Raw genomic sequence first — 72,089 nt, 5'->3', positions numbered from 1 at the left:
AGGCCCCCAGCATACCTTAACTGGCTAAACATGACATGAAAATAAATAAGGATAACACCCCGAATAAGATGGGGCTCATCAACAAGCTGATACGAGAAAATCCTACTAAGCAGATGCGGCGTCCTGTAAATCCATACCTGCATCGTGAAATGCCAGTTCTCTTAATAAATGGACGTCGGCACGTCGAATGTACTGGTATGTAAAAACCGAATAAAATAAGCATGGTACATGAAATAACATGATAAGAGCTGAAACTGAAACTTAAACCTGGTCATGAGCATGAACATGAATACATATATAAATAACATGAGTAAAAATATCTGTGGGAGAGCATTAGTATAACCATCTGTGGGAGAGCATTAGTATAACCGACATGTAATCACCACATTAGTATGTGGCGTTTGATCTCTGCCCGATCAGCTAAGTCATCTTGTACCTTGTCGGGGTACAAGACGTTAACATAACATGAATGAATCTAAATCCCTCAATGGGGAATACATGAAGGAATCGTCCTACTGGGCGGAGCGATCTTTATCCTACGTCGGCACACGTAGTTTCGGGTATAAAACCTTCTCGGTAATCTATGCAACTCCCAATAACATGAACATGATATAGTTGGCTGAAAAGCCCATGAATTTCATAAAAACATGACTTGTATTATAACTTGGATATCTTGTATCATAACATAGATAAAGATTATATAATTTATTTACATGAAAATGTGTAGACATGTAGGATGTTCATGAAAGTAAGCGTAATATTTCATAACTTGCATGTAGGAACCCATGGAATGCAAAGTATGGATTTTCATGGATTACAGACAGATTCCCAATTACCAGAATGGAAGATTAGGAATACAAGGACGAATATATATTTCAAATATGATAAATCATGATACATGAACTTAGGGTTATCATGGACTTAGCTAAAAGCCCTAATTTAGTGAACTCTCGTATAATCATGGAAGAACGTGGCGTGGGAAAGAATAAAGATGTTCCACACGTAGATAGAAGCCCTACATACGTGTTAGTTCTCCAAAACTTGTAATAGAATTCCAAAAGCTTAAACCTTGAGCCTTGAGATGGGTTTTCTTGAAAACCCTAGGTTAGGAACAGTGATTTCCTTATTAGATTACATGAATATATGTTAGAATTGACTTGGAAGGGCTTGGAATGGCGTACCTTGTTGTTTTGGATTGATGGGAGAAGAAAACCTTCGTGCTAGGGCTTGGGAGTATGAAAATAGAATAAAAAGGCTGAACTAGGGTATTTATATTTAACTGAGTCGGGGCATTATACGGACCGTACAAAGTTATACGGTCCGTATAAACTGACCGTATTTAATAATGATTAAAATTTCAGAAACTTAAATTTTCTAAAAGAGTTTTACGGACTGAAAGTACGGTCCGTATATCTGGACATAAAAGTGGGACTTCGCTGAACTAAGACGAATTCATTCTCAACACTTCTCATATGGTCTTCTAGGTCTCAAATCACGAGCGTAGCCTAGTTTAATGGTATGAGGTGTTACAAAAAGGTTACCTTGTAGAATATCTCAATAGCGGAAGTTTTCATTATATGTCTCAGATAATTGATATTAGTTGTGTAAGATATATGGACCCAAAAGTATAAAACTTGAGTTCAGTATTTTGTGGGACAAGGTGCCACACACCTTGTGTAGGTTATGTGAGGCATCTAATAAAGGATATCTAGCTGACTCTCCTTCATTACGTGGCTGCGCCCAGGGGCGAACCCACGAACTGTTTTCGGATGCTCGAGCACCTATTGACCTGGACGCAAACTATATATATTTATGTAGAAACTTTTTAAAAAATGGATATACTAGTTGTGTAGCACCCATCAACCAAAAGTTGTGGTGGGTGCTTTGGTTAAGAGCCCAAATCGGAAGGGCTTGATCCTAGATCGATTCCCAGGATACACAAAATTTAAGAGCTCTTTTTTTTTTCAATATAGATTCTTTTTATCTTCCTTTTTTTCAAAACTTTCTTTGTTCAGTTTTTAACTTTTTTTTTTTTTAATTTTGTTTTCATCGTTTCTCATTAATTTTACGCTTATACTTTATGATCGACAGGAGTTTAACATTTTTTTTTAAAAAAATTTTCACCGTTTCTCATTAATTTTACGCTTATACTTTATGATTGACAAGAAAACTTTATGATCGGTAATAACTTTACTCTAAATCTCATTAATTCTACGCCTGCACTTTATGATCGGTAGCAAAACTTCATGATCAATAACAACTTTACTCTGAAGGGAGGTCTGCACACACGATCTTAAAATTCTGGATCCGCCACTGACTGCGCCATTGGGAAATCGGAATGGCATAGGGGGAGTAGGGGGTTTTGTCATTTATAACGGTGGTATCTTGACTATATCTGAATTATTCTATCGAGTATTAGTCGTGTTTCATGTATAAGTACCATGTATCTCCCTACCAAAATTGCATTTAGACAGACTAGTTCTTTGACACGTGCCCATGCTAATAAGTACAAATTTTTTATAACGATGTAAATAGTTTTAGAATAAGTAATAACTAACACGAAATTTGAAGGGAAAAATATAAGGTAAACTAATGAAAGGTTAGTCTATTCAATCTAAATTTATTGTCATTACGAAGCACAATCTTATTGGAAATTGCTATAGGATGAAGTTGAAAGGACATTGTTTATCTTAGGGAAGAAGAAAACGTACGTTTAATAGTATTGTTTTTTACTTCGATCACTATTAGAAGTTTATGTAAATTTGATAAAAGAATATTAGTTGAATTGTGTAAATATAATCGGATTACGAAATATAATACTGAGGATAGTAGCTAGGTTGATATCTAGTACCTCATGAATATTCTAAATTATTGTAGTAGGTTAGAGAATAATACCTTTTCGTTTTCAGATCTAGTTTTTACATATGCGTGTGATGTGCAACAATATATTTGAAGGAAACATTACAAGCTAAAAGTTAACAAAGAACAATAGAGGCATGGCATGACAAAGTAAAGGCTAACAGAAAATCTAAAACACTGGAATTGACAAACACAAATATTGTCTTCAACTAAAATCTTCAACATCAACAATTAATTAGTTGAAGAATAGGAAATAAAGAATCACAAGAACAAATAATTAGAAGGAGGAAAAAATTCGTACAAGAGAAAGCAAAAGTTATTGTAATAGCAAATCCTATGAGAAAAAAAAAAAGGGGAGAGAGAGAGAGAGAGAACATATGTTTAACAGGGAGAAAACGAAAAAAAAATGAATAAAACATAGGCTTTCCTTATAATAAATCATGAAAATTTCACGCTCATCAGTATAAGTTATGCGGTGATACCTTAGAATATAAAAAATAACCACTCAACTATTTGAGTAATTAAAGGATAGAAAGAGTATCATTCCTGTGCTAAAACATAAACCACACCGTATATTACAACTCACGTCTGCCACATATTTATGAGAGTTTGACCAAAATAAGCTATTATTTAAACCAATTCACCAAAATAATACGTTTTTAATTTTTTTTACAGAATTAGTATAAACGTATTCCTGAGTAACGTATTAGACATTATTTTATTCAAAAATTACGACGGGAAAAATAGTGGGGGTTAACGGTGTCAAAGCTAATTAAGTATTTGAGTAACGTATTATTCCTAATAAATTAACGTGATGCTAACTTTAGAGAATCCATACACGAGCAATCCTTCTACGTAATCGACATTGATTGATGTTAAAGTCGTAACTCGTAGTTACGATTTTAGGATAAAACGTAATGGCAGCTTACGTTTCTAAACTAGGCACGGGTCGAATCTTGAGAGAATCCTACAAATTGGGAATCCTTCGTGATTTGACTATAAAACGTGATCAATAGTTACGTTTTAATTGTAAAACGTGACACACAATAACGACACCTTTGCTAAAGTCCAACAAGCCTGAGATCATTATAAAATATAGTGTATGAAACGAATGTTCAAACACATTCCAACAATTTTAAATAAGCTTCTACTTGTGTGGCCCATTGTTGGAACAACATTAAAAAATTCAACGGTATGAGTTAATTAAGTCAAATATGTTGTAATATGTTAAAATAATACCATAGTTTTAATTTATTTTTACTGTTATATTAATAATAATAAGTGTCTTATTTTAGCGTGTAGAGTAAAGATGGCCAATTTTGAACATAATGTGATGGTTGCTTTGTATTGGGGTGGCGAAATAATTCTTTGAAATGAACGGATTCGGGTATCTTTGAAGGTGCCAAAATGATTGTTAGCATGTTTATTTCAACGAACTATCTTGAATTGGTTGAACTATTGCATGAGAAGATGGGGACAAATAGTGAAAATATTCAAATTGATATTTTACGGAAAATATCCATGCTCATTTCAAGGTAACAATACAAGGTTCATTGGTGTATGGTGACTTTAAAAATTCATTTAGTGAGCTTCCTAAATTTTTTGCAGCTTTTCAGCACTTTAATCATGGAACAGTTGTGGAATGGAAACACGAAGAGTCTACGAGTTCACCAGAGGTAAAAACTTTCAAGTTTGTATTTTGGGCTTTCAAGCCATGCATTGATGGATTCTAAACGTGTCGCCTGTTATTTCGGTAGATGGAACTCATATGTATGGCAAATATGACATCAAATTATTAATTGCTGTTGGAATTGATGGAAATGATAACATTCTTCCTCTAGCATTTGCTATTGTTGACAGGGAGTCGAAAGAGGCATGGAAATGGTTTTTTTAGGAATTTGAGCGCACGTGATAAAGGATAGAGAAGATATATGTGTGATCTACGATAGGGCAAAAGGAATTTTGGCTAGTTTATCGGAGTTGCGGCGGTATCAAAAGCCTCGGGCCTTCCATCGATTTTGCCTAAGGCATCTTAAGAGCAATTTTCAATCTCGATATCCAAACAAGGACCTCGATGGCGATGTGGAGGGCTGCGACCATCAAATTAGGAAGTTTGAAGCCTTGATGTGGGAAATTAAGGAAGAAAATGTTGAAGATATCAATACCTCATGGAAATTCCCACGGACAAATGGACGATTGCCGTGATGATGGAAAAAGATGGGGAGTGTTGACAACAAATCTTTCAGAGTCGTTCAACGGAGTTCTGAAGAAAGCACGAGGCTTGCTGTCATCGCTATGGTTAAAGCGTCATTGGGGGCAAATGGCGGTGAACGGTATACTCGTAGGTCTCAAACAATGTACAAGAACAACTTACGGAGCAAAATGAACTATGGACGGGAGGTTCGAAATGAAGTGGGAAAAGAACTATGAAAGTTCAAAAGAGGCACTTTGTTTATGATTGGAATATACCCGAGGGTATATGAGGTTAGATACATGCGGGTTGATGGTGCTGGTGGTAATCCTCACCGTGTTTCAGCGAATGAAAAAAATGTGATTGTGGAAAATGGGCTAATTTGCGGTTTCCATGTTCACGTGTCATGAAGGTTCTTTGAAAGAATGGGAGGATTGGCTAGAAATTTTGTCGTGAGCATTTCACAATGAGAATTATGCTACAACATATTAGGTCATTCTCGCCGATTGGCACGAGGCGTATTAGGCCATCTCAAGTTTTAGAATGACAAGTAATGAACTTTATCGTCGTCCCATCGACCAGGACAACTAGAATTCCTAATGAGATGGATCGTGGTCTGCTTGGTATATGTCCAACCCGGGTCAAGCTTGCGGGTTTAGTGTAGGCAAAAAGTCTTTAGTTATGTTTACATGATAGGCGTCGTTGTCCAAAAGGCCCGTGGTCAAACTTAGTGTTAGTCGAGTTTGTTTAACTATCCGCGAGGGGGCGACTTTTAGTTATGTTTAGTTATGCCGAATAAAATGGTTTAACTAAAAGTCTGAGACTTTTGCACCATACTAATACAAAAAGCAAAAAAAGACTAATACGCTATGTGTTTAAAACAACACTAACAAAAAAAAAAAAAAAAAAAAAAAATTCATGATTGAAGCCAATCCAAAGTCTTCAACTAAAATCTTCTTCGCACATAAAATAAGTAAATAAACGCTGTGGATAAAAGAAATACACATTTTAATGTTCATGTTTAGAAAAACCAAATATGACTTCCAATTAAAACTTGTTTTTGCACTATAGCCGAATACAAAAAGCAAAAAAAGACTCGTTATTAATTGTTTTTGTTTATACTCTTTATTGACTAAAAAAGTGAGAGCTTGATGAGGATAATCAACATGTATTAGGCATTGATTATTCATTGTTTCTCTATATCTCCATGTTTATATAAATTCTAGTTGTGTTTTGAAGTAGTTCCATCAAACTAGGTTTAGTTGTGTTTAACTAAAATCATTGCCACTTAACAAGATATGCGTCTCTACTTTCACCTAATCAACTTGGATGAATGTCTTGTGTCTTCGGTGAGGTTACCGATTCTTAAAAGAATATTAATCCCAAGTGACTATGTTTAAGTTGTGAATGTGAGTTGGAACTATCTTTGATTAAAATACCAAGCTCATACGAGGCATACTTTCTTAGAATACAAAAAGCAGTGGGCAAAAAAGACTAATACTTTAGTTACCGCTGAGGGGGCGTACTTTTAGTTTCTTTTCCAACTTCAAAACAACACCGTCTGCGGCGGGCAAAACACTTTTAGTTATGTTTAGTTATCGGTCCAACAAAAAAAAAAAAAAAAAATTCATTGCACCATAGCCAATCAAAAAGCAAAAAAAGACTAATACACCATAGTTGTTTCTTTTCCAACACAGCAACAAAATAAAAAAAAAATTCAGATTGAAGCCAATCCAAACAGTTCTTCAACATACATAATAAAATAAGTAAATAAAAGCCATGGATGATAAAAAGAAATACACATCTTGAAGGTTAATGTCGATCATGACTTGCTAGAAAAAACCAAATACAATCATGACTTCCAATTAAAACTTCTTTGCACCATAGCTGAATACAAAAAGCAAAATACTATAGTTTTAATTTATTTTTGTTCAAAATTGGCCATCTTTACTCCTACACGCGAAAATAAGACACTTATTATTATTAATATAACAGAAAAATAAATTAAAACTATAGTATTATTTTAACATATTACAACATATTTGACTTAATTAACTCATACCGTTGAATTTTTTTAATGTTGTTCCAACAATAGGCCACACAAGTAGAAGCTGCTTTGAAAATTGTTGGAATGTGTTTGAACATTCGTTTCATACACTATATTTTATAATGATCTGTAGTTTGTTAAAAAAGTATAAGGAAGAGGGACTTTAGCGCAATGTCGTTATTGTGTGTCACGTTTTACAATTAAAACGTAACTATTGATCACGTTTTATAGTCAAATCAGTCATAAGGATTCCCAATTTGTAGGATTCTCTGCAAGATTCGATTGCCCGTGCCTAGTTTGGGTAGAAACGTAACTAGTCGATTCGTTTTATCCTAAAATCGTAACTCGAGTTACGACTTTAACATCAATCAATGTCGGTTACGGAGAAGGATTGCTCGTATATATGGATTCTCTAAAGTCGTTCTTGTAACGTATTAGGAATAATACGTTACTCACGATTCGAATTAGCTTTTAACACGTTAACTGACTATTTTTCCCGTCGAATTTTTGAATAAAATAATGCCTAATACGTTACTCAGGAATACGTTTATGCTAGTTCTGTAAAAAAAATTAAAAACGTATTATTTTGGTGAATTGGTTTAAATAATAGCTTATTTTGGTCAAAAATTCCATATTTATATAAGGAGTTTAAGAAAGTAATGTGAGGACTAGGAAAAGTTGGTGCGGTGAATATGTTGAGACTATTAAGTGGGCGTTTGGCCATAAAAATTATTCACTTTTTTTTGAAATTTTTTTTCACTTTTTTTACTTTTAGCGTTTGGCCATAAAAATTATTCACTTTTTTCCGGAGTTGTATTCCGGAATACTAAAAACAAGAAAAATTTGTTTTTCAAAAATTTTTCACTTTTTTACACTATATTTCACCAAAAACTACAATTTCAAAAACTATGACCAAACACAACTCTAACTTCAAAAATTCCAAAAAAAGTAAAAAAGTTTTTGGTATTTATGGCCAAACGGGCCCTAAGTTTTGTTTACAGTAATTTAGTCATTAAATCTATTTAATAAGGCAGACAAAGAGTTCAAAACAGTTTTCACATTAATGGTCATAATGTCTTCCATATTTTTCTTTCATCCGATTTTTCTTTTTTGTTTTACTTTTTTTTTTTGGTTATCTTTATTAAATGTATATTTACATTTTTGTACTAAAATGTTCTTAAATTAATAGTATTTGATTGAGGGGCAAAATAGACTTTTTAACTTTTGAAGGACATTTTGTAATTCAACTTTTCAACTTTGGGGCTTCCCACTTTTAGAATAGTATGATGACGATGATTAGAAGAAATCACGTATTCCCTCCGTCCCATAATAAGTGCCACCTTAGCTAAAAATAGACATATTAAGAAATCAATAATACAATGTGAAGTTTATCAAATTATTCCTATATAATAAAAATAAATTACTTTTACCTTTTGATTAGAACATGCACAAGAAGTAAACCTTTTGACATTGATTATCTAACAATACCAAGTTATTATGTCATTTTTTCAATCATCATTTAAATGTTACTTTATTACCTAAGGGTAGAATTAGAAAAAACTAATTGATTTATGTCTTAATTTTCTAATGTGACATTTATTATGAGATAAAAAATTGATTAAGGTGACACTTATTAGGAGTAATATATAAACCTGGAAGGAAGCAAGACTCATGAATTGTAGGAATTCCATAAAAGTACAAAATTGAAATGGCGTGCCAATAAGCGAAACAAAATCCTCTCAAGATTTGACAGTCCATACAATTATCTCTTCTTGGTAACAAAAGAAAAAGACAAAAAAGAGAGAGAGTAGATTCAGCTAATGCTCCCAGCTATTAATCATTAAATCCTCTTTCTGAAAAGGTCGGCTGCTTTAATTTGTATTGTTTGACCAAAACATTACAGATTTTTACTCGAATATGCTTTTAGACGAAATAGAAGGTTAGATGTTGGTAAAAAGTTACTCCCTCGGTTATAAATTATTTAACATTTTTCGTTTTTCGAGAATTAAACGAATTATTTTTTACCATAATATCTTTATATGTCTTTTAAATATTTTTAATTTTTAATTATAGTGACTTATATAGTACTTTTTATGTAATTTTTAAATATGAAATTTTATTTCGAGATATTTAAAGATTCTATATTTAAATACACAATCAAAATTAAGAAGTTAGAGAGGGGAGATGTACGTTACATCACTGTTTCTATTTCTTTTCCTATATATGTGGGGTGGGTAAAGACTTGTCCGTAGAGGTGACATTTGTCACTAGAATTTGGCTTAAAAATTAGGGGATAAACAATACTAGAAATTCTTAAATTCTGTGCTAACCAAATAGCGTCATATAAATTTGAACTGCGGGCCAAAATTTAAACTGTGGACCACTTTTGGCCGAACTCTGCACCAAAAACCTCCATTTTAAGCTGAAATTCAGACAAACCAGAGGAAGAAAACTAATTTCAAAGCGCGATAAAACATTTTCTCATACAAGTATTTCAACAGATCAAAGAAATAAAACACTAAACATAACTTAATCAACATCTTCAAGAAATTCTGATGTCAAAGTACACTTTTTTATAAAAAATTGTTTTAATATCTCAAAAAGAAATGTCTAAATTCATTATTTAATGGGTATTAGTATTTTCTTCAATGGTGTTTTAAAAGTTGGCAGATTGCGTCTAAGAAACTATGAGGAAAAATTGTGAAATTATCTAAACGATTCTATTATCATTAATAGCCATTATTGGTCTTTACTATAATTTATTGTATTCAAAATAATGATTCTCTTTTATTATAATTTATTATATTCAAAATAACGATTCTATGATGGAAAACGTATTTGACCATTTGAATGGCCTTCAATGGTCTTTGTTATGTTAATGATATCTTGTTCCCCTTCTCAACCTATATATATTCTATGTATGTATTCATTCCGCAGAAAAGAATGAAGTGAAAAACTTTTTATCATTATAAATATTCTTGAGTGCTGGATGAAAAACTTTTTATCATTATATTCTTGAGTGTTGGATATCAAAAAATAAATGTTTTGTTAGATTAGACTCTACATGTCGCACTCGAAGCTAGAATGTTGAATCTGAGGATACATCTATCTTTTAGGTGAAATATCCTTGGACGTTGTCTTCGTGACACGCCTCAAGCTACGAGAATTTCCGTGATTTTCGTAATATTTCCAACAATCTTAAGGATATTTCATACTATGTTCTTATGAAAAATACCAATTACAAAGAAGGCCAGAATGGCTGGTTGATTTTGCAACATGTTGTCAACACTAAGCTTTAACCAATCCCATAATCACTTGTAAGTGGAGGTTAATTTTCTTCTCTAAGAAAATTGAAGGTACGCAATTTCCATACCTATGTGTTAATATATATTGACAGAATAATTATAATGTCTAGTGGTTCAAAATTAAAATTTTCTGGTGAGATACACATACGTACATATATTTGGTTCACACTCTACTAGTTCATATATAATTGTAGTATTGTTTAAGTAATTAAATATCGAGTGAAGATTTTCCAAAAGTACTTCTATATTAAGAACTTCGGAAAAGTAATAATCATGGAGATATGATAACTATTAAGAATTTGAATTTGTCTTTTAACCATCAGTGATATTGTAAATAGTGCAAAAATGTTAATTTGAGCTATCTAGTAGATGTCTTGCCTTCTCTGTTTGGAAAGAAAAAAAAAATAGTGCAGTCTAAAAATTAAAAAAAAAAAAAAAACGAAAAAACCTTTTTGAGTGAGAAAATTCTTGACGACCCTTTTGAGGATATATTTGATTCTTGCAAAAAGTGTTTATTGGACGACCTCCTTTTGGTATGAAATTGCGTTATTGTAATATTATTTTAGGTAGCTCCTAATAATTTTCACATCTTTTGTGTATTTGTGAATATTTTTATATTTGAGGTGTTAAGCTGAATGTAGATGCATATGTTTTAAATATATAGCTATTGTGATAAGATTATTGAAAAGATCTTTTGAGTGTGGCAAACAATGATACACCTCAATGTGGAAGAAGATTCGGAGAAACGATAATTCCGCTAAGAAAAAATAAATTTGACTAAGCGGATGATATAAATATTGTGGTCATTTCTCAAGCGAATCTTGTGGCTAATGTGAGAAATTGAGTGTTAGACTTTGGTGCTACTAAGCATATTTGTGCTAACATAATTTTGTGTTTTACACCCACGTTGAAGAAGAAAAATGATTTATTTATGTTGGTGATTCTAGAACTACTCAAGTTCTTAGAATGAAAAAATTCTTCTACTTAAACTTACATCTTAAAAGCATTAGCGTTAACTGAGGTGGTACATATTCCTAATATGTGATCCAATTTGGTTTTATGTGATTATTAGAAAGAGTTGGGTACATATTTTATTTGAGTTTGATAAGGTGTTAACAAAAATAACGTTTTGTGGCTGATGAGTACTGTAAATTGTAATCATGATTTATCTGGGCATGGTAATTTTCAAGTTGAAAATGTTAACACTTTGTCCACTTGACTAATTCATATGATTTATGACATATTAGACTTAGATATGTTAGTTTCTTCTTAGGGAAAATACATAAAAACCCCCAACGTATACTCGGATTAATTATGACGCACCCAACCTTTGCGGGCGACCTATTACCCCCCCCCCCCGGCCTTATTTTTTACGTATTTTTTGTACCATTTTAACCGACGTGGCACCAAAAAAAAAATTAATAGGGAGTGAAAGCAAAAAATAGTTTTTATATTTTAATAAAAATTAATTTTTAAAAATTTATTTATATTTTATCCTCTCACCCACCCCCACCCTCCCTTTCTTCCACATTTCAATTGTTAAAGCTACTAATTGCAATTTATTTTTGTCTTTCTTCTTCTTTCTCCTCAACCACCCCCACCGCCGCAGCCGCCACATCGCCGCCCTTGTAGCCACCACACCGCCATGATTGAACATAGCCCAGTTCGTGCAATTTCTACATTGTTGTTAAATTTCATTTCTCATGAATTTTCATGAAATTTAACAAATGACAATAGGGGCGGGTTGGACAATTTCCATGAAATTTAACAAACAACAATTTCCATTGTTGTTAAATTCCGATCCATGATTGAACATAGCCCGGAAAAGGAAGAAATTGCACAGTTTGTCCTTGAATGGCGATTTCTTCAAATGGGCGGGGCAAAAGCGACGAGTTTTGGGAAGCCGGGGGGGGGGGGTGCGATAGCAACAACGGAAAATGAAGAAGCTGTGCAATCTCGAGTTTGGGGGGGGGGGAGGGGGGCGGCTTTGAAATGAAGAAGAAGGGGGGTTTATGATGAAATTGAATGTGTGTGTTAATGGAGGAAGAAAATGGATTGAATGTTTCTTGAAAATAAGCTCTTTATGATTGATGATTAAATGGGTTGAATGTGTGTGTGTGTGAATGAAGGAAGAAAATTGGTTGAATGTGTGTGTGTGTGTATGGAGAAAGAAAATGGGTTGAATGTGTGTGTGTTATGGAAGAAGAATATGGTTGGTTGATTTCTTGAAAAGATATTTATGATTGATGAAAGAAATTGAATGTGTGTGTGTTAATAGAAGAAGAAAATGGGTTGAATGTTTGTTGTTAATGGAGGAAGAAAATGAGTTAAATGTGTGTGTGTGTTAATGAATGAAGAAAATGGGTTGAATGTGTGTGTGTTAATGGAGGAAGAAAATGGGTTGATGGATTTCTTGAAATGAAGAAGAAGAAGAAGAAGGGTATGTGATGAAGAAGACAAAATTAATGGAGGGTTTAATGGTTAATTAGAGGTCAATTAGTGTAAATATAATTAATAAAAGAAAAATCAAATGAAAAAAAAAAGAAAGGAAAAGTGGCACTGACGTGGCAGTGACGTGGCAACGAATCGACGTGGCGTCAATGTGGCGAAGAGTGTTGCACACTCTCCACTGTACAACTGGACATCAAATTTTGATTGTGCCACGTCAGTCGAAAATGATACAAAAATACAGAAAAAATAAGGCCAGGGGGTAATAGGTCTCCCGCAAAGGTTGGGTGTGTCATAATTAATCCGAGTATACGTTGGGGTTTTTTTTTTTTAATGTATTTTCCCTTTCTTCTTATATTAAAAATATGCATGTTTAAGTTTTTCTTATGTTGAGGAGAAAAATTAATTAATTTGAGATTATACTAATGCTAGATTTTTAAAAGGTTGTATCCGACCAAATGAGTGACTTTCATATAATAATTACAAAACGTTGGCTTATTGTCTGTTATGACTTTGAAAATTGCTATTTGCCTTAAATGAGTTTTAATCACTTCGTTCATTAAAATCATTGAAATCAATTGCTATATATATATTGCTGTTAGTGGCAATGAGATGGGAAATATTACAAGTGCAATCATTTGTGGTCTTCATCTATATTTGCTTATATGCTAAAATGTTTGAAAGTGTGGGGGTGCCCAATTAATGTTATATATGCTACTTGATTTTATGGAAAAGTAATAATACTTGAGAGGTACCACAAAGATGGTACTAATATAGTGTATTTTGTAATTGTACTAGAAGGGTACAATGATGCCAAGTGTATCTCAAAATTCATTAGTAATTATGTGTTTACCCTTTGTGGGGGTGTAATAATATGGAAAGCAGCCAAATAGACCATAATGAAATTTACGTTTGTAGTTTGAAGTTGGCTGGTAATGAGGCTAAGATACTTCTTTGTGAGTATTGAGGTTGAGATAAAAATCAACGTGTCTATATATTGTGATTGTCAAACAGCATTAGTTGTAGTAGAAAATTAATTTTTTTCAATGGCAATAAAATACATTCATTTGAGACATGATGTGATAAAGCAACTGCTGTAAGATGAAATTATTTTCATTAATTATGCGAAGTCAGAAGGTGAACTTGATCAATTCACGGACTATAAGAAGCATCGAGGGGAATGGAATTTTTAAGTCAACTTGAGAAGATCAACAATGATGGTAACCCAACCTACGTGATTGGAGATTCCATGAATTAGGTTCATATGGGTAATAACAAGTCATTAGTTGATCAAGTGTGCACTATAAAATCATATCCCTTCCTATGGTGTGCAGTTCTGCAAGGAAAAGTGAGGCTGAGTTATAAACTCTTAATTTATTACTATATCCTTTACAGGTGGTGTATTGCTCTGCAGAGTACACTTGATGGGTGGACCTATATGAGTGTGGAGTGGTGTCGCTTCTATGAAATTGTGATAAATTTCTAGAGCACTCATGAATATCAGGACAAGTGCACGGCCTCATAGCGCAAAACCGCGATAACGATAAAGATTGTGCGAGTATAATGTGATAAAATAAGACCCTAGGCTTACAAAAGAATTCTTGGTTCATAGAAGTTCTGAACTTAACCAATTATTCTTTGAGTTTAATCTTATTTTATCTAGATCTGGTTCATATTCTACGAGACACCAGATTCGACGCATTGTACTCATATGAGAAAAAATCCAGCAAAACTTCTTATTTTATTATTCTTTTTGAGATAAGTGGGGGATTGTTATAAATATTGTTTTAATATCTCAAAAAGAAATGTCTAGATTCATTATTTAATGGGTATTAATATTTTCTTCAATTGTGTTTTAAAAGTTGGCAGATTGCGTCTAAGAGACTATGAGGAAAAATTGTGAAATTATCTTAACGTTTCTATTATCATTAATAGCCATTATTGGTCTTTACTATAATTTATTGTATTCAAAATAATGATTCTCTTTTATTATAATTTAATTATATTCAAAATAATGATTCTATGATGGAAAACGTATTTGACCATTTGAATGACCTTCTATGGTCTTTTTTAAGTTAATAATATCTTGTTCCCCTTCTCAACCTATATATATTCTATGTATTCATTTTGCAGAAAAGAATGAAGTGAAAAACTTTTTATCATTATATTCTTGAGTGCTGGATATCAAAAAATAGATTTTTGTTAGATTCTAGCTCCTAATTTTGTACTAGAAGAACTTGTTGAATTCTAGGGAATACACCTATACTGGGTGAAATATCCTTAAGGACAGTGTCTTAAGTGACACGCCTCAAGCTACGAGAATTTCCGTGATTTCCGTAATATTTCCAACACACTTAATAGTGAAAAAAGTCAAACAAATGACAAGCAATTTTATTGGATAAATTCCAACATATTATTATGCAAACACCTTTTTATTAAAGGCCAAAGTCATAAGCGACCCCCTAAACTTGTCTTGAAATTCCTCATAACCACCTAAACTGACGCTTGTTCCACTTGAATACCTTAACCCTTCCGAATTTGTACCATTTAGACACCTTTTTTACAATCAGCAAAAAATATAAAATGTGTGTATTACACTCGCGGTGACGTGACAAAATAACCAATTAAATAACGACATGTGACAGATTAATCCAAAAAATTATTAAAAAAGGATTGAGTTATAAAAAAAAAAATGAAGCCCTAAACCTAACCTAACCAGCCGCTGCGGCCACCACCCACCCAAACCCTTCCCCTGCTATCCCATAAGAAAACAGTCACCCACCACCATCTTCTCTTCTTTGTTTCTTCTTCTTTTATACCGCAAATCAGCAAATGGCTGAATCAAATTAAAAAAAAAAAAAAGAGAGAGAGAGAGAGAGAAAACTCTAATGATGACAGCATTTCAGTGGAGAAAAAATTAACAAGGCGGCGGCATTAATAGCAGAGGTGGTGGTTGTCTTTCCGAGGAGAAGGAAGAAATAGGCGAGATGGCGGCGATAATTCAAAAAAGACATTTCAAGAAAGAAAAAGAAAAAAAAAACTTATTTTTTTAAGTAACCCAAACACCCTCCACCCCCCCCCCCCTTCTCCATCGAACCCCGCTCCCCCTCCACCGGTGCAGGTGCAACTCCCACCCATTGCCAACCCCATTTCACCTTCTTCCTATCCCATTTCCCACAGTTACGAGGAGCAAGAACGAACTTTCAACAAAAAAAATAATTAATTCGTATCAATCATGCCCAAAAAAAAAAAAGTTATGCCGGATTATTTTTTTTGAGATCTAAATCTGATTACTTTTTCAATACAAAGAAATTTAAAAAAAAAAAAAAAAGAGAGAGAAGGAGAAGAATTACAGACAGAGAGAGAGATCAGGGGAATGGGGATGAGAAACGGTTGTCTTCCTCTTTTCCTTATTATTTAGGTTATATTAGCTATTAATTAGGTGTATAAAGCTGGAAAAAAAAATTGGAGTCGTTTTACGTGCTTAAAGAGAGTGAAAAACACGTTTTTTGCCATGTCAACAAAAAGTGTCTAAATGATACAAATTCGAAAGGGTTAAGGTGTTCAATCGGAACAAGCGTCAGTTTAGGTGGCTATAAGAAATCTCATGACAAGTTTAGAAGAGCCGTTTATGACTTTGGCCTTTTATTAAACACATGACATAATATATGATTATGCCAGCTTTTAACACTAAACATAACTAAACATATGATTATGCCAGCCTTTTAACCAAATGATAAAGCAAAACTCAACCCCGAGACTGAACACCTTTGGCACTAGAGGCAGTAGAAACAAAACAATACACAGAGGTCGCAGTGAGGAGTAAACACCTTTTTATTAGTACATGTACTCATGACTCCCTACAAGCAAATTTCTTACATGATGGCTCTGCCACTAAAAGCTACACTTGAATAGAAGAAATACAAAACAATTACCTATTTCTACGAGGAAATTTACTACACAAATCATGATTTTCCAAGCGTTCGGTTTTTAATCCTAATTTTAAGTTTATGTGAAGAAGTAGGTGGCGCAGCATTTACACTTGTGTCACCTCTATCTACATTTAACTTCACCCCACTAGAGCCGCCGGGTTTCAATTGCACACTTGCTCCTTTAGCCCCAATATCCTCATTCCTACTATACAAACCCGAAGAGGTTGCCTTTGCCTCTGCACCATTAATCACCTGTCTCAGTTCAGCCTCATCTTTTCTACTTTCTTGCTCCACCAAACTTGTCTTATGATCATTCCTGATTGTCTCTGCTTGGGTACCTCGCAGCTCATTCTTTCCCTGACTCCCCACGGGCGTTGAAGCCTTTGCCTCGTCTTTCAAGAGCTTTGCTAACTCTTTCTCCTTCCGTTTCTTCTCCTTCTTTAACCTCTTCCGTTCCAAGTACTCTGGGTCATCTTTGCGCCCCTCCAGCTTTCGTTTCTTTCCTCTGTCTTTCTTCTTCTCCTTCACTTTGCCGTGAACTGGAAGGTTAGGCATAGTCAGCAAATGTAAACTTGCATATTTATGTGGTTCAACCTCAGGATCATCAACTCTCGTGATACCAGTCGATAAGTGATCATCAGGTTGTGGCACCAAAAGAACCTTGCTTGATTCAGCGGTGCATTGCAACTCCTTCGTTAGCTCTTCACCTTCGATTGCAACTTTGACACTTCCAATGCTGGCAGTAACATGAGATCCAACATCATGGCAAGAGTTGACATCCTCAGGGAATTGGTTGTTACCACTGCTCAATATTTCAACAACATTTCTTTGAGGTGCATCAACAGAAACTGAGCTACTTGCCCCACGGTCAACATCACGAAAACCATCATGAGATTTGTCCATCATTGCATTTTCATGATCTTCAGCTTGAGAAGATGCAACAGTTTTTTTCACTTTAATCTTGAAAACAGGCTTCTTTCTTTCATGACTTGCAGAAACAGTATCAGGTTCTCTGGAAGGTTCAGAAATTCCTGGATTATCTCGTCCAAGATTGACTACCGGCTTCCCTTGATCATGATTTGCAAGGATATCAGCTGCTGGGGGCCCCATTGGCTTTGTTTCCTCATTGTCAGGTAAGACAAATTCTTCTCTAGAAGGAGCTGTGGAACTAGCCAGTGGGAGGTCATCCACTGGATGCATTACTTCGTGGCTGATCTTCAGTGAATCCTCTGCCTCATTCTGGACCTCTGTAACAACCAAACTATCAGGTATAGCGCCAGTAGCAGTGTTTGTAATTTCATTACTCAATAGAGCGTCATTTGCTTCTTTATCATCTGCTGCTTTCCGGACCTCAGATACAAATAAACTATCAGGTACTGAGCTAGTAACAGCTTTCGCATTTTCATTGCCCAGAAGAGCATCTGCTTCGTGAGGAGCTTCTGCAATGGCTGAACCATCAAGTATATCTTCAAGGTTCTCCAGAGGACATTCAGGAGGTTTGGATTGTTTGACAAGATCAGCGAAAAGATTCTGAAGGTTGCTACAAAATGCGGCATGCCCCATCCTCAAAGTTTCATCTTTTGGCACTCCATACAGTGTTGGCGCTCTGAAAGAAATTAAATTTTAAAACAGTAAACAATAAAAATCCTACCTAACTGCATACCAGAAATGGTACAACAACAACATACCTAGTGTGAACCTACTTGGGGTCTGTGAAGGGTGGCGTGCGAAGGGTGGCGTGTACGCAGACCTTATCCCTACCTTGTGAGAGGTAGAGAGGCTGTTTCCGATAGACCCTCGGCCCAAGAAAAGCGTTTTCAAAAAATAGGTTTGGCCATTACCAGACTACAAGCTACGGTGAAAATACTATAGAAAGGAAAGTATTGACAGCAAAAATAGTAAAGATACCTCAATTACAAGAAGCAACAATAGTAATACAACTGAAGAAGAAGATTCTACTAAAATAATAGTAATGATACTGATAATTGGAAAAGGGAGCAGAGAAGATGTTCTAAGCTCGAACCATGCTCTCCCACAGGAAAGAGAGAATCGCTCAACAACCTACTAACTTTCTACCCTAATCCTCAACTCCAGAAAAGGTAGTGTTCCAAATAGAACAGACTGAGGGGAACACTCCAAAGTGCAACAGGTTTCGGAAAAGTACACATAAAAATGCTCTAACAAACAGAGTTCTAAGGAATTGTGTTCTCACGGTTTGTAACATGCTCTGACGTACACAAATTTCATCACATAATCTATTTAGTATTTCGTTCTCATGCACTTTTTAATATCATGCATAAATATGTCGTAAGTGACAAAGGAGGATCACCGTGTAAATCACACCGACAAAATGATTCCAGACATTAAGCAAGTTTAGAGGGAAAAGAAGACGTATTAATTAGAAATCTACACAACAGGAGCAAGAAAACAAGTTTCCCTGCCAAGAGCCCAAGACGCTTTAATTAGGAATCTACACAACTAACAGGAGCAAGAAAACAAGTTCCCTTGTCATTTCCAGCAGACAGCAGAGTAGATTACAACAACATACCCAGTGTAATCCCACCGACAGCAGAGTAGATTGAAGTACCATTTACCAAAATGCATAACAGGTAAGAACAGAATAAGTACCTTCGAGCAAGGACTTGTAAGATGCAGAACAAGTAATGACGAAGAATAACATTGTTAAACGAGGTTCGGCTTTCAAGCAGGCGCAACAAAGCAACTAGGGTTTCACCCTTCACATCACTGTCTGAATCAGATTCATTTCTTATCTGACATAAACGCATGACATGCACGCCTAACTTCACTTGACCTGTGGTCAAAACAGAAATTATTTACTTTTTTGCACCTGTATCGAACAAATTAACAGAAACCAACAGGGAAAATCTGAACTAGGTTGTATTTCATCAACCGGAAAAAATGACTGGGCCAACAAAATTAGTAACTGCACAGCACCTCTTATAGTTGGCTCTTCATCCAAATATCTAATAAACAATGTCAATGCAGCATCAATGCCGTTGCGCTGGAACTCCAGATCAAGAAGCGATCTGCTTGCTTCAACCCGAACTTTCCACAGTGTCTTCGAAGTCCGGAATGGATTAATAAGCTCAATGACACGATCCTGCAACCACCAATAATGATAATCTACATATGCCAGTTCCTAGTGGGGGTACTAGATGAAAGGGAAATTGCTTACAAGAGGAACAAACTCTGACAGCTTTACTGCAATTTGGGTCAAAGATCGGATGCAGCTAATTGTCAAAATACCATTGTAACTTGGCATCAACCTGTTAGATCATTCTCAAATCATTGATAAAAGCTAGTTGACTTTTTAAAACAAAAAAAAAAAAAAAAAAAAAAAAAAAAACCGGTGATAAAAGCTAGTTCACTTAGCCCACCCTATCCAATAATTCAGAATATAATGCACCTGTCAAATTGCAAGAGCCGGTCAACTCGCTTGAGAAGGGATGATAAATAGACAATGCTCTGCAATATGCCAACAGGTTGACCATCAAAAAGGTAGCCTCTGTTTGAGTAATAAGAAAGCTAACTTGGGAAGAAAATGGCCCTAAAAACCATATATAACTGGCAATCAGGAAACATCATGGAATGTGGTAGAAGTGAATGAACAGAAAGAAAGGAAAAAAAAAAAAAAAAAAAAAAGCTCCTAACAAATCTATGCTCAACCCCGTCATTAAAGAGTTGAAGATAAACGGATAAGACAAACAAAAATCTGAATAGAAGAGAAAAATGCAGGGAATTCATCCGGCAGATTGGCAAGGATTTGTGAAAGTGACGAATACCTCCTGTCCAAATTCAAGCTCACCAATGGACTGGACTAACGCAGAGAGCAAAAGACATCAGAGTAGGGGTTCCCACTATTGTCATTGTACTGCATGAAGCCAAAGCAACTTATACGTAAAAAGCATATATATTAGCACTAGGAGATGCCAGTAGAATCAAGTAACTACAATGACCACCTTCAGAAGTTGTAGAACAAATTCAACAGCTTCCCTAGGGCTTTTCTGGTCAGCTGCTCGAACCATAGCTATAGCATGTGGAATAGCCTGGGGAAAAAGACCAGCGCAAAGAATGGTTAAAGTGAAAAGAAGAACATATAAAAGCATAAAAGTCCATTTTAGAGAGTTGAATCATCATCAATAAGAGCACCTTCCAGCTCAGTAATGGTATGGGATGGCTAAGAATTAGGCAAACCTATAGAATCAAGAATGGATTGCAAGTGTTGCTAAATTTCATTAAATGGTGAAGAGTTCTGTGTCACCTAAACCAAACCACTCTTGAAAGCCAACTTCAGAATACGAGTTGAGACCCAGAGGATTGCCAAAAACCTTATGATCGTGAACAAATTGCACAGAAAAGGCTGGGATCTCACGAAGACTTACTGGAAAGGTGATTGCATTAAGATAATAAGAGATAAATTCAAATGAACCCAAATTCCAGCAGGGTTAAGTTGGTCAATCTTCCCTGAACAAGCCGGAAAAGGACTAGGCAAAGCAATTAGGTGAGGGACTCGTAATTCAAATAACATACCACTTCTATAAATTAATCAAAATTCCAGGCCAAATACGTAGCTAGACACTTAAAATTGTCACCGACTGCCAGTTGACACCTTAACTTTCCAAGTGACTATTTTGATCCTTCTACTTGACAGAAGGGCCACCTTGGACACTCGAGCCCGCGTGATATACACTCGATGCTAACATTTCAAATGAACCAACCAAATAGAGACAGATGTAATTTTGAACAGAAAAATGGCGCACGTAACTAAAATAGTAATAATTAAAGAAGTCCAAAAACCAATGCAAACGCTTCTGATTGAACACATCCACTTCCTCAATCATTTTCACCTCAAGCCACCATTACTAACCACCAATTAGTCAGTTCTCCCCTCTCCATCTCCATCCCCACTAATTGCCACCTAGACTGACTAATGAAGACGATGTTTTGCAATTGGGTTCTGTAGATGTATCGGCAGATGAATGAATGTATGGATTAAAATAAAATAGCTTATATTTCCACTAAATAATGCTCTAAATTTAATTCTCCTCTCCAAAAGGAGTTACTATCTTTTGCAGTTGATTTCTATTGGGGTAACATTCCAAACACCTTGTCCCAAAAAGAGGATTTCGACTATTGTGGCGTTTCAATACCTTGTCCCAAAAAAAGAGTATTTCGCTTATTGTGGCGTTTCAATACCTTGCCCCAAAAAAGAGGATTCGACTGCAGTAACGTTCCAAAAACTTTCCCAAAAAGAGGAAGTGATGCCAAAACCTTTGTTCCGGATTAAAAAATGATGATTCATAATTCTTGAGATCTTTTGGCACTCACTTATTGGTTGTCCATGATGCAAGTAGTAGTGGATTACATCATACATGATCGATACGAATTGACCCACAAGATTCAAGGAACAGGTTATGAATTTTAACCAATCCCAAGAACAATATGAAAAGCAAGTAAAGGATAATGGAATAGGAATTGATGTCTCTATTTCCCATCCCAGTTGGGGTTATACAGAGGATTGACAAGATTAGAAGGGATTTCCCATGGAATGGCAACAAGGAGAAGAAGGGATACCATCTACTTGAATGGTGCAAGGTGATACACAGGAAGAAACAAGGCGGTTTAGGAATCAGAAATTTGAAACGGCAGAGCAATGCACTCAAATTGAAATGGTTGTGGAGATACTCTCAGGATCCTCAAGCTTACTGGGTAGACATAATCAGAGCAAAATATGGTGAAGATAACAACTGGATAACAAAGGAAGTAAATTCCCCTTATGGAGTGAGTTTATGGGTATCTATCAGAGCACTTTGGCCTTTAATGGAGGCTGACACTACTATCAGGGTATTCAATGGTTGTAAAACATCTTTTTAGGGGTACAACTGGCTAGCAAATTCATGTCTCAAAGATCTTTTTCCAAGCATTTATGCCTTGGACCTACAGAAAGAGATAACAGTAGATAGAGCATGGTCAACACAGGGATGGAATTTTCAGTTCAGAAGAAACCTAAATGATTGGGAAGTGGATAGACTAGCAGAACTGTTCAGTAGATTGGAAGAATTCAAAGGTACAGAAGGGGGACCTGATAGATTATGGTGGCAAATAGACAGTAAAGGACTCTTCAGAGTCAGTTCAGCATATAAGCTACTCAACAAAGATAACCAACAGATGGCCAACTGGCCATGGAAGAACATCTGGAAAGTTAAAATATCATACAAAGTATCTTGCTTCTCCTTGTTGATAGCTTGGGAAGTGGTGCTGCCACATGACAACCTTAGTGAGAGGAAAATCAATCTTTGTTCAAAGTGTTACTTGTGTGGTGAAGAAGCCGAGACAGTCAGCCATCTATTCCTAAACTGCAGGGTCACAGACATGTTATGGAAGATCTTCATTAGCCTTAGAGGCATTGTTTGGACAATGCCAAAGACGATTATTGAAGTCTTGTTAAGTTGGGAGGAAGCAGGAGCAGGATTGATATACAGAGATAGATGGAGGATTGTCCCAGCTTGTATTTGGTGGACAGTCTGGAAAGAGAGGAATTCCAGATGTTTTGATGATATTAGCAATTCAATTCAGAAGATTAAGTTGAATTGCTTTAGACTCTTTTGCTTTTGGTCCAATCAGAGATATATAGAAGATATTGCTTCAATGATAGACGCCCTTGTTTTTTGTTAGGTTTCTGAAGCAGTTTTTTTTCTTTCACTTGTAAATATGGTTTCAGCACAACCTCAGGTATTGTTTATATAAATATATACAATATGTTACCTTCTCAAAAAAAAAAAAAAAAGGAATAGGAATTGAGGTTATTAATTAGCAAACACACACCTATGAATTAGTTGCACATTTGTCATTTAACAATAATCGCTAAATTAAGTATAGCTAGAGAGAAGGTATGAATCAAGTAAAAAGAATGCAATCAATTGAAATCAAGAACATTCAAAGAAAAGCTAGACACCAATTAGCTTAACTTTCAAACTAAGAAAAAGTCCAAGATGGAAGATAGAGAACTCATACAAGAATTACATAGCTATTGTGTAATTCAAGAGAGATTGCTAAAGAGAATTCAGATAAACCCTAAGATAGTTAAATAACAACAAATAAAAAATAAAGATATAGATAAACCTCTTCAAGAGCAACAATTCATCGTTCATCCGATCTTTTCTTTTAATATTTCTTTTTCTTTGAGTACTTTTTACAAAGGATTTGAAACTCAATTGCTCATTCAAGACTTCATTAAGCTTTAATGCTTCAAGGATAATCTTCTCACACTTCTCACAAGGGGGCTCAACTTCAAAGGTAGAATCAAGATTAGGAAACGAGATATGTTTACCGCCCTCCATGCGGTTATTCCTTTCTGCTTCATGAGAATAGATATAATTTTTTTTTTTGTTTCTTCACTAAGTTCCTTCCAATGTTTACTTCTAACAATATCAAGAAATACCTCACACTAAGAAATTTCTCCCACATAAAGAGGTAGTACTAAGCACACTTATATCACCACTAACACGAGTATAAAAGTTAGGTGTAGCCAAGTTTGCATTTCATTTAGTGGTCCATGAAAGTAGTAAGGTGGGTCGTAGTAGTAAGGTGCATTGTAGTAAGTAGCTACTCCTGTTTATGTATTTATGAGTTTATGCCTTTAATTTCTTTAAGGCTTTGTTTCGTTAATGTTCATTAGTGTTAGTTGATGCTGATTCATAGTGAATGCCTAATTACTTTTCTCGGGGATTTTCAGTAGTTAGTAATCTCTTGAGGGTCTTCATAGTTTAGGGTTACAATAAGTTGAAATCTTAAGAGGTTAGTTAGGCTTCAAAGTTTAATTAGTTCTAGTTTTCTAATTAATGGTAGGTCTAGCTCCCTCTATGATAAGTTCTTTTGTCCTTTCTAGGAGCTGCCTGTTCCACTTTTGCGATTCTTGCATTCAAGGATGCTTTGTTATTAATAGCTTCATACAACTCTTACTTCATCAGGAAAAAATAGTAGGTCTAGCTCCTATCTTTGATTCCGTGTTATTTACGTTATCCATGTTTTCAATCCTGTTTCGTATCAATGACAGTATTAATCCTCTCTAAAATCCTTCCACCTAATTCTCTCTAAATTTATCCATTCGGGATTCGAAAAAGAATACAAAATCGTTAAACCAGTTCCAAGAAACATAACCTAGAAACAACCAGACATCCTCCCATATCACCATACAAGCCATCACGGACCCTACCTCTCCCTATAAAATCATTTTCACCCTCTGACCACTACTAGAAAACTTAAGTGAAGAAAAGAAATTCCAATGTTGTTTAGAAACCTGATTCTAGTTGCTGAATGGAGGAGAATTGGTTTAGATGCCGAAGAATCCAACAGCGACAATCTCTGATTCTCTTCTTTCAAGCTCCTTTTTGGCACAAAGCAGAAATGTTTGAGAAGAAGGGCTTGGAGAAAAGAAAAAATGGATGAAACAAAAGGTGAGGCGTCACCAGTGATTGGAAGGCTATCAGTCAGGCCGTCACAAAAAGAATTTAAAATAATGTTTCAACTGGAACTGCTTCGGATTAACATATAAGGCACTCAACCATGAAGATTTGTGGGTCAGACTCGGATGTCTGAGAGACACTACTTCACCCAGTAGAGGTGTCTAAATGGTCATTACAATGGCTATCTGGCAAGTGGCAATTGATGACATTAAAGTGTCTAGCCATATATTTGACCTTGCTTACAACAAAAACTACACCAGGCAATCAGAGATAGCAAGAGTTTATGGCGATCAATTTGGTCAGCTAGCGCCTGTAACTTATGTAAGAATTTTGAAAGGAAATGAATATTAGAGCTTTTGAAGCAAGGGAATACAACTTCGTACAGATTACAGCATTTCTTTTGGCTTTATAACCTTTTATTGCACTCACAAGGTCCTTGCTACCAAAAAAAGTTAGGTGTCTCCCGTAGAGGGAACCATATTTTTGTGTAGTTCCCTGCTTTTTGGTATACTTCCTGATTATATAGTTTACAGAGTTTTTTGCTACAATATCAATAAAATAATTAAGGTACCGAAAGAAAAGGAAATAAAAATCCATGGTATTAGTCAAATCTCATTGATTTGCGGTTCAAAATCCCAAATATGCCCAGCGTGAAGGGATACAGACAAAAATAAAACCGTTCCCAACCTCCAGCTTCGAGCAATCAAGAAGATGGAGAATTAATTAATGTCTAATTTCAGATAACCAGCACATTGATTCACAACTGTGTATATACAATTCACATCCTACCTCATTGCATTACCTCAAGTACAAAGTACTCCGGGAAATCACGAAAGTCATTTGGCCTAAAAAGGGAAAGAAAAAAAAAATATGTGAATCACAAATTGCAGAAAAACGGTGAAGATGCCAGCGAAAAGGTATGCAGAGCTCACTTGGGAAGTCCAATATTGGCATCAAATCTTCGAGTTTTATAAAATGCGACAAGATGAGTCAAGCCAGCCCAATCAGTTTCCTGACCATGAATTTAAAATATCATTTAATGTGAAGGAGGGCACACCAATAATCTTGATAAGTAAAGAAAGAAAACCCACAAATCAGAGAAGTACAAGAACATCTGGCCTTGTCAAAGAACATGAAAATCACAAACACAATTTCAAGAGAAAAGAATCCACACCTCATGGATTAGGGTGAGCAATTCACTAGGCAATCTCTGATGAGGACATACACAAGGGAAATAACTTTAACTTACATCTTTATCCAGGAGCTTTTAATGTGCCAGTGAGACGTCCAATTCACAAGATCGAAACTAACTTAAGTCATTTGAACACCCATTAATCAGCGTCAATTGTTATCCTTCTCTATGGTTGATATTTAAATTGTAATTATTGAGCATGAATATAGATGTCAATTAACTCCAGAGATAAGACCTACCCTCACGAAGACAAAAGGGCTTTGGATCATAGATGAGTCGCAAGTTCTTTAGATCACAATGAAGGGATGACAAAAGAGGGATAGTCCTAGTGGAAAGAACTCCCTATCTTCAACCAAAGGTTCAGGGATTCAAATCACTGAGGGAGTATAAGTGAGAACGTGCCACTGTCAGACACCAGTGTAGGGATAGTCCTAGTGGAAAGAATTCCCTATCTTCAACCAAAAGGTTCAGGGATTCAAATCACTGAGGGAGCATAAGTGAGAACGTGCCACTGTCCAACACCAGTGTATGGGAGTTTTGAAGGGTGGGGTACTACCATATGAAAAGAACTGCCATGAGGAAAGTTAGTAGTGTTTACTGCCCCGTCTTCATTAAGATATCTATATCAAGGTCATCAAATACCATATTCAAAGCCATATGAATGAAGTCTCAAGTCAGTTGGGTGAAAATATAACATGAAAATTATGGCTCAGAAAACATAAAATTCCCATTTTGTGGCGAATGGAGCAACCGCATATTGCATGTAGAGAGAACTGAGAGATCTTATAATCCAATACCAACGGAAAATCAGAGGCATCAATGAACACAATGCTTAAAAGGGTACTTAAATAAAATGACAATGTGCCAGCCGAAAAGGCTGAAACTACACTTGCCAAAAAATAAACTACTAATCTGAATGGAAAGAAAAAAAGACCTTTACCTCGGATGCTGTACTAGCCAAAGCAAACGCCGCCTCAATTCGAATCCTCCAAAAGGCCTGAGCCATCCCCAAGTATTAGAAAGCAAAATAGAAGGTAAATAATGATTTCACCAAGCTTAGCATAAAGCATGGGGAAACAAGGGTGAGGGGAGATATGTAACTTTTCGGTAGTGGCTAATGATGAAAGCACACCTTAGAGTCACAAAGGAAATTGTTGAGAGCATTAACAACTGCAAAAGAAAGTTGTGGTAATGATTCTAATGTTGCTATAGCCTGTGCCTGAGCAACCACGTCTCTGTCCTTCTCCAATTGATTTATCTTAGGAATCCAAACAATATCATAAGGATTAACTTTTTTAAAAGAGCAAACAAAATGCAAATTAAGCTGGGAAAAAAGTGCAAACAAAATGAAAATTAAGCTGGGAATATTAAAATACAAACAGCACTTCATGAATAACACGGGACAATACTTACCCACATCTGGACCGGTTGATTAAAATGAATTTCAGCAAGATACTCCAATTCAGGATCTGCCCGGAGCCACAACAACGGGGAGTCAGAGCTGTAAATCCACAGCAAGAATAAATTTCCAGATACACTAAATGGTGAAGAAACAAAAAACCGTTTAAGATTAAAGAGAAGAGTATGTAAGACAAAAATACATGAAACATACGTTGCACGAGTATCTACATTAGCCACTGCATCACCATTATCATCCGAACCATCGGGTTTAGAGCCCTTTTTGGTTTTTTGAAAACGTTTTGCTGCAAGTCTAGAATGACACTGAAATTCAAGCAGCTGCCAGGGTTCCCCGGTCATAGGCAGAATTGGATGATCGTACATGCCATCAAGCTCATGCACCCTTATGCTCATCATGCCAGGCCAGCCATCACCTTCTTGCTTTTCAGAGTCAGGCTTACCATTAGTCATAGTAGCACTTGAGGCAACTCTAGCTGTGCACTCCCTCAATACAGCTAACTCAACCATATTCTTTCTTTTGTTATAGGAGAATCCCATTCTTGTTCAGGCACCAAAGACGAAAGACGAAACAGATGTCAGTCAAACAATTTCAATGCCTAACTCAAAGTAAGCACAGAAGCTTGCAGGAGAAATCATACTTCAGCACTGGACAGCCACATGATCCGACCCAACGTGGAAAGAATTCTTTAAGAAAGGGGCGCTCAAGATTACCAACCTTGTTCGCAAGGTGCCGAAACTGCAATTTGTAGTGCAAAATAAGATAAACAAAGCTACTAAATGATTTAAAAGGTGATGAAGATGCAAATGTAATCCACTTAATTAGCATACCAGAACCAAAAAAAAAAAAAAAAAGTGAAGATAAAATCAAGCACAACCACTGAATTGGTCCTGAATGCATTTTGGCAAAAAGACACATGCTTCATGTGAAATACAAGAAACTGTATCTAAAAGGCTAGCCTATTTCTTGCTTTGTTACAGGGAGGATAAACTATTACAAAATGGTTTCAAGAGCTGATTTAGAAAAAAACCTCTTTCGTGCTAAGGGTTCTCAACGACCGATTTACATCTTGAGCTCGGGAAACAATTTGCTGAAGAATCTGCAAAAATAAGGATTGCAAAAATAAGGATAAGTAATTAGTATCATCAAATAAAACTACTATAACATACATCATATGGGGTTAAGGAATGTCTTTTGTACTTGGTATCTTTTGTAATAGCTGCACTATTTACATCTTTTTGATGCCCATTAGTGATAATGTTCACTTCATAAAGAAAAACATACAAAAGACCCGCCTTCTCCATAACAAATTTTCTGTAACTTAAACAACATAAAGAAATCTCCAAAAGAGTATTGCCTTCTTTACCGTGGAGAGCAAACACACTGTGTCAGCAGTACTATCCTATTCTTCCAAGAAGGTTCTCTCTTACCAACAATACATATGGAACAACCCTGCACATATTTTCATCCCCGGCATATCCTTTTCTACCAAACAGGAGAGTACGTGTCCGGAAAAGACCATAATACCACCGAACTAAGCTTTGAACATCACATTCCTCAACCCAGAACAGAAAAAAAGAAAATAGTGTTTGGCTCTTAACATAACTGATTCAGGAGTTCATTATGCATCACTGCAACTGCATCAATCAAACCTGTGCAACAACTACAATGGAATTGCAGCGGCACAAGGATGCATGGTGAATGGAGATGGTATTGGTTCCAAGAGCTACATACTTTCTGACGCAAAGAAGACATCTCATAAGAGAGGCAAAGAACAAAGAGGAGAGACAGTGGACGAGATACAAGAGAGCAAGAATGCAAGTCGTGTTGTAGCTCTACAGTCAATAACTTTTCTTCTATCTATATGCATATTCAGGTCGGTAGAAAGGACTGGGCAAACGGCATCTCAGCTAGCCATGTAAGCACCATTTTTTAAGAAAGATGGGGCATGCTTTAGGATACCCAATGAAGCAATTAGAGAGGAAAAAAAAAAAAAAGTAGCATCATTTTTCTAGTTATTGGAAAGCTGCAGAACCACTAAAATGCATATACTATCTTTCCTACTTTACGTGACATCATTTTACTAGGCACAAATTTTACAAAGTTAATTTGACTTGTGTATTACAATTCATTTGATAGTATTAGTTTTAAAAATTCACATAGCATTTTGTTTGTCATCATCACAAGCATATGTACTTCGAAAATTATAGCAGACCTATGCTAATAATTTGACTAATTAAGATCTGTTCTTCCTGCCGCTGGGATAATATCTCTTTTTCTAAGAGTTAAAATAAAATACAACTTCGAGTACACCGGAATATTTCATTTTTTATCAAACAGTTACCAGTTTCAAAAAAAAAAATCATTTTTATTAAGACACAAGAAACTTCACTATCATAGGTGAATCAATGGAAAACCTGGTTGTGACTGATCAAATAAGGGAAAAAAAAAATCTTTTTTCATACTCTCGTTTCCAACACAGATATTATTGAAAACCTATGGTTGACGAGTTGATGAGCTATAAAATGGTTGATTTACTTCTATCTGTACGTGGAGGGAACCTGAGATTGAGAATTGCACTAGCCAGAAAGGATATACAAATACTTGCGTGTTTTACTAAAATATCTTACATATTAAGCTAAACTAATTTTTCAGAAATAAAATAGAGAAGCCAATAAAATAATTTCTAACAAGATGCCTGTACACCTAAAAGCCATAAGATTCTAAGATGTCTTTTCAAAGAATAAAGGTGGCACCAGAGAATAATAGCTGCTATAAGGCTCATACCTTGCGAAATGACTCAGGTCCCATTTGCTTTTCTAACATTTGGAGAATTGCAACCTATTAAGACACATACAGACTTCCGGGATCAGACCTGATCGGTACACTATATTTTGTAACTACATTGAATGACAACATATCACTTACAGACTTCCACGATCTTATTTTTCCAAATAAACCAATACATTGGGTGCCATACAAATTCTTTGAAGCAGCAACAGCACTTAGGGCAGTTGCACCACTATCGTCTGCTCTGCAAACAGCAATATTAGCCTGCAAGTCGTCGGGGAAGTAAGATCAAGAAAGAAGAACACTCTCTCTCACACACACAGATGTCCAGGATACAGCTTCTGAAGTTTGACCCTAAATTACCAAACTATTTTTTAAATATGGTATTGAAAAGGAAGGCTAGGTATGAAAATTACAGACAATCAACACAAATAAAACAACTGATGAACCTAAAAGCTTCATTCTTACTCTATCATGTGCCTATTCTGCCTTGTCATATGAATAGGCACGGTGACATTATGAGCCTAAGAGAGCTGCAAGTTTCCATCTATAGATTGTTGATGGAACTACAAATAAAATGCAAACATAGACCTGTTGCTTGCGAATGAAAACCATAAAATAGACGAGCGTGGTCTAGTGGTTAATGAAGTGGGAGGAGAACCATGAGATCTCAAGTTCAAGCCTAGCGGAGGCAAAAGAAACACCGGGTGATTTCTTCTGCTTTAACTAAGCCTAGATGGAGAGTTACTCGGTACCTGTGCTGATGGCAAGGGGCAGGTAGCTGGTGAAGTAGTCGAGGTGCGCACAAGCTGGCCCGGACACCACCATCATTTTAATTAAAAAAGACCATAAAGTAGAAGCAAACCTTGTATCTCCTGTAGCGTGCTTCATTATTGCCAAGGAATCTCTTGATGAATATATCAGTCAAGAAACCAGCAAGACCATCCAACAACCAATCTGAAAGCATTAATGACACATAGTTAAGATACAGAAGTTATATATTATCACATTAGTTAAGATACAGAAGTTATATATTATCACATGTTAACTCGTCCAACAATTTACCATCATTTGGCGCTTCCGGGGTGATATACACTCCAAACCATTGTCTTGCAAGGGCATAAGTAAGTTTAATCCTCGTCTCTATGGTCTGTTAAATAAATCTGAACCCATCAAAAGAAATAACAAGGAAGAAGAAAAATGACCAAAGATATTTTCTTGACAACCAATTGTTAATGCAAGCCACTCTAATCACCTATATTCTTCTGGGGAGAAGAGTAATACAAGGGCAACAGAATAATAGGTAAGCATGAATTGGAGCAGAAAAGATTGCAAAATTTGAAAGCATAAACTACTTCTGCATATTTTCCTTGTTGACTTCACTAGATTTTTCTACAATTTTGAAGATCAAAATCCAAAATTTCCTGTGTATTACTTTGACAATTCATTATACAAGCATACCTTATTAATGACCTTCTCGTCGAATAGTAATTGAGAGCTGAAGATGCTCAAGGAGGCTCCTAAACTCACTGAGGATATTGCTATCTCAGGAGAAATAAAAACTTGAGTGTATGACCCAAATGGAAATGATGCAGAAAGGTAGTCCTCATAGTAGCTGTTCAAAACCAACGAAGAGATTTTCTTTGAGGTCCACTGATTGAATATGAGTAACAGGGGGGTTGGGCAGGATGGAAAAGTGAAAAGAAGTCCAAGCAAAGATGATTCCATGAGGAGAAGTTACATACCTAAAAGCACTGTGAAAAAATCCCACACTGTGGCGTAGCTTTGTTGAGTCAGCAGGTACACAAATATGTGAGAGATGAGTAATATTGTGGTCAGGAAGAATTTCAAATGGTGCGACTGCCAAGGATATCCATCGAGCACTAACAGGAGTACTTAGTTTGTAGACATAAGTTTTACGAGCAGGAACATCCTCGGTCCAGACCTGCCGGAAAAAAAAAAAAGGAAAACTAAGTTGGACATCCAACTCCCAAATTTGGTCCTGCACCTCTGGACAACTCATTGGGGAAAAAAGAAAAAGCAAAGAAAGGACATCATTTGGAATACATTGGTTGCATTATATGGGCAAAGTGCATCCAGCAAAAGATTGATACTGATTGATGAACTGTAAACTCACGGTTTCTTTTTATTTGAAAATCAATGTCAAACTGCAACATGAAGGACAAATTGGTCATCCCCCAATAAAAGTAACTAGATTTAACACCTTTGTGACTATGAAGAGCATTCCAACAAGACACAAATGAATTCAGAGTTACTCTGGGACGATTTAAGCTGCACAAAGTTGAAAACTAATCACGTCCCTCTGTTTTTTACATTTCTCTCTTTACTACCATTGAACAAAAACCTAGTCAATTCGTAGATTCAAAATCCATCCAAAAACCTTACCTTCACACAAAGGAGGGGATTATCGAAGGGGTGAAAGAGTTACTCTTATGCCATGATCAGCCCCTCACAAAACCTAGGATAAAGAAAGACCTCGCAGTTTGACAACATTTGATCGCCGAGGAATCTCTAACAGCATTCAGGCAAGACTAAATCACAGCCAGCACAATTATAAGGCGTGACAACTGCATGAGAGCCAGCGGCAAAGCAATCTTCAAGAACTACAGGTGTAACATCTACTCTTCCCCAACCTTTTCCTGAAGATATATGTTCTACCATACCAAGACCTTACTTCGCAAAGAAGTTTAAGCACCGTTTCTACCCTGGAGGTTGTCCTTCGTTCCAATTGTAAAAGTCGAGCATACATGAAACTTTATACTTGTTTTTTTTTTTTTTTTTTAATAAGGAAAATTTTATAGTAATTGATCGGTTATACACAACCTCATTAGCCAACAAACCATAAAAAGGGCAGGGCAGCGCAGTGCGCAAAGCATCCCGCTGGCTATGTAGACAGCCTACCCTAATGCAAGCATTAGTGGCTGCTTCCACAGCTCAAACCCCTGACCTATAGGTCACAGATTTCTATCAAGTTGAGGTGTCTGTCTAGTCACTAGTAAAGTTAGAGTGTCTAACTTACAAATAGTGCCAAGTTTAAGGGGCTATCCAGGTATTTAACCAATTTATAACCTAAGATCAGGAATTACCATTTCACTAAATGATTATCACGAATATATTTATCAAGAAAAAAACAACAAAAATGCACCCAGGATCATCCCACAAGTAGGAATCAAGAAAAAAAAAACAGATACTTAAAAATCATAAATATAGTTTGCCATCAACTAACCAACTGATACTCATTCTTGCATCATAGAGGTAACGTCTAATGGAGTTTTAAGGACCAAAAGATCACTGATATTAATGTTAGAACACTCTACAATCCATGCAAACTAGTGCTAGCACAAGTCCACACTCAACGAGAACCCCTCACAAGACTAGCTCGGAAGTAGAGATGTAGCTTATCCACCCACCTGATAAAGTAAGCTTCCAGTACTAACAGCCACTAGATTACTGGCCACTGTAAATTCCAAATCGTAGCTGCAGAAGGAGCAACAAGAATGAATATAGTAAACTTAAATTCAAACAGTATCCAAAAGTTTAACAAGTCTTGCATCTTACCAGCAACATTGTAAATTGTCGTCCATGCAGGGGAACCAACATCGTGCACGCCGAATTTGGTTGTCAGTGTGTAAAACGTCACCATCAAAGTGGATTCCAGTTTCAGCCTTCTCTACCCAATAATCAATACGGACCTTCTTCACATTCTGCATTCAACATAACCTACATAAGTCACAGAAGTGTAAACCTCATTACTTAAATGTCCTAAAGGAAATCTGATCAACGTTATAAGACATCTCTATATAGATTAAAGTAGTAGATTGACAAACTTTCTTCAATTATATCGCACCACTACTCTGACTAGGGCCCTTCAATTTTGAGACAACATTTCCTTTTGTCCTTTTTTTTTTTTTTTTTTTTTTTTTTTGTGTGTGTATGATCAAGTTCCTTTTGAGTATTATACGGTTGAGACGTGTCAATTTGCAACTTTTGAGCTGATTATGGTCCTTAAGTTTTAAAATATAATTTTGTGCAAAGTATGGCAACGCATCAGTTTTGCTGGAGGAAAGTTAAATATTCATGTGCGGATAAAGATTCTACTTTTTAAGCTATCTCACCTAAAAATTATGTGACTAAAGTTTTGATATTGTGGATGAGCCAAAAGTTCTGGAATAGCATCTTCGTGTTCATTTGCTCGCATGTAAAATAGGTGGATTAATAGATGGGAAGAGAAGGCACATACTTCAATCAACATTTACACGCTTTTGCCTATTTTAAAATTATCACCAAATTACTATGCTTATACACTATACTTCTTCTGGTATTTGTCATATTTCACCCACTTTGTACCAGACAAAACACTAGAATACGATTCAAAAAATAACCTCCTGGGGTAAAATATTTTCCACGAAAAACGTTTTCTCCATACCAAACACACCTGTCTAAATTTTGAATGAAGCAAGTGATATGGAATAGGGTGTACTTAGTACAATGGAAAATGTTATGCTCAAGAGACCTGGAAAATGTTTTCCTCAAAAAGAAATGTAAAGAATGACATCATTACCTCCACAAAAATTTCAATTCTTATTTGATCTCACTTGCACTAACTTGGGTATTGATATCAACCTTTAATACCCAATAGTACCAATAAAACATAATCCTCATACCCATACTACGCCTAGTACAATTACTATATTGCACCTACTTTTACACCCAACCAAACACTGAACAATGAGTGATATCATTTTTTCTACACAAAATGATGAAATTATATTCTCACCTAATTTTCTTGAAAAACATTTTCCTCCAGACCCAAACAAGTTATGTTGAGATACTTCTAAAGAAAATTGATCTCCGCCTGTTACCTTTTAACAAAAAAAAAAATGATCTCCGCCCATAAGGGACGCAAGTCATTTTCACCTTGTAGTGGAAAATGACTTCCACTCATCAGTGACAAAACTCATTTTCACCTTTTGCTGGAAATTATATTCATGGAGAAAATATTTCACAAAATTCCAGGTAACAAAATACAGGAATATGTTCTCTTCCAGCAAGTCATTTTCCATCATAAAACATGCAACCGCTTGCAATACCGATCACAACAACTACGAATCAAAGATATAGCGCCAGCAGCACTAAAGCTTGTGCAACGAGCCAAAAACTAAAAGAAATACTTAAAAACCTGATTGTTTTCAGCTGAAGTGTTCGCCCCATTCTCTAAATGCTCTTCCTGTCTTTCAATATCATGATTCGCGGGTTTTCTGCACATAATCAGCAAATTTGCTAGCAATTCTCGATCTAGATGTGACAAGTAAGTTGATCCAGCTGCATCAGCAGCTGAAGTAGTTGATGATACAGAGCACCATCTATCCCCACTTTCCAAGGCTAAATAGTGCGGGAAAGCTTCAAATTCTGTGGGCTCCCCATCAACTGTAACACTATCTATCACCAAATTATCCGCGTGCAAGCCCAAAATTCCATTTTCTGGTACAACTATATCAAGCTCTGTGTAACTGAAATGCCAAAAAGTTAACACCCAAATTACTATTAGTGTCTAGGGTTCGCATAACTTGCTAACAACAATCCTAATACCAGCGAGAAACAATCCTATGTTTCAATTCTTTTTAGTCTGTTTCAAAAAGAATGATTCTTTCCTGTTTTGGCATCTCTTTAATTCCAACTTTCCCACATGGCATGTTTAAGACCACAAGATTAAATGAAATTTTCGTACATTCTACATGTCTTTAATTTAATACAACAAGATGAAACGGATTTGTTACTTCGGGTTTAAAGAGCTGAATTTGATTTTCCAAGAAAACCAAGTGTATTTGTCTAGATTATATACAAATGTTTTTTTACTTGCTCACAAAAAAATCGGTATTGTTGAAGTAAGAAACCCACTAGAGAACATTTTCCTAAACCTAGTACCTTTCTAAAATTCATAATTTCTTGAAATTTACATTGGTATGAAAGAGTTCAAACATAGTAAGAAGTTTCAAGATGAGTGGATATTCCCAGTTTTCTTGAATTGGTCCTTAAAACCCTAGTTGAGTTGAATAATAAAAATGTAGTGAATAATAATAAGTTGGAAGAAGGAGAAAACAGACCCATAAATTCTTTGTTTTTCCATGTCAATAGAGAGGCATAGTTTCTGATGACGAACCACTGTTTCAGAATTACTATCCCCTTTTTGCTCTTCGCTTTTCCCTTTACGTGCTTTCGCCATTCTTCAACACACATCTATTATTACTCCTTTCCTCACTAGCACTATAGATAAAAACACTGGAAAATTGGGTGTAACAGGACTCCAAGGGGAGCTTGATTTATAGAACTGAAATTGGGTCGGATCCGTGCCCTAGATTCTAATTTTGAATCTTGGCTGTTCGCTTTATTTTTGGACCGTTGATTTGATCCGTAAAAGTAAGAAAATCTATGGTTTGCGACAACGCACGATAGGTGCACGAGAGAGCATTTACTCAAACGGTTCTAGTTTATGTTATGTTACACTCTGCCAAGGGCCTTATATAGGCCTAAAAAAAAAATCAGTTTTTATTCCCAAATTAAAAAGATCTCCTAATTTCTCCCAAAAATAAAATTAGCAAATTTGAATTAATATTGCTTTATAATGTATCGTATTGTATTGTAATGTATTGTATTGTATCGTATTGTATTGTTTTGATTAACACAACTTTTGGATAAACTGTTTCGTTTCCTGTCGTTACATAATCTCACACATTAACTGTTTGAAGAATAAACCTATAAGAAGTAGGGTACAGGGTAGAGCTATCATAAAAAGGTAAAGTAAAATGATAAAATAGAATTATTAGATAATAAAAATGAGAAAAGGAGATAAGGTAACGACGCAATAGCACCAAATATCGGTCGTTACATAAAATGGAACTTTTCATCGTTATGTAATGATGGATTTGACGATACGATACATTAAAATTTAAGTAACAATCAAAACAAATATTGTATTTGAACTAACAACACGATACAATACAATAGGTAACAACCATCCAAACAAGCGCTTAAGTCCCACTGTTTTAATTTTATACTATGAAGTTTTATTTTGCTGGTAATAAATTTGATTTTTTCGTCTAATTATTCGAAAGTGCAATCCAATCGTACATGTACTCAAATAACAAGCGTAACCTTTTTTTTCTCGATTGAAAAGTGATATATAGGCTTCAAGCATGTAAAGATCAATTTAGTACGATTGCATGACATTATTTGACTTTTACTACTATTTTTTATTTATTTGTAGTATTAAATAATAAAAACACTTCGCCGGCTATAATAAATAAATGTGACTCAATGGTGTGAAAAATTCTTGTCCCACTATATATAACTTAAACTCTGTAAATAAGCGCATTTAAATTCAGAATGATAGATTATCTTAGTTTTTTTTTTTTAATCCAATATTTATATTAGATAAGATAAATGAATACAAACCACATGTCTTTAATAATTATAATTAATATAATATATATTTTAATTTTAAATTAATTAATTTAGTATAAATAATACTACGAAACACGAATAACTATTTACCATTATATTATAAAAAAATCCCATACTCACACGAAAGGAAGAAATCAAATTAGGGTGGGAAGTGAAATCAATAATTGGGGCTTGGAGCAACCTTTATAAATAGCACTCCAAATCCCCCAATTAAAGGATTTAACACCATTCCACCACCCCCTTTTCTCCGTAGCGCCGATCTCCTCCACACTAATTTCACTAATCACTAATTAACAGTGGACTTAGGGATTTCAGGATCAAATCTTGGGGATAATTTAGGGATTTTCAGGATTAAATTTCACTGTATGAACTTTGCGATTTAATTAATTCATCCAGATGAGTATTGAACCATTCAATAGGTAAACTTCGTGTTTAATTCTTCTTGCCATCCTATCCAAGACCGGGAAAATAATTTAGTTTTTCCTGTCTTATCTATTTATTCATCTTCGTTTCTTGTGAAAAATTAACAAGTTTCGCACCTCAACTATCATTGTTTCATTTACCTTCCTAAATTATCACTCCATTTGTATTAAAACACACCCCATACTTGATTTCAAATATTTGGCCAACTCAGCGTCGAGGTGTGTTTTAATATAAAGGGAGTGATAGTTTAGGTAGGCAAAGGGAGTAACGGATAGTTGAGGTATGGAATTAGCGAAAAAGTGATAGTATCCATTGTGGAATTAGCGATCAATGGATGACGCATGTAACTCGCAAAAAATGATAGTTTAGGTGTGTTTTTCGCCAAATGACTCTTTTCTTGTTATGTGGATTCATGGGAAATGTTGGATAGGTTGGTGAAACTTGCTGCAAGAGCGTTTTATGATGATATTACGACTAAAGGAGACAATCAGCCAAAGTTCGGTAGAAGTGACAATCGAGGAATTGCAGTGGTGATTCTAGATGCACTCACAAGGTTCTCACTTTTACTATTTTACTCCCTCATTTCAATTTGTTTGTCTTACCTGTTTTAGTTCGTTTAAAAAAGAACGCCTCTTTGCCTTTTTAGCAACTCTTTAAACCAACTTTCCACATGACATGTTTAAAAGATCAAAGGACATTTTTGTACATTCTACATATCATTAGTCTAAGATCACAAGATTCAAAAGTCTTATTTACTTTGTTAAACTCCATTCGGGATGGCAATTAGGGTAGGGCGGGGCGGGGCGGGGCGGGCAAAGTCATAATAGGGCAAAGGGGCGGAAACATATAAACGGGCGGGGCGGGTCGGGCGAGGGCAAAATTTAATTTTTAAAAATTTTTAATAGGGCGAGGTGGGGTAGGGCAAGAAATGGGTTATAAGTGGGTTGGGTAAAAAATGACTATTTTATTCTTGTTCCTTAGTTTGAATCCACATTGTGAAGCATCGTTCTTTACTACTAAAAGTATAAGCATGATTGCTTGGAAGTTTGTAAGATTTCTCATTTCTGTTATTAAATTCTTATTTGTTCAAATGTGACTTCTAGCATAAATTAAAATCAATATTTTTTTATTATAAAACTAAACTTACGAAGTAAAACCCGACAGAACTATTCTATTTGTTTAAAAACTTGTACAAAACCTTTCCTATTTATCGCAAAAGTGATAGCCTAATTAACTAATCTTACGATTAACAATATTCATTTAGAAGAAATCACTAAAAAGACATCTACTAAAAGAAATACTACTACTCTGCAGCTTATACTTACATCACAAGTTTGTCTTTAGTAATTAAGACAAATCATCTTTTTAACTCGGACATTCCTTCAAGCTTATTTAATTATACTAAAGATGGTTTTGTGTATTCTCATGCTAAATATAGTAAAATATGTAAATTCTAGTTCTATTTTGAAATTTGAACGATCAAAAGAAAAAATCCAATTTTAGGAACTAATCATTCATCTAATTGTTTTTAAAAAAATATGTCATGCTTCGAAGTGAAAAATAAAGAGGAAAAATGAAAGATAATATAAACGGGGCGGGGCAGGGCAGGGCTTAGCGGGGCGGGGCAGGGCAGGGCAATTTCCTTAGAAAAAGCTAAACAGGGCAGGGCGGGTCGAAATCTTAGCAGGTCAAGGCTTGCCCCGCCCTAACCTGCCCTAACCCGCCCTATTGCCATCCCTAAACTCCATGCCAAGTCAAAACCAATCAAACAGATTGGAATTTTTGACCAAAATAAGCTATTATTTAACCCAATTCACCAAAATAATACGTTTTTAATTTTTTTTACAGAACTAGCATAAACGTATTCCTGAGTAACGTATTAGCATTATTTTATTCAAAAATTCTGACGGAAAAAACAGCTAATAATTGGACGGCGTTAAAATAAAAGTCGTTACTTGTGATACGATTTATGCCTATTATGTATCCCAAGGCCACGACTATTAGTTATCCCTTCATTTAAAATAACGACGTCGTTAAATGTTTTCTAATAAATGTGAATAGATATACAACCGAGAAGCTCATTGAACAAATTTTCCTTTTCAACCTAAAACCTCTTCTAAATAAAACCCTAGCATCACTATCACCAGGAGAACAACAAATTTACTCGATCCATATATTATTTTATCTATCTCTACAAATTGATTTTGTTCCGATGATATAGATTGTGACGTTTATTCGATTTTTTGCCGCAAGTTTTAAATGTGAAACTTTCAAAGCTCAGTATTTTGTGCGATTTTGCTTGCAAAAATCGATCAAGAAACTTGGGAACAGATACCGTGATTAAGGTATGTGTTTTTTCACACACTAGTATAGTGGAAGAATTACGGATTACGTTTCAAACTTTCAATTTACGGATTAGAAGATAATGGTATGACGAATTTCCTTTATCTTCAAAAAAATGTAGTATTTTTGTTTCTGTGTTTTTCGTTTGGGAAGATACGGAGTTTTTTTCTCTGTTTTTTCACTTTCTTAAGAAGATGTGATGTTCACATTTTTTAGGCAAAACAAGCATAGAAATTTCATAGAAAATATTCACTTGTGTAGGTATTTTTGTTTTATGGCGGAAAATAATGCATATCAAATGGATCCGGTCCACTCGACTCGTCAGTATTGAATGAACAACTCACCCATAGGTCACGGGATATATGGGATGGAAAGGATAATGTGATTTTGAATACAAGGAGATGTGATGGAAATTTTTGGGACTTCGTAAAGGAACATCCAATTGATACACGAGTCTTGGAAGTGATTAGACTATCGGGATTGTACGGTGTTTATAGATCTCATCGACCTACTATTGATCGTAGTTTGATTACTTCATTAGTTGAAAGATGGCGTCCTGAAACTCATACGTTTCACTTTAGAACTGGAGAAACGACAATCACCTTGCAAGACGTAGAGGTGTTGTATGGCTTACCCGTGAATGGTGATCAGTGAAAGATTGGGAATGAGTTGGCGAGGAGCACGGAGGATTGGAAAGACATTTGTCAAAGATTATTAGGTTTTAGCCCACTTCCTGGAGACTTTAAAAAAAATAGCCTCAAGGTATCTGCACTTAATCAACACATGCTACGTCATCCAAAATTACTTGACACGGCAACACAAGATATGGTCAATCAGAAGGCTAGATGCTATATGTTTTGGATGATTCTTTGGTATGATGATGGCGGATACATCCGGAAGTAATTTGAAGCTTATGTACTTACCTATGCTCGAGGACGTCAACACGATAGATCTTGAGAGGGGTAGTGCGACCTAGCGTGCTTGTATCACTATCTTTGTAAGGCCCCTCGCCGAGCAACATGAGACAGCTGATTCTACCACTACTACGGTATACCTAAAAATATTAATAAAAGTATTAACTCGTATTTATAAAAAAAACTTGTTCAATTCCTAAACGTATAGTTCTCTTTCTTAATTAGATTTTTCTAACATTCTTACATGGAATGCTCCTCCCGAGTATACATATAGTTCTCTTTATTTTCTTTCTAGCTAAACGATAAGATTTTTTATTTCCTTTTTTGCTATAATGAAAAAAATGATGTTGATTGTTTTTAGTTCTTTATGCGACTTGCATTAAATGATGTTGAAATTAATGTTTTTCTTCAGGTTTGGGCATGGGAGAGAATTACTGTCCTCAGGCCCCAGATATTAAAACAAAGGGACGCGAATGCTGGTTTACCTAGGGGTCCACGCGCTACTAGATGGTTTGCACATTTTAGTTGGACCAAAACTACCCAATATGTGTTGAAAGTTTTTAGGGATGCACTTGATTCCATGACGGAGGATCGGTACAATGTTGTATTAGTTTTGTTTTAATTTTCATGTATATTGTAATTGTAAGGACTCATTCGATTTATTTGTTTCATTTAGTTTATTTGGGAACCATATTCTGATGAATTAATTGAGAGCCTTCCCGATTATTGTCGTGTTGGACGAAATATATGGCGTGCTAGAGTCACAATATTTTGTTGGGATGTTGTCGAGGTTCACTTGCCTGATCGAGTTATGAGGCAATTTGGAATGATACAGAGATACCACCAACTTCGTTTCCATTTGATCCCACATTTTAACCACGATCGTCGGGGAAGGCCAAATACAAATTGGGAATTGGAGCATGCACAATGGTTGCCATTTTGGCACCAACGACTTCGATACGTTATTAATGCACCGGTCAATCATGAACCACTTCGCATGACCCCTACCTTGTTTGGTTCGTACGCATTACTCGTCTTGTTATTGGTAATCCTACTTCGCGTCCTCGCCGGGCAACAAGGTTATGTGCCTAATGCAACGGCTTATGAAGCAATGGTAATATTTATTTCTCATGTTTCTTGTATATGCAATGTGAAAATGCATCGATAATCGATTCTACACTAGTCGCGTGATATTAATAACTTCCTTTGTCTTTGTTGTTTGGTTAAAAGATCTACCAAATAACATCATGTATAAATTAATCTAGTGGTTCTTAAGTTTAGTTTCAGTGAACTATTTGATAGATGGTATATTACAATCTGTGATATACTAACCACCTCTTTCTCCTTTTTGAAACTATGATGCATGCTTCCTAGCGTATAATTGTGGGAAGCAAATTTGTGTTAAAAAGGTTTTTGGTTCCATGAAAATGCATTTGGGACAGAGTATTACTGTACTATTCTAAAGATGCCCAAGCAGTCCCGGAAGATGATCCGTAACAACAAATTGTAATATTGGTTCCACTTCAAGCGGGCGACACTCACGAATTCACTCGAGGCATCGTGTATGACATATCAACCAACAACTACTCGTATTGTGCCATACATGACGCCACAAACTCCACAATATTCAAGAGATCCAAGTCTTTCGTCTTTGAGAACATATTTGTTGAGAATGGTCCTCAACTCATCGCCCGTGCAAATATCCATCGATATCCCCGAGGCCACTAATAGAGATGATCATGTACTCCAATATTGAGATCTGAGTTGGATGATTCCAACGATAAAGTGGATGGTGAACCATCAATAGTTAAGCGTGTGCGACCGGAGTCGGCTATTTGCGAGCCGCGGTAGAAGTAAAAAGTCAAGGTAGAAGCAAAAAGAAATGAATGCATCACTAATAGTTTGGCTTTCCACATAATCTCGTAGTTTAGTAGGAATGATTTTTTTTTTTTTTGCTCCCCCTTCTTTCGGTGTTGTTTTGAAGTTGGAAAAAGCACTATGGTGTATTAGTCTTTTTTTGCTTTTTGTATTCAGCTATGGTGCAAAGAAGTTTTAATTGGAAGTCATGATTGTATTTGGTTTTTGCTAGCAAGTCATGATCGACATTAACCTTCAAGATGTGTATTTCTTTTTATCATCCATGAGCTTGATTATTTACTTATTTTATGTACTGAAGAAGATTTTGCAGAGCTGGTATTGACTAGGAGCCTGTTTGGATTGGCTTCAATCATGAATTTTTTTTTATTTTTTTTTTGTTGCTCACTGCTGGTGTTGTTTTGGTCGTAGAAAAGAAACAACCTATGGTGTATTAGTCTTTTTTTGCTTTTTGTATTCAATATGGTGCAAAGAAGTTTTAATTGGGAAGTCACATTGTATTGGTTTTTTCTAGCAAGTCATGATCGACATTAACCTTCAAGATGTGTATTTCTTTTTATCATCCATTCATGAGCAGTTTATTTACTTATTTTATGTACCGAAGAAGATTTTGATGGAAGAGCCCGTTTTGATTGGCTTCAATCATGAATTTTTTTTTTTTTTTTGTTGCTCACTGCTGGTGTTGTTTTGAAGCTGGAAAAGAAACAAAATTAGTCTTTTTTTGCTTTTTGTATTCCCTATGGTGCAAAGAAGTTTTTGTGGAAGTTCTGTTTCTATCTTTTAGTTAAACACAACTAAAAGTCCGCTCGGACCCGCATAACTTAACTAAAAGTTCGTTTTCTCCTTTTTAGTTAAACACAACTAAAAGTGCGCTCAATAACTTCCATAAAAACCATTCCTCCGGCGTACTTTTAGTTAAACACAATTAAAAGTCACTCCGCATAACTAAACAAACTCGACTAACACTAAGTTTGACCACGGTTGGACATTGACGCCTATCATGTCAGCTTTGTTTACACAACCCGCAAGATATCAGCAGACCACGATCCATCTCATTAGGAATTCTAGTTGTCCTTGGTCGATTGGGACGACGATAAAGTTCATTACTTGTCATTCTAAAACTTGGAGATGGCCAACTTTCGTGTCTAATGGCGAGAATGACCCAAATATGTTGTAGCATAATTCTCTATTGTGAAATGCTCGCTAACAAAATTTCTAGCCAATCCTCCCATTCTTTTCGAACCTTGAACATGGAAACCGCAAATTAGCCCATTTTCCACAATCACATTTTTTTTTCATTCAAAGAAACGGTGAGGATTACCACCGCACCATCAACTATAGATCTAACCTCATATACACCGTGGGTATATTCCAATCATAAACAAAGTGCCTTTTGAACTTCAGTTCTTTTCCCACTTCATTTTGAACCTCCCCGTCCATAGTTCATTTTGTTCCGTGATTAAGTCTTACGAGTATATTGCCCCGTTCAACAATTTGCCCTAACGCTAACCATAAATTTAAGCCTCGTGCTTTCACTCCGTTGAAATGTTGTCAACACTCCCCATCTTTTTCCATCATCATGGCTAACCGTCCATTTGTCCAGGGAATTTCCATGAGGTATTGATATGCTTCAACATTTTCTTCCTTAATTTCCCACATCAAGGCTTCAAACTTCAATTCGCTTGGCCGGCGCCCTCCACATCAGTTTCCGAGGTCCTTGTTTGGATATCGAGATTGAAAATTGCTCTTAAGATGCCTTAGGCAAAAATCGATGGAAGGCCCGAGGCTCTTGATACCGCCGCAACTCCGATAAACTAGCCAAATTCCTTTTGCCCCACGTAGATTATATCTTCTCTATCCTTTATCACATGTGCGCTCAAATTCCTAAAAAACCATTTCCATGCCTCTTTCGACCCCCGTTAATAGCAAATGCTAGAGGAAGAATGTTATCATTTCCATCAATTCCAATGGATGTCATATTTGCCATACATATGAGTTCCATCTACCGAAATAACAGGCGACACGTTTGGAATCCATCAATGCATGGCTTGAAAGCCCAAAATACAAACTTGAAAGTTTTTATCAACAGACTTTTCGTGTTTCCATTCCACATAATCGTTCCATGATTAAAGTGCCGAAAAGCTTCTAAAAAATTTAGAAGCTCACTAAAATGAATTTTTAAAGTCACCATACACCAATTCAAATGCGCGTAACGTAAGCCACGCTTTCCGTATGTCAAAAATTTCTCGTGAACCCTAGCCACGACATCTACTACTAACAACTTGGGATTTTTTCACTTTTGAAATAAGGATGCAATCAAATTGGTATCTAGGTTGACATGTACCGTAGTAAGCCCTTCGGCCTCACATATGATTATCAACATCTTTATCTTCCAAAGGTTATTTCCAACCTTCCGGCAAGAAACTCCCAAATTATAAAACTTGCATCTCACAACCCATAGACTTTTGTTTGACGTTATCATTTTCAAACTTCTATTTTTGCGCAACCCAAATCGTCACGGCCCGTTTCAATTTTGGTTTGTCGCTAAAATACATATTCTTTTCCAAGTCTTTGTTGGCATCCCTCGACCAAGCCGAACAACATCCCATCTCAGATTCTTGTGTAGAAATGAAAATATCTTCCTCGTTCTCCAATGTCGTAAAGTAGGGTATATCATGACATGGAAGTTCGGACACACCATGACCAAATTGATTATGAGGATTTACACCAATATTATTTTGAAGTAAATCTCCACTATCACCGATATATTCATCAAAGTTCACTTTCTCTTTCACTCTTTCATCCTCTCCCGAAGGGTCGTCATCCTCTGAATTTTCAGAGCTAATTTCAGCATTTGCATCATTATACATATCAACGCTGGCCTCAGCTTCTCTGTGGAGAAAAGGAAGAAACCATATTAATAAATTGTAGTAAGATTGTAGGATATATAAGCAAGTTTTTTTCTCTTTAGCTTAAAATTTATAGGAGTACGAACACATTTAAAAGTTAAAAATGCAACAATTTTGGAGGTTTCTAATAAACCTATTCTAGCACTAAATAATTGAAGCAACAATTAAAAATATGTAAAAGTGCAACAATTGGCGGTACAAATATCTTGTGGGGAGTACATATAATTTGACTAATTTATTTGTTGAAAACATATAAACCCAAGCTATCGAAAAAAAATATAATTTTTGCTTACTCCGGCCTCATATTCTCCGTGGCTACTACTAGTACGTCTTTGACTACTTGAGCCTTCATCAAATGATCGATGACCATGCGTGCTAGGACACTCGCACCAAATGATTGATTTTAAACCATGTGTCGCACTATATGATGACACATTGGTGTGAGATTGATTATAGAAATTTGGATTGTCGTGCATCGGTAATTGCTGGAATGATGGTTGAATAATCGGTTCTGCAAAATGAGGCTGACTGGCCATAGCAAATCCATAATTTTGAGCCAACAAATTCATGTGATAACCATGCTGACCACTCATTTGAAATACATTATTTTGATTTGTCAAGTTTGGTCTTTACATAAATCTCCAAAATATTTATATCGATCTTATCCGCAAATTTACGATATGGTGAAAAATTGTAGCAAGGAGCGGTCATTCTCAATTTTAAACTCAATGAACCTTGTATTGTTACCTTGAAAATGAGCATGGATATTTTCCGAAATATCAATTTGAATATTTTCACTATTTGTCCCCATCTTCTCATGCAATAGTTCAACCAATTCAAAGATAGTTCGTTGAAATAAACATGCTAACAATCATTTTGGCACCTTCAAAGATACCCGAATCGTTCATTTCGAATTATTTCGCCACCCCAATACAAAGCAACCATCACATTATGTTCAAAATTGGCCATCTTTACTCCTACACGCGAAAATAAGACACTTATTATTATTAATATAATTAATAATATAACGAAAAATAAATTAAAACTATGGTATTATTTTTAACATATTACAACATATTTGACTTAATTAACTCATACTTGTTGAATTTTTTAATGTTGTTCCAACAATAGGCCACACAAGCAGAAGCTTTCAAAAATTGTTGGAATGTGTTTGAACATTCGTTTCATACACTATATTTTATAATGATTTGTGGTTTGTTGGAAAGTATGAGAGAGGAAGGTGTCGTTATTGTGTGTCACGTTTTACAATTAAAACGTAACTATTGATCACGTTTATAGTCAAATCCAGTCGAAGGATTCCCAATTTGCAGGATTCTCTAAGATTCGATTGCCCGTGCCTAGTTTGAGTAGAAACGCAATCGTCGCGGGGCTACGTTTTATCCTAAAATCATAACTACGAGTTACGACTTTAACATCAATCAATGTCGATTACGTAGAAGGATTGCTCGTGTATGGATTCTCTAAAGTCGTTACATCGACAAGAACGTATTAGGAATAATACGTTACATTTCCAATCACGAATTAACTTTTAACACCGTTAACCCCTTACCTATTTTTCCCGTTTGTAATTTTTGAAAAAATGTCTAATACGTTACTCAGGAATACGTTTATACTAATTCTGTAAAAAAAATTAAAAACGTATTATTTTGATGAATTGGTTTAAATAATAGCTTATTTTGGTCAAACACACAACAGATTGAAACAGACGGAGTAGCTATTTTGCCTCTTAGAGGAGGATATATCATTTTTATCGAAGCTGACATATAATGTCAACCTATCTATACCTTTTCTTTCTTATTTAGTCTGTTTTTAACTTAGGAACTTTATTTAGATATTTTCAAGCACTGCGTGCTTATTTTCTGCATAATTCACCCACACATCCACGAAGTGCTTACCTTTGTATGGAGCAATATATATGTGTACTAAAAATAATACGTTTCAGGCGGCAATGGGTGAGGGAAGAAGACTTGGCAAAAGACTTGAAGTTGCACACGAAGCAACTACGCCGCACCTTGCGGTTCTTTGAAGAAGAAAAGCTCATCACACGGGACCATAGGAAAGAGGTTAGTTTTATGCTCTATTGCCATAAAGATGATTTATTATTTAACCCCCTCTGCCCGTTTCCCTTTACCTATGATATAATTTCTGGAAGATTTAGCCTTTATCGCTAACTTAAGGCTATCTTCACGGCTTAGTTTCAGACAGTCAGAGTGTTCCAGACTTTATATATCTAAAGCAACACCATTTGTTTCCTGAACTTAGCAATTGGATCCCTTTTACATAAATTCCTCTGAAGTAAATAGGAAGATGTGAGAAATTTGCTGTTTGGTAACCATATGGATGTAAGGTGCACACTAAGTTGCGTCTCTTTACCCCATTTTCAGAATTCTGTAGATTCGTTATGTAATTTATTCAACCTATATCTTATCTAAAAAAACATGAAATTGTTACATACTCCCTCCGTCCCAAATTATGTGGCACCATTTGACTTGGCACGGAGTTTAGGAAAGAAAGGAAGACTTTTGAAATGTGTGGTCCAAAACAAGCCTTATATGAATGTATGAATGTGTGACTGTAAATCATCTCATAAAGTTAAATTGTTTCTAAATATAGAAAGGTGACATTCTTTTTGGGACAGACGAAAAAAGAAATGGTGCCACATAATTGGGACCGAGGGAGTAATACTCTTTTGGTTACCTACCAACACAAAAGAACAATAAGGAAGCCAAGGGTGAAGCTCAGTCTTAAGAAACTCATCTATTTGCTTAATCTAGCCAAAGAGAATCATACTGAAGCCTCTTTATTTGCTAAAGCCAAAGAGAATCATACTTCTTTATTCTAAACCATTTTAATAAAGATCCTATTTTGTTGTTACCTTATGCATTCCTATGTTCTCCTACACGGGAATACTCCTTCAAGTTGATTTCTTTAGCAAATTCTATTTGTTCTTCGCTACCACGGTACAGAACATTGAGACCTGTTAGAAAAATGCATTATGATGGCAAAGAAGAGGAAATTTTTCAGTTACAAATACAAAGAAGTAGCATTTTCTTTTGTGTGCTCATATTCTTTGAGCCTCAGCCTCATTAATTTAATTGCTAATGTGCGACAAACTAATGGCGTTTTAATGAATGTTCATATATCCTCCTCCTTTTCCAAAAGCCGTGGTAGGTGAGAAGGGGCTAATTTGATTGCATTTTTTGTCCGCGATTGGTGAGAAGGGGGTGATTTGGCGGTACATTCTTTTCCCTCTGCCCTTATTAACCTACTAATGTGCAACTACCCTCCTCCTCTACCAAAAGCTGAGGGGGGAGAAAGGGGCGATTCAATTGCATATTGATTTGTTATTATCACATACTACTCCCTCCGTCCCAATTTGTCTGACACTTTTCGCTTTTCAAGAGTCAAACTTTTTAATTTTGACTGTGTTTGAACATAGAATCTTTAGATTTTTCGAAATAAAATTTACATATCTGGAAAGTACGTAAAAAGTACTATAAGTCACCATGACTAATAATTTAAAATAGTTAAAAGACATATGAAAAAATTACGGTGAAAGAACAATTCGTTTGACTCTCCAAAAGCGAAAAGTGTCAAACAAATTGGGACGGAGGGAGTACTAACATTCTCCAGATTTTGCCTGCAATTTCTTTGCAAAATAATCTGTCATTCATTCTCTGACAATCTTTTGTTACAGGGAGCAAAGGGTGCAAAAGTATACAATGCTGCAGTTGCAGCTACTGTTGATGGCCTGCATGGGAAAGACGGAGATGACAAAATAAAGATGCATACTCATTCCTAGTGCTGCCTGGACTATGCACAGGTTCCCACCCCAAACCCCTGATTGACCAACTTCTGTAGATTTTTTGTAGTATTCTGATACTTCTAGTCATAGCATTTTCAGACTTGACTGATAGATGAACAACAAGAGGCTGTAGTAAGGCTCTGTCTAATTTTCGTTGGTTGAATTGAACTATGAGAGACTTAAGTAATCTATAGTAATAGCACTTCTGCTTATTATGGTACCAGCACAAGCATGATTGTTGACCAGGGATAACTTCTCATGCATCTTGGATATCATTGATATTTAACTATATTGGTACTTTCATGAAAGTTAAAGATTCGAGGGGCATCTCAAATTCTGCAGATATATGATGTTGTGAGGTACAGACTGCACCGAATGAAGAAAAAGTTAAGAGATGAGCTGGATAACAAAAACACAGTGCAGGAGTATATATGTCCCAACTGTGGGAAAAGGTTCTGCCTTCAATACTGCTGCTGAGTTTTGTCTTTTTGATAGGTATGCGTCTCATGACAAATTCAGGATTTTCCTTAAATATGCGAATTCAGATATACTGCATTGGATGCATTGCGGCTGATCTCTCCTGAGGATGAGTACTTCCACTGTGAAAGTTGCAATGGGGAACTAGTGGCAGAGAGCGACAAGATAGCTTCTCAAGGGTCTGCAGATGGGGATGACAATGATAGGAGACGACGTCGCGAGAAATTGGAAGACATGCTTCATAGGGTGGAGGTTTGTCTTCTTTCTATATATGTTTTTGGGTGTACTATTTTTCTTTTTTCTTTTGGAGGTTGATATATAAGGTACTTTCCACAATTCATTTTGTTTTTAATGTATTCACTCATTTGGTCATGTAATACTGGTGGCTCTTGGGTCATGTAATGTATTCACTCATTTGGTCATGACAAGCTAGCGAGAGAATAAAAAGAATTCCAGCTAATAGCTGTTTAATTTACTTAACGCACTCACAAGCGTTGGCACCGGTGCTGTAGTTTCGCTTGGATAACTCAGTGTTGCATTCCTTGGAGGGCAGCGTGCTTAGAGACTACTGACTAGCCATCTGGCCCGCGATAGTGAAGAGAACTAGAGAGCCAATGCAACTTAATTTGGCCTTTTTCTTCAATGAATTAGTGGACTGCTGCATAATCTGCGGGTTGGTTGTGTAAGGATGTTCGTAACAGGCTTGGTCAAAGAAGTAATGTTCAACTGGACCGTATGAAGAGAGAAATAGGAGAGCTTTTGAGGGAGTAGAGAAGGATTTTGTACACTTGAGGAATAGTCTTTTATCCCTTATCTCTTTTTGGTGCAGCCGCGAGATCTCTAGAATCATGAGGAATGGGTGTTGTTCATAGAAAATCATATTTTTCTTTAGATTGTCTTCTTTTTGGTTTACTTTGTATACGGGCATTTTGTGCCCTTTTTAAATAAATAATTGGATTACTTGATAAAAAGAGGATGTTCATAAGACAGATCTATGAAGTTCTGTTTTCATTTTGGTTGAAATGGAGGATTCTCTCTCTCTGCCAAATTGAATGCTTCTCTATATCTTTCTTTTGGCCTGAAGGAATTTGATTTTGTCTTTTGTTGGTAGCTTTGAAAGAATTTCTACAACTTGTATTGGCCGAATTTTTAAAGGAGAGGTTGGGTCTTGTCTTCCAATTTGGTATTGTTTGGCTTCATTTATATCATTTATCTCATGAAAAGAGATAACTACTCCTCGATCCATATTTTGTAGATTTTCTCCTTTTTGGTAGACCTCTTGTATACGGCCAAGTTGGCCTTGTTATTATTAATGAAATCTTTACTTGATCAAAAAGAAGTCCATGAACTAGTTGGGACTATCCTAACTGCGTCCATTTTAGTATTACTACCTTTCTTGGATTATTTTGCTTTTGGATGAGTAGCCCCCCGTTGTTTTGATCTCTATAACAATTGATGAATTATTAACAGTGCTTCCTCCTTTCTTTTTTCTCTTTTTGTAATCCTTAAATATCTGAGAACAGTTGACTTGATTTTACCCTCTCTTTCTGTGCATCTGGTTCAGTTTACTGAGAACTAAAAACATTACAGGCACAACTCAAACCATTGATGGATCAACTTGCCAGAGTAAAAGATTTACCTGCTCCTGAGTTTGGAAGCCTTCAAGCATGGGAATTGCGAGCCAACGCTGTGGCCCGAGGTGCAAATGGAGATAATGCAAATGACTCAAAGTCGGGACAAGGGCTTGGATTTGGTGGAACACCTATGCCTTTTGTTGGGGAGACAAAGGTTCTTTTGCCCAACTGGAGAAAGAAAAAAGAAATACTATTGTTACAGGCTTTTACTCGAAAGCTCATCATTATGTGTTTCTAGTTGCTTCTGATGCTTCTTGGAAATGCACTGTGGTGATTTTGGTGTATATTCATGCACATGCATCATTGTTATGACTCCTGCACGTCCATGTATTTTCCCAAAACACACTCCAAATCTGAAATGGATTTTAATGCACTAGTCCATACAGAGATTGCACAACTAAGCTTTTGCGCTGTGTTAGTTAGCCTTCTGATCAAATCCTGAGAACAGCCTTTGTAACCCCTCCTCCTTTGTAGTGTAACACTGGATGTTTTCTCCATTTTGTGCATATGAACGTCTTGGTTATTTGTTTATACTATATACAAACTTCTGTTTCCTTTCTCACTAATCACTTGAGGTGTATCCTTTAGCAACTGTTTTGTCTCAATAATAAAACATATAGCAATTGCTCTGAATGCTTTCAATAAAACATCCTTGTCTTTTTTTTTTTTGCGAATTAGATGGAGAAAATAGTGCCCAAGTTATGTAGGATGTAGGGGTTGCAGATTGTTTGAGTGAAATACACCCTGAAACTATGGTGTCTATGAATTTTAACCACTTTTTGCTGTCGATTGCAGGTTGAAGTTGCTTTCTCTGGTCTTGAGGAAAAAGGAGATATCAAATCTGAGGTTTCAGCTACACCAATGAAAGTTTTGCCTCCATGGATGATAAAGGAGGGAATGAATCTTACAAAGGAGCAGCGTGGAGAGGTCAAGCAAGAGTCGAATACGGAGGGTACTTCTGCTGCAGCGGGATCATCTGATGACAAGAAGTCCATAGAAACTGAGGATGTGAAAAATATAAAGGTTAAGCTCATTGCCTTTTGTATGGTTCATTGGTTCTTACCTTTTCCTGCCCGTCTTCTCCTTTTCTGCCCCTTCCTTTCTTGCTTGAATTGTCTATATGCTTTATATTGATGCTTTAATGTCTACTTTTTTCCCTTGGTTTTGGTAGGATGAATATGTTAAGGCATATTACGAGGCTCTATTCAAGCGGCAAAGAGAGCAAGAAGAAGCTGCCAAAATGTTACCAGAAACATCAACTACAGATGGAGTGTATCACACCTTACTGAGCGCCAAGTTGGCATGAAATCCAAACGCGAAGAGGAGGACGAAGGAGAGGATATCGAATGGGAGGAGGCCCCACCTGCAGGTAATTTTATATTGTTCGTATACTTCAATCTCTTAAGTAGTTGAGGATAGAAGGACTGTTCAAACACGTTGATAATGGAGGTGCGAGTAATTGAAGTTATTAGCTTGCTACATCATGAGGTTCAGCTCCTTACCTTATACGTTGGTGCAAATTCTTTGTTTGAGTCCTTATAAAATGGAGAGAGACCATAAATGGAACAAATGGATTAAAATTATATACTCTGTGCATCAGAATCTTGTGGGGTTTAAGCTTGAAGTGTTGGCCTTTCTTTTATTTTTGGTTTCCCATGAATTCCAAAGCTTCTTCCACTATGTTTACTTTTACAGCGAGGAAATCACTTCTTCTCCTAATTGTTAAATGATATTCTGAAAAATTATCGCTCAAAACATTAAGGAAATAGCCCTCTGGGCTTTAGTTCAATGGTAAAGGTGCAACCCAGGACGTGTGCATCACGAGTTTGAACTCTGACACTAACACGAAGCGTGATATTTAGGAGGGAGCAGGGTAGAGGAGTTGGCCTATATTCCCTCGGGTTTCGAATCTATGGGCTCACTGGGGTTGGGCCAGCTAAACTAAGGGAGATTTTTCAGTTATCAAAAGATCTGAAAAAAAAAAAAAGGAACATTAAGAAGATTGAAGAATATGCAACTTATCAAAGTATGCTAACAACTCTCAACATCTTTCACGAATCAATCTGGAAGAGTTTAGTCACATATTCACAACACCTATAGTTCTAAATACTTACGAATTTGTGCAGTCATCTTAGAGATGTCAAGAAAGTTATTACATACGCAATTTTATGTCCTGTTTGAATAAAAACAACTAGTCTATGGAAGCTGGGAACTGAAATATATGGACAAAAATTTCAAAGGGTCGATGATATAAGCCATGTGGGAATCCTTACAAGACAGGAGAGATATGGTAATTTGTTTGAGAATGCTCAAGGTTCCATAGTTCCTCGAGCCTTGACTTTCTAGAATAATGTTCTTTGGAAGTGTAGCTACTCAATAACAAAAGTCTATTGCAAATGCCATGCAAGTTCTGCGGAGTTTATAGAAGTTGGGCCTGTAAAGCAGTTGAGGTTTGAGCCTAACATAATTTTCAAGTACTCTTGTTTATCTGTTCCAGTAATTAGTGTAAAAAGATATGCTTTAGGTCAAGTACTCTTGTTTATCTGTTCGTTTCTTGTTCTAGCCATGTTATGTCTCTTCTTGGGTGGATATGTTGATCACTTCCCTCGATAACCAGAATTCATAGTATACTGTATGGCTTCACATTATTTTATGATTTTCCTGAAATTTATAGCCAGTGCTGATGTGCTGCCTGCACTGGCTATAATTTGATGATAGTTACTCATCATCTAATTAGAGTAACTAAAAGCAGAATCCTGAAATTCCTTTATCTGTATGAAATTTTCGTGGGGTCATGCGCGAGGGAGTTACACACTGACAATGGGTGGTCCGGGGTTTTTCAAGTGTTAACGTTATGTATGTGTAGCGCTGTGAGTGACACGTGTCATGCACTTCCTAGGAAGTAGTAGTCTTAGACTATTAAGAGTAGCAGTAGATGGAACTTCAAGACCTGTTGGAGAGGATTTTCTAACTTCTTACAGTTGGTATGACGTGTAACTTTGTTCTTCCTGCTTGGCTAGAGCTCTACATGTGATGGTTGCTGCTAAATTTTGTCTTCTGCCAATTTTTTAGGCTCTGATTCTTCTCTCTCTCTCTCGAGTCTGGCTGCTTCGTTTTCGCTTTCAATTTATAGGTCGTGTTTTATTTGTTTAGTTTTAAACTTCAACTTTCATGTTCACATTGGGTATGTTTCAGGTACTAATACAACTGGATCTCAAGGTAGACTTGAATGTTGAAGCAGATGCTTCGGGAGACGACAACGATGAAGAAGATGACATAGACTGGGAAGAAGGTTGATGGTCAAAGTAATGTTTAAGCCCCAAGATTTGCAGATTGCCCGAGTCTGTTGGCATGTTGTAGGGAGGTGAAGAGAGAGACATTGTCATCCGGACATTGGGTTGTTTAGTTAAATTATGCAAAAATTGTAATACATGGATTGATAATGCAGAGGTTATAACACACATTACTTTTTGTCAAGAGCGTTTGTTCTTTGTACTAAAGAATAGGGTATGTAGGGTCAAAATTTAAAATATGGGTTTATTTTTTTTAACTTAATAGAATTTAAAGGATGACGATGAAGGATTTAAAGAAAAGCTTACGGGTGGTTTGTCTTTTGATGTTTAACCCATGTATTGTTATTCCATATTATATCAGGTATATAATAATAATAATAATAATAATATTAAAGAAATGATGGATTTGTGGCTGCTGTTGCGTTTGCGTATACTTTTAGGCGTTAGCAATGCAGTGACAGTAAACAAAGGGAAAAATAAAGAAAAGGGATGGTAAATTGGTCGTCATGCAGCAATCCATCACTTCAAATGAAGTAAATATCTACCTTGTTTTTCTAGTCTACCTTGTCACTGTCTATATTTTACCTTGTTTCCACTTCAACAATAATTTTAGTGGGAGCCTTTTCTTGTTTTATTGGAAGCCAGAGAAATGCAGTAAGAAAGCATTAAACACAAATCTTCCCATAAACTGTCTCCGAGGCTTTGTTATTCATAATTAGTAATCTCATAAAATAGTATAACAAATAGGGTAAACGAGGCATTAAAGAGCCCTAAAAAAATAAAGAATTCCGTTAACTCTGATGTCTATCAAAGCTTAAATCCTAAACTGTCTCACATGGCTACGCAAGTGCTAGAAATTATCCCAGCACAGATGATAAAAGAAAAGGATCCCAAGCTGCACTTTCACCAGCACCCCAAAGTCCATTTTCAAACTGCAGCATCTGTTGTTCAGTTGGAACTGAAGCTGTTTGTGTTAATCCATTCATATTGGGCATCATTGTTGGCCCATTTAAAATATCTACTTCCCCAAATGTAGACAAATCAACCGTTGGTTCACTTGTCCCTAAAACTGAACTAATTGAAACTGGCCATGTATTAGTAGCAGTAGTACTACTACCACCACCAAAAGTGTTAGTGTTAATGTTATTATTTGTAGTACCATATGAAACTTCATCGTGGCCCCATGGCAATCGTCCTTGCTCGTTAGCCCACATTATTGCTGAGCTTGTCCCACTTTGCCACTGGTTATTTTGAAACTCTGACGAAATCATGGGCTGATGATCCCTCGTCATCATGCTAATGTAATCAAGATTGTTATTGCTCCTGAACAAGTTATCAGAATAATTCTTACCTTGTCCAGTATTTAATACATGTGTATGGTCTCTTATAGGTAAGTTCTCAGCTTCCACATTGCTCATTAATCCTCTGGCTAATGTGACAGCTTGTCTTGCTTGTGAGGATGTTTTCTTGATTTCAAGTGAGGGTACTGATGGTTTAATTTTGGATGCTAATTGGGAATTGGAATTAGAGGCACAAGCTTGAATAAAAGATCTTGAGTTCTTGCTGTTAAATAGTTTAGCTTTAAGTGCACCAACAAGACCATTCTCAGGTTCCTCAGTTCTGCAGGCTTCTTCAAAGTTAAAAGGCTCAGAATTTTCAAGAATATTACTACCTTGGTGGGAATCAGACGCGAGTAGTTCAAAATTCGTGCGAGCATTAGCCCCTCTTAGGGTCCGAGCCGCTTGATCATAAGCCCTTGCAGCATCCTCAGCAGTGTCGAATGTTCCAAGCCATAGCCTAACTTTTTGCAAAGAATCTTTTATCTCAGCTACCCATCTTCCTGATGGTCTTTGGCGAACGCCAACGAATCTTGGATGCCCCCTTGATGATGGTTTTTTTCTTGTTCTAATGCCATCACTTGGTTGAGGTGCTGGTGCTTTCATCTTTTTGTTGGTTAAGGTGTGTAAATTCTTAAATTTGTTAGTTGAAATTGGAATCAAAATTTCATAGGAGGTGGCTGTCTCTAAGCTTGGTGTCTTGAACCGTTAAAAGGTATAAAATGGGAAGGTATCTACGTTTTTTGAATGTGGACGAGAGACTAATGACAAAGGAAAACTATATTCCTCTGTATATAAAATTATAAATACAGAATGAAACTTTTAATTGGTGCAGGCGGTGTTGGTTGTATCGGCTGTAAATTATAAAATGAAATTATGGCAAGATATCGACGATTGTATATAGTTGTACTATGCGGCTAATGCAGAAGGCTCCAAATGTAGACGTTGTGTTCAGAATGGTGTGATCAATATAAATTCTGTTGCCCCTTAAATACACTCAATGAAACAAATGGCAAACAGGTCACTAAGAAAGGCCTCAGAATTTCAGATTTCTGTTGCACTCACAAAGACCAGATCAATTCTAACTTGACTAGTTCTACAGGCTAGAGCAATTTGAATGAGTATTACTAATTAGGATTAGACGATCAGATAATATCAGTAGAGTACGTCAATAAGTTGGTGTACATACAATGTGTTGAAATTAATGGAACAATTAATAAGCAATATGAGTACATGAGGAGATGTCTTGGGGATTTTAGCCTAGATTGTCTGTCTATATGTTCCAATCCAAGAACGTAAAATAGTTTAAGAACAAAAATTTGTGCGTGTTGAGCAAAATTATATCCCTGGGTTTTTGCCCCTTTGCTTAATACACTGTCAGTCTGTCACATATATGAATGTCTTGTTCATATGATGACTCTTTTCATCTTTTTCTTGACTCAGCAATATTCAAAGGGTTTGGACCGGAAGACTCTCATGCTAATCTAATACCTTTGGACTAGAGTGTCATCCAACATCACTTTTAATTAAACCTGTGTAAGTAAATTTTTATTTTTAAAATAATGCAAAGTAAACATCAATTTACCACGGACGCAAAAAGCTTTTTAAAAAATCCACATCCCAAAGACAACATAAATTGTGACAATAGACCAACAATTCTTACTCAAAATCCTGCGTACGTGACTGAGCTAATACTCAAGGAAAGACATCCTTTCCTCTGAACCACAAATTTATGAGCAAAAGATATTCTTTGCCTAGTCGTTACCACATAAATCCAACTAAATTACGTGCAGAATAGAATCGATGTTTTTGAATAACATAGCACTGGGGTCGATGAAATTAACGAAATTAAGGTGAAGCCGACAAGAGTCTTTGCATTCAAAAATTCAGTCTGATTGCCACTTCCGAAAGAAAAGGGAAAAAAAGCTTAGCCGCTGAGGTTTCTTGTCTTTACCTGCTCACTGTTTTTGCAGAAAAAAAAAAAAATATATATATATATATATATATATATATATATATATATATATATATGTTCCTCTCAAGCCTAAGACTAGGAGTATAGGATAGAAGGTTTGTCTCCTATTAGTGATGAGTTTAATTTTCGTGCTATATGAGTTTTTGGTGCTATATGAGTTTTTGGTTCTAACTTCTTCATTGATACTGTGAAGAATTTTACTAACACTATTACTTTATTTTAGATTTGTATTGGTAATAAATATATCGGCATGACGACTTTTTGACCAAATATGTGGTAAGCGTTGAAGGTACATAGTCACTTCCAAGTTAGCCAGTGTTAGCTTGATTAAAGATTGAAGAACTGTAACTATTTGAGAATTTGGTCCCGGGTCTGCTTCGCTCATATGAGATGACAATGATCGATGAAACTATTTTGATAACTTAGTCAATAAGTCCATATCGTAAGTCGATTATCAATCGTATCACCCTCCCTCCCACACCCCCAACCATCACCACCACAAAAAAAAAAAAAAAAAAAAAAAAAAAAAATGTTAGTGAAGATGAGGACTGAGGAGCAAGTCCTCTAATACCCATTGGGCCTGCTGTAAAGCACAAAATCCGATTTTCTTCTGTTTTATTTTCTCGTCTTATTTCCAAAAGATTTATGAAATCCAAAACCAAAAAAAGTAAATAAATAAAGAAGTATTCTTGAATCCAAAATGCTTTAGCATAACTCGACTGCAGCACGTGCATCAAAGTCCAAAATTGAATTTAACTTGCTTTCGTTGTACTACTTGAAAGTTGACATACCTAACCTTTGACTATAGTAATTTTGGGGAGATAAATGGGGATCTTGCACATAAAAATTGCATTTAATAAACTATTTATATACGTTACAAAATAATCAAAAAATATCTCTGCTTTCCTTTTCTTTTAACTTTTATTTTTTAAAAAAAAATTGAGGACTTGGATAACATATATTAAGGTCATTGACGTGGACCTCCCTCTTTTAATTTCGCAAAGATATTTTCGGACCTCCTTGTAATTGAAAATTTATCAGAGAATGTCCTCTCTTTATATATATATATATATATATATATATATATATATATATATATATATATATATATATATATATATGTTGTTAAGTTTTAGCATATCTTGACCAACATATTTCCTTTTTGTCACGATTTTTGTTGACCTTGTAAAATAAAAGCGCACATGAAATATTTAGAGATGGAGTCCCTTAGATTAGAATTAAAATTAAGTACAAACATTAAACTTGAGTTCCACTAATAATTCAATTTCTATATTATGCAAGATTCAAGAATAAATCAAAAGTTATCTCCACTTCTTCCTCTAATTTGATTAGTTAAATTCAACAATATTTTAGGTAAAGATCGAATTGAACTTTTCTCTTCGATATTGCTTTTAACGAACTGCTATGATTTCTTCTTTGGCAATATAGTCTTAATTATTTTTCTTCTTGTTAATGACTAAGAACAAAAGAAACTTAGGTGATATCGATTTGGCAGGTAGGAAATGACTAAATCACAAGTACCACTCAATTAGTTTCTACTAGTTTTTTCTTTCTTCCATAAATAAATAAATACCAAGTGCAATAAAGAGGAAAACATGAAAAGAAAGTCCAATAATATAAATATCAGTGAATATTAGTTCATTCTTGTAATGCACTTAAATAATCTGTGTCTTATAACGTTGTGTTAACCTCAACAAGGAATTCAATGGCTCTTTCTAATTGTCTGCTACATATTGATATTTTACCCAAAAAAAAAAAAAAAGGCATGTACATATATGATCCGACTTGCAATCAGCAAAACAACATTCATGATTTGCAACGGGCTTCTTAATTGGTGGCTATTCTTGTTATGGTAACTTCGTACCATGCTGCTATCAAAAGATTGGATTTTTATATACTCACACTTGTAGTATCATTTCGCAAGAAACAATAGTGTCATACTACTATGTCATAAGAGTTTACTCAAACTTTCATACGCTATCAGTTTTAATTTTTTTACACTATCAGCTCACTTAAAAGATAAGTACATGATAATTATTTGTAATAAGAGAAGTTAGTAACCCAAAAATAATAAGTAAGCAATCTGCTACAATGCGCTAGTTATAGTGTCAGTATATTTTTCTTAATGCAGTATGTATAAATATATAAAAGTTAAATCCTTCTCTAATAATTTTATTTTCTTTAGAATGACTTAAGTATTTTCCATCAAATTTAACTTCTTCAAAAGGCAACAAACATTATGTTTCGTGTCAATATTAGTATATAGGCTCGAGATTAATTAATATAGGTGAGGATGAGGGTCTCTTATTTTTTCAAAATTTTAAATGGGGACATTTTTTAATTAAAATAAATAATTGGAGGTTTGACTAAGAGACTTTAATGGCCACTCTAACGTGAACGCAAAGCAAGTTTTTATTGGAGGAAATGTCGACAACCCTTGCCTCCCTCTCCGCATTATTTGGCCCCCTATTACTCTCTCATAATCTCTTAATACATATACACACAAGATTAACAGCTTATAAGTGTATTTTATTATTATAACAACATATATAGAAAAATTGCTTTAGATGAAGCTTAGTTATAGGTGAGTCTCATGGAAGTAAAAGCAATATTGCTCCCATGTCAACCAGCTTGTGTAACAACATATCTGTCTCTTGCTTCTTTCTCTCTTCTTCTTCAAACTCTAAACTAATACTACTATATACTGCCTTATGCTTTTCTGATCTCCATGCCCACTTTTCTCCTTATTTTCCTCTACTATTATGGCAGCCCTTTCCAAAAATGTTACTAAGAAGTATCCATTAGCTCTTATTCTTTTGCTAGCTCTCTTCTTATTCTTCTTTCATGGATATTGGTGCAACTTTATTGGTGTTAACTTTCATCATAATAATCAAGGGACTTTGAATAGAAGGAGAGAATTAATAGCAACCAAATTTGACTTCAAGCCATTTATGCGACACCACCGGAAACACTTCTCTCCGCCCCCTAAAAGTGAGATCGACCCGATTTATGGTGTTGAAAAACGCCTTGTTCCAAGCGGACCAAATCCGCTTCATCATTGAGGTTTTAATTTCTTGATCTGTACACGTAACATTTCATGTTTTATTTATTTATTCCGTCATCATATAAAATTATTGTTACTGTTTCTACAAGCTGTAATATGTTGTTAATTATCAAGAACGCATATTTTTGTATCATATGAGAAAAGTTCAATATTCACAGCCAGATCATCAACTATTTTTTATCTTCTAATTATTTGATTTATTTAATTCACAGTTTTCTTTAACATTGGTATGCACAACATTCATGTGGAGGCTACTCTAGCTAGCTGTTATGCATCTTCCATAAGCTCTGAAATTGTTAACGCTAATCATTTTCTATTAGTATAATATATTTAAATACTTTGGATCATGGAAAATCATGGAAAGGGTGATGAATGTAATGTCATTGGGATGCACCAGATTCAGCAAATATAGTCTAGTTGTGACGGCACGGCAAGTAAGGGGTGGGGGTTGGGGGGGGGGGGGTTGAGGTTGGGGGTACATGGGAAGAAGAGATCAGAAATTATGCCACTAGAATTGGTACAGTAGTGTCATTATATTATTGTGGGGGGTTTGGTGGTTGTGATGGGAACCTTGAAAATACTATATTCAGATATTACCAAAGACATGCTTAGAAAGTGGTTGACTTTCTACACTTCTTTAATTTTAATAACTACTATTTTTTTCCTATTAGGCTTCTCCTTTTCCCCTTAATTAATTAATTGTTCACTTTTTTTCTCGTTTCCTCTACTATTTTGGTTAGTTTATGTTGAGATCATGCATAGTATTTAATTGCAAAAATACACCAAATGATCCATGAAACATGCACCTGGTCTCAAGATCATACGCGGTCCATTTCATTGATTATTTCAAGTTTAAGTTATTATGGTTTAGTTTGTATGTAAAGTTACATACTTGTCTTCTAGTGATAATTCAAACACCATATATCGATGCTGGTCTTTTGAAGATTGATAATTTGATACTGTGTCTGCTAAGATGACAAATGTTTTCTAGATTTTTTTCCCCAAAATTAAATCATTTTCTGATATTGGTTGTCACATAATATTTTCATAGGGAAACATTTACCCCGGAGAAGTTAATTCCTAACTTTTAATGGAAGTCATTCCCCTTCACAATTATATATTTTAATTCTTAACTTCTTATTTATGCCTTAACTAATACTAGGAATTATATCAATTTTTATTACTCGACAAAATTAATCAAAACACTATCAAGCTTGCTTAATATTGTTATTTATGATTTTTAATAATTTTGTTTAGAAAATGTTTTTCACTTCCAAGTCCCAACCAAACACCGAAAATATTTTCCAGCAAACAAATCATTTTCAGGAAAATGTTTTCCGGAAATCACTTCTATCATACCAAACACACCCTAATATGCAAATGTAGTGGTTGTATGACCAAATGAACAATGTATGTGCATAGTTTCTTGTGGGTATGTTGAGTGGTTAATGGGTAAGTGGGCTAAAATTTTGACCTTTTCTAACTTAAAAATTGTGGCTGATATAGTCTGTGTTTTCAACATGGTGGTTGTGAAAATCTTTTAAGCTTGTCTCTGACTTGGAAATAGAAAATGACATTTACACTTTTGATAGCACTAAAGCCTCCTCAGTCTCATGGAATCGATGATTCTATTCGAGGTAATGATATATATATATATATACTCATTGACTTGTATATCAACCATTGAATTTGTACCTCAACTGTTCAAATTTATCAAGGTCCACTCAGGTGTGTTCACTGTGTAAAATACTATTGGAGTCTTATAAGAAAAATTATAAGAATCTTTTTTAAAAGTGTCCATGGAGAAGATCCTATTTTGAGGAAGATCTTATCCAACACTAGTATTATAATTTACGTGGGTCCATAATGTATTGTTTTTCAACTATGATGTAATCATAATTGGAGAGGCAATTATAGCCCTTTTAATTTGTGCTGATTATTTTCATTTCTGCATAAGTTGGCCACTAACTGAAATATGATAGTGTTTGAATAAGGTTCACATAAATAACCAAAAAAATTCCAATATACGAAGAGCTTTCGAAAGTTTCTGAGTGTCACAATTGAACGAGGGAGTTACGAGATTCAAATTAACTTTCTTCTATGTTTTCAGGAGAATGCACGTTTTACATAAAAAGAAAAAATATAGTAAAACAAAAAGTAACTTAATGAAGGGTTTGAAACAGAAAATAGGATCAATAATGAGACAATCCAATGACCAAGAGGTCATAATTAAAGTTGAACTGATGATGAGGTGAAGAAAAGGTATGGGTAGTGTTGTCCCTGGACTCCACAAACCATGAGGGAAAATTAGAGAAATGATAGTCCAAATTTGCTCTGAACAGTAAGACCAGCCTCAAGTATGCATAGTAATAGCGGCACTAGTGGCATTACTTGTTTAAATTGAAATTTCATAACAATAACTATGAATTCAATTAAAGAATTATAGGAGTCACATCAACCACGCTTAGGCCCATTACCCACATGATATGAGAGGGAGCCTAATGTTCCGTCATCTCCAGTTCTACATGCCACACTTGCATTCTAAGCCCCACTTCGAAAATAACAGGGCAATTCGCAGTAATGTCCTTATTTTGGGATGGTGTTTAATTTTTGCCATTAAAATGAAAGTATTTAACTTTTTTCTTTCTCTTAAAAAAACCTGCTGCTGGCCTAATCCCCTCGCCGTAAAAAAAATTAAAAGAAAATTCGCTAGGCAGAGCTTGCCTACAAATAACAGTTTTCCACTTTTTCCATTTTTCTTTTTGGGTGAAAACACAATCGGAAAGAATTGCTGTTATAGAACACTCCATTGATTGAGATACAGAAGAACTAATATTCGGTTAGAAATATTAATAAGCACGATTATACACCTTTTCCTCTTTCTCTCTAAAAAAATTTACCAAGCAACAAAGTAAGTTCATATATTACGATGAGAAAAGGAAAGCTTTAAAACAACGTTTTGGTCTTTGTTAGGATCTGTCTAAGTTTAGATCAACAATATTGTTTTGATTATTAAAACATTAATTTTTATTGATTAAACTAATCAATTTTATTGAGGTAACAATTAGTTATAAGCTCTAATAATTTATCGTAAAATAGTGAAGTACTCATTTAAACTGATTAAATTATATAAGGTATTCAAGACTGAAGGTTAATTAACTGAAATGTGACCCTTTGGTCCGCTTACGTAGGAAGGATGTTATACTTAACTGATTTTAGGTTTATACAACAACATCAACGTACTCACTGTATTTTCACAATTGGATCTGAGGAGGGTAGAGTTTACACAGCCTGACTCCTATTTTATGGGGGAAAAAAAAAAAAGGGACTATATGACAATTAAGTATGAAGCAATAGTACAAGCTTAACATAACTCATTGACACACTGCTAAAAAATCTCTTTTTTCCCATTGAAAAATGTTCCGTGTCTATTTCCCACTGAATGTCAGCTAAAAACCTAAATAGTAGTGTTTTCATACAAAAAAATGAGGAAGTCCCCAAGTGTTTCAATGAGAACTTGTTTCCCACCATGCGTTTTTCTGGTGAGCTGGTTCTGTGGGAAAATAATATTTTATATTACAAATTTCCGATTGAATATCGGTAAAAAAAATCTTTATTTCCAGTAATGATAATTAAATTGTGGAATTAATAATTATAGTAAATGATAATATTCACGAGCAAAGGAATAAAAAATATGAATCTAAATTAATTGAAAGTTAAATACACATAGTCAAATATCACAAGAACGAAATTTAACGACATTTCAAGTTTCTATAATAAAATATAAAAAGCAGTTCTATATAATCAAAGATAAAAAAAAAAAAAAAAAAAAAGAACTTCAAAGTAAAAAAAGTGTTTTAGAACACCTCATTTAATAATTATAATAAATGGTAATATTCACGAGCAAAGGAATCAAAAGTACGAAGCTAAATTAACTAAAAGTAAAAAATCAGTTCTATACAATCAAAGATAAAAATATATTCTTATAAGTAAATAAAAGAAAACGACATTTCAAATTTCTATAATAAAATATAAAATATCAGTTCTATGCAATCAAAGATAAAAATATATTCTTATAAGTAAAAAAAAGAGGTATTTTAGAATACCTCATATTCTTCTTCTTTCTTCCTCTTCTTACCAGCCTTGAACTCACGACCTAATGGTGAGGAGAGGACTCCCCAACCACTAGGCTAAGAAAGGCCGGTGAGAATTTGCTGACAGGCAAAATAATTTAAATGTTGCGAAAGACATAAAATGGGCCTCACTAAAATAAGTCCAAGAGCGATGGGCCAGTGTCCATGTATCAATGGGAAAACTAGACGTGATGGCCCAAAAGGCCTACAAGTATTTTGGTGTTCCTATTTCAACAGCATTTTCAATGCTTCATTTAATTTCATCAAAGGATTTAGTATCTTTTTTCGAACAATCATATTAAGCATTAGTACCTAATTCATGTTTTTTTGTTTTTTGTTTTTTTTGTTTCTGCTAAGTATATATGGTTGGGGACTCCTTCAGGGCACCTAGCTTCAACAAAAGGATAAGAAAGAAAATAAAAAAGAGTTAATGTTTCGTTTTTCAATATTTGACATAATGAAAAAAGTAAATATTTCTTTTCAGGGAATTGAATTGAGCGTATTATAATAGTTGAATCTCGCAACTTGTTAGACTTATTTGAGGTCTAATTTACTTTTAGTATTACACAAATTAGGAGGTGCTTAGATCTAATTCTTGTGATAGAGACACTAAGTTTGATTGAGGTATTGGTGAAACCTAATTGTACTTTTTGAATCCACATGGGAAATTCTTTATGATAGCCAAGAATGTAGTTGCTTTTGAGTTTATACAAAAGTTTAGAAAAATCTTCTTTATTGTTATATTCTCTATGCTGGGTGTCTGGTTGCTTTCAACCAAAAAAGGAAAAAGAAAGGCTATTGATGATTAAGGTTTAATTAAATTCGTAAAGGAAAGCAAGTTTGTTTGATTTGGTCACGTGTGGTCTTATTGTATAGCTTTTCGAATATAATGACGCTTGTCATTTGGTTAACCCTTATAGACTAATTGCTGCTTTCTCATTTCATAATTGCTAGTTTTTTTGTTTAAGTAATGTCTTATTTTTTGTGCCGTGTCCACTGAGAGTGATAAAAATCAAGGGTTCTAATCACATTTTCGTTCTTTTTTTTTTTTCGCCTTTTCATAGTCGGTTAAGGACGTGACCTTGTTTGGTTAATCATGATTAGGAGTAGTTGCTTTAATCATCGTAGCTACTGGTATGAACGAGATGCAAATCTATCTTTTCCTATCCTCCAAAAGCAAATCAAAATCAATTTGAATTAGAAAATAATATTTTTCCACATGTCTCTGCTAGAAACCATATTGTAAAAGCTCAAAATCATGCACTGTGAAATAAACCTTTCTAAGGGTCGAAATAAATAAAATTGATTTTAAGAAATCACACAAATTTTCACTTCAAATCAAGTGGCATAATAATAACGTACTTCTTTATCTAATATGATAAGCAAAAAATATACAATTATACATAAAGAGTATACAGAAATGAAGTCATTTGGTGTCCCATGAATTTTATTTAAGAGATCACAATTAATATCTACGTGGTAGGGTGTGTCAAAAATTAATATCCACCTGGTAGTGTGTGTCAATATGCACTGTGAAATAAACCTTTCTAAGGGTATAAATAAATAAAATTGATTTTAAGAAATCACACAAATTTTCACTCCAAATCAAGTGGCATAATAATAACGTACTTAATTATCTAATACGATAAGCAAAAAATATACAATTATATGTAAAGAATATACAGAAATGAAGTCATTTGGTGTCCCATGAATTTTATTTAAGAGATCACAATTATCCACGTGGTAGGGTGTGTCAAAAATTAATATCCACGCGGTAGTGTGTGTCAATTTTTTTGTTTTGTTTTTATTTTTTTGGAGTGTGTCAACTTTGGCATACCAAAAGTTCAAATGAAAAGAAGTCAGTCAACGGTGTTTATCCCCAAAATCCAAATGCACGAACCTTGCCTTAGTAAACAAACTAGCAAGATCAAATTAAATTGGGAGGTGACCTAACTGTTACTTTCATATCTTCCGCTACACTAATATGTGAACCTGCATTTCTTCTCCAACAATTTGGCCAGCTACCACTTTGCTTAGTAGTGCCTTATGCCACTAATTAAGTTCCTTTAATACAAACTACTTCTACAACTTAACACTATGTTGACTATAACCATCGCGTTCATTGATTTTATAGTCTTTTTCACATTTACTTTTAGTTTCATGTTCTTTTTACTAAGATGTTCATTTTTACGTATAAAAGATCTGGAAAAAAGTCATTACCTCCCATATTTACGGCCATCATTCATAATCTTAATATCTTTCTTCATATCATTATTTTAGAAGATGTAAGAGTAACACTTCCTCTGTTTTATTTAATACGACAATTTCTTTCTACTCCCTCAAAAAATTTGAGACCTTTTTATATTTAACTAATTCTTATATGAATGATCCCGATCCTAAGGGTATTTTTTCTGATGGATATATTTAGATTACCTGTCAATTTTTTATTTTTATTTTTTAAATTGAATCAATATTCGATGAAGTACTGTTATATAGAATGAATGGACCAGGTTATATTAATTAAGGGGAAGTGCAAAGTGTGTCAACATATGCCATGTTGTGTGTTAATATGGAACTGTAGGTAGAGATGGCTCTGCAAGTGCTCCATTATTTTTTAAAAATATTTACTGATGTCTTGTCCAAATTGCCGAAAGATATACCGACCTAGAGATTAAGAGCATCCAACCATTTGGTTATTCTCAACTTTATGTGGTTCATATCTCATAACCTAGCTCGATCGTCATTTGAATGCTTGCAGAATCAGCCAATTGTCAGGTACCACTTACGAAACGCATGTTTTTTGGTTTTATTCCATTTGTAGATAAGGAACAACAAAGAAACAGACATGAGAACCGACACCTGGAAAAGAGCAAATCCAAAACAAGAATTTACGTATTTAATACTATGCTCATGCCAATATATAGAAGAAGTGCCATGATAATGACATCTGATTGCCCATGTATTAAATGGAAGAAATTCATGAGTCATGCCACTTGAGAATCATTAGCTGTTCTGGAAATACTCGAATTCTCAAATCTAATCACAATTTAGAAATGATACAAGCATTAAAATGTTTGGGAGTTCGGTAAATATTTCCTTGCATCGAGTATTTAAACCTAACTATATAAACAAGTAATCTTCAGAATCAACAAATCAAAGTAAAAATAGTATGTGCGAGTATGTTTTTACCCTTCTTACCGTGTGCCATTTTATACCACAAACTTGGATCAAATCTCTTAATAAGGCCGTTTGGTTCGCATTATAATTATGCAAGGATTGTGATGCAGTGATTATTTACACGGTAATAAATTGTGAAATGATTGTCATACATAGATTATTTACATTAAACGTGTATATATTATTTCACGTTTTATCTTATATAAAATAATACATATATCACATGATACGCCCAATCAAACACCGTGTTAAACAGACGACTAGCACCGCAACCAATTACCGAACGACGACCAATACTTTTACAAGGGTTTATTAGGATTGCTTCTCCTATTTCCTTTTTCTTTTTAGTTAACGGGATAAATAGATAAGCACAAAACTAGAAGATATATTTATTGGAGTCACAAACCATTACCAATTACCTATGTATAACACCAAGTGGAGCATTATAGACTGCAAGCATACCATTAATTCCCGTTTCCCACCTAAGATTTTTTTTTGGAAGAGTAATTAAGAAAGAGACTCGAGAGATTATGGTGGGACCAAAATATGTTGGAACCCCAAATTACAAGTTGCGATGCTGATTAAGAAATACTCATTGAAAAGACTTCATTCATTTTTGAATGTACTAACATTCACCAACTCCTTTTGGCGTTTACTCAACTAACTCCAAAACTTGCCTTTTATTCAATGTCTTTTGGGCCTCTTTGAATATATATCCACATTTCACACACATTACCAAATTACCAAACCAAAGGGACAAAAAGACAGAGTTCCTTAAGCATCAGTGGGTGAAGTGCTTTACAAGTGCAAAGTGGTCCAAATGGATATTCACTACTTACTTTATATTTTTTGATAAGTAATGTTAAGAAAGAATAATTACAACGTTAATCCTATAATAATTAGTACTACAAACAAGCTTTGACAGTCGATTTGATAATGCAATTTAAATTTCATTTATTTGCTAAATTTTTCCTCCAAAATGCTTGTATATAAATAAGGCCTTTCCCGGTAAATAGTTTCCCTCCTCCCCTCCTTTTCGAGCTAAAAGTAGACGGTATTTTGTTACATAAATGAGTGAACCATAGATTCATAATATGTATTTCTTCCAAATTAAAAGTACTAGCACTATTTTCTATTTGAATATTCAAAATCACTGATTTTGAAGGATACTGAACTTAAATGTGAAGCATAACTTTAATTACAAGATCAAAGTGAGATTATGAGAAACTTTTTGATCAAAATATATCAGAAATAAGCATGTATATCCCTATTTCCTATTTAGTACTCCCTCCATCTGAAAATATTTACTGATGCAAGTTCTTCCCTCCTGAATCAGATAGATTTATATATGAAAGAGGTTAACAATAAGTTCTTTTAAAATTGACTAATAGATGTTCCAGAAATGTGTGAGAACTCTCTAGATTAGGGAGATCCAAATAAGAGCTTCTTGCATATGCGTAGGAAAAGACTCCATGCGGTGTGAGCAAATCCCACTTAACTTCGGAATGCCAACCTTCCTTAGCTTAATCCTTTACCATCTTTCATTTACACGCCCCTTAAGAAAAAGACTTATAAGAGTAGCATTTTGATTATTTTACCCTCTTAATATATTTCATATAATCTCTCCTCAATAAATATCTACTCCATTAATGGTGAGAACATCTAAAATGTTGCAAATTAATACAAGGGTAAAATAGAAAAAAGTTACTTAATTTTGTCTTGATTAAATAAAACGACAAATATTTTGAGATAAGTATTTTTAGTAAGGACGACAAATATTTTGAGACGGAGGGAGTACTACCTCTGGATAAAAAAGAGTGTCTACTTAGCCTTTTTTTCTTGAGTGAAAAAGCATGTCCCTTTATCAAATCAAAAAAGAAATTGACCTTATTTTTTCAGATTTGCCCCCTATTAAGTGTTATGTGATCCAATCTCAGTACCTATTTATTAGGGGTAGTTTAGTCAAAAATTTTTTAAAACGGAATTAATATTTTCTTAAAGGGTATGCAAATGGCTAAATGACACTCTTTTTTATCCGGAGCGAGTATTGTTTTTCGCACTTATTGAAAGGAGGAGCTACTATGTCATTAAGTAAAAAATTATTCGCATCCTATGTTTCAGTTAGGAGTAGATGTTTCCATACATACTGTACTTTTTATTACTTAATTATTATTACTCCTATGCATCACCAAATAAATAAGTGCATGATAGGTATTTTCACACATTTTAATTACTTAAATATAGTTATTAATTTATATTTTTAACGGTTTTGGTGCTTAGGAGCCGTTTGGACATGGTTTGAAACCATGATTTGAAATCATGTTTGGACATATAATTTGGATATCTTAAATTGTTGTATTTTCTCTTATAGACATAAAAACCCCACAAGTTGTGAAAACTATAAAAACATTCCCAATCTTATACAATCTTACCAAAAGAGTAAGTCATAGTTCATAACAAAGTTAATACACTACTAGAAGGCCTTTCTAAAATATACAATATAAATTGATCAAACTTTAGTTCAATAAAAACGAAAATT

General features: G+C 35.1%; 2 protein-coding genes and 1 pseudogene across 2 annotated transcripts; 1 reads left to right on the top strand and 2 right to left on the bottom strand.

Moving 5' to 3' along the window:
* Positions 1 to 16,666: 16,666 nt before the first annotated feature.
* On the bottom strand, positions 16,667 to 37,164 carry LOC132055499 (transcription initiation factor TFIID subunit 2). The gene is given in 26 exon segments (XM_059447360.1): positions 16,667 to 18,388; positions 19,411 to 19,594; positions 19,738 to 19,903; positions 19,979 to 20,069; positions 20,210 to 20,268; positions 20,586 to 20,635; positions 20,638 to 20,674; positions 20,763 to 20,849; positions 26,071 to 26,113; positions 26,201 to 26,280; positions 27,401 to 27,457; positions 27,593 to 27,718; positions 27,874 to 27,961; positions 28,073 to 28,417; positions 28,518 to 28,615; positions 28,908 to 28,976; positions 30,665 to 30,718; positions 30,806 to 30,931; positions 31,533 to 31,624; positions 31,733 to 31,817; positions 32,129 to 32,282; positions 32,413 to 32,612; positions 34,099 to 34,165; positions 34,247 to 34,392; positions 35,868 to 36,198; positions 36,793 to 37,164. Coding segments are annotated over 26 exon segments (4,527 nt in total). The 5' UTR covers positions 36,912 to 37,164; the 3' UTR covers positions 16,667 to 16,815.
* Positions 37,165 to 38,368: 1,204 nt separating this feature from the next.
* LOC132055498 (uncharacterized) lies at positions 38,369 to 56,119 on the top strand (annotated as a pseudogene).
* Positions 56,120 to 56,700: 581 nt separating this feature from the next.
* LOC132055189 (ethylene-responsive transcription factor ERN2-like) lies at positions 56,701 to 57,786 on the bottom strand. Its single transcript, XM_059446897.1, has one exon. The coding sequence runs from the start codon at positions 57,784 to 57,786 to the stop codon at positions 56,701 to 56,703; it is 1,086 nt and encodes a 361-aa protein (XP_059302880.1).
* Between the last annotated feature and the right edge of the window lie 14,303 nt (positions 57,787 to 72,089).

This window comes from Lycium ferocissimum, chromosome 5 (assembly GCF_029784015.1).
Source record: "Lycium ferocissimum isolate CSIRO_LF1 chromosome 5, AGI_CSIRO_Lferr_CH_V1, whole genome shotgun sequence".
Lineage (NCBI taxonomy): Eukaryota > Viridiplantae > Streptophyta > Magnoliopsida > Solanales > Solanaceae > Lycium > Lycium ferocissimum.
The sequence above is the reverse complement of the archived record's forward strand: the minus strand, read 5'-3'. Positions and strand labels throughout refer to the sequence as shown.

Excerpts from the sequence above, each read along its gene's own strand:
- LOC132055189 (XM_059446897.1), bottom strand. The coding sequence starts at position 57,786 with ATGAAAGCACCAGCACCTCAACCAAGTGATGGCATTAGAACAAGAAAA.